We start from the raw sequence: 61,326 nt of genomic DNA on the forward strand, positions 1-61,326 counted from the left end.
TAGACAAAGAAAAAAGTACATTTTAACAGAAAAAGAACAAGACAAAAAAACTTCTTTTGGTAGCTAAGTCACAATCAAGGTGTAAATGACAGCTATAGTTTGGTAAGCACACATGTAGTTACTTTGCTCAGTTCCTCGATATCCCAATTTCTTGTTTGACAGCAACACCAACGGGACATCTACGCATATCTATTGCACATGCCATTTTTGCTCGCTCCAAAATCCTTTCGTGGTTATTCATTTAGTACCTGCTTTGCCTGTACTGGCATTGCAGGGAGGGTATACATTCTGTGTAATGTAACTTACATTCAAATCAAGCACACAAAGCAGGGAGGGAATTATCTTTGAAAACTATGCAAACAATTGCAGGCTGAAAAACCTTGCAGTCCCTTTGGTCCAAGGAAAAAACAATGTGAGGCATCACCTATAAGTAAAGGAAATTAATAAACCTTTTTAGTGTAATCTCTTTCTTGTGAGGTATGATGATAGCCTGATATGAATTTCTCTATTCTCTACATGTTTGGAACAGTATATGCTTGAAATAATCTTAACTGAAGAGATTTCCCAGTCTTTTAAATCCTGCCATTGCAGCTTACCCTTACTCTCAGTAATACAAAGCCTTTTAGTATGACTTCCTATTACAAATCTAACTGCCATATTTTGAACACTTTCAAGCAGACCAGCTAACTCAATATTATGGGGATTCTAGCAAACATGTACTTATTTGATTAGTGAATGCACATAAGCAAAATACCGCTGTTCTTTGAGGTTTTCGGGAAGCCAACAAAATGTGTATGGGTGGACACACGACAGCTACTACACCAATAAGCATCGTGGCCAACCAAAATTAAGTTTATTCCTATATGGGCGGGCGCGGCGGAGTGTGAGCAGACAATGGTCGGCTTTTTCTGGAGTCATATACAAAGGAACCCCAACATAACGAATGCACCAAAATCAGCAATTTGGTTTGTTGTACTCAGATTCGACCGTTTAGTCAAATAAGTACATTTGCAAATGGATTGTTTTCCCACGGAAAGGGCCGCAGTCAGAAAACACAAATCTGAATGAGAAAAAAATTTTGAATTTGAGAGTCAGCGACCAAAGATACGGTTTCACGGTGTGTTAACGATACCTTCACATAGGTAGCATGAAGCAAACCCAGCCTTGCTTTCGCATCCACCCTGTCCTCTTTGATACTGCCACACACAGTGGAACGACACCATCATGAAAAGTGCTGGCAGTGGAGGTGAATGCTTTGTCTGTATCAAACTTCAATGCATCTCTGAAACTACAGATTATGCAACCCCGTGTACTAAACACGGGGGAAGACTGTGCACATAATACCACGCCATATCAGCACGTCTAGTCTTTCCACAGGCAGCAGATCACCTCTAGAACAGGGTGTGCAGGCTGCAGATGTGCTCAGCTGCGCTCACAGCCATGGCGCTAGAAAAGAAGACGCACGGACTGGGCCCTTCTGAAGGCCCCCTTAAAAGCTCAGTTTGTCATTTTTTGTTTCTGTAATAGGCTAGTGATAAAAGTGAATTTGCTTCATGCCTATTAAGAAATGTTGTACACATGGTAGAAAAATTATGAAAGTAGAACATTTTATTACTTTTCACCCCTCTCAGTTGGAATATTGTACAAATGCATAAGCAGCCATTTTTGCCTTGTTTCATCTAAGATGTTTTTTTCATGCTGAAAGAAAGGCATGTGTTTAAAAAATAAGCTTGGTTGCAACATGTAAAGGAATTATGTAATGTCACAAGGGTTCCTGAAATCAAAATATATTTGTGATTTCTTTGCGACTGGAACACTCAAAAGGAAAACGACCTTTTAAACAGACTAAAACAAAGCCACAGCACATGCACCCATACTAAGCCAGGGACTGTATCAAGCTGATATGAGAAGACTTTCAAGAATCTTTCCCGGTTTGGGAAAATTCTTAAAACAATGGTTAATACCTGGCCCCACGCCTTAAATCTAGAAAGAATAAAGTTCTTAAGCTACTCTGTGTTCTTTCTTGAACCCAACAAATGTGCCTAGAAAAATGGGTCAAGTCTACATCTTGCCGCATCTGTGGCAAGGTGTGAACAAAAAACTCGCTTTAGCTGGCTGCAGTGCTCCCTGCGATGAATATTCAGGCAGAAAATTGTTACCCCAGTGTGACTGTGCACCCAAGAAAACAAAATGTGGTAGACTACATCAATGCAAACGGAAAAATCTTTAGTCCATGCTTGCTGGCAACCTGTGTCTGTATTGGCCTCTAGGAGAATTGTGGCCCCCACGTGCTGGAATATTTCCGTGGCATAGAAAACATTGTGTGATACCAGCTATCAAGCTATCAAAAGAGCTATAGGCAATTTTGCTGCAATAACAGTACTGTTTTTATAGCATTCGTTGTGGGGAGTGCAGCTTGCCCCTTTTGCCGGAGTTCTTGCTGAACGGCGATTTATTATCAGTTTGTTATATGTGGAACTTGAACAGCTTATATTTTTGTCTCCTCAATCCACACTTCTGCTGCACTTTTGTCAGCATCTCTACACAGGGTGTCTCGACTGAGGTCATACCAAGTAAGCACGCTACAAGCCTTGTGTGCATCGTTTTCATGACTCTTTCGATGACCAAATTTCATTTTCAGTGACTTTATCAACTAAGTATCTAGCGGCAGCTTGAACATGGGTACTCATGAGAACTCGCACCAGGCTTGGTCAAATACGTCCAGCACTGCAGCACTGAGTAGTGAACCATGCTGTAAGAGTTGGCAACTAAATTGCCACCTTGTGATTGAAACTTTTCATCCTTACAATCAAGGCTTCAATTGCCCAGCCAGCGAGCTGCAGCAAAGGTGTGAACTATAGTCATCTGATGTCACATTCTATGTCATAGCGATAGCAGGTGATCCCTCCAGTGGTGGCCCTCAAGGCCAACAGGCATCCCTTTCTATGCACGTGCTTGTGTAGGACTGGGGAGATGGTGCCAGTTTGTTCTTCAGCATTAACACTGTTCACGCTGTATCAGGAACACATTTTCTTACTCAGTGCAATAGCCCTTGAACCTACATAATTGCCAATGAGTCCTTTGTCGACCAACCTTTCCTTTGCCATGTCATTTCCTTCTGCCTTGATGTCACAGCAACTTCAGCTATATGAATCAATGATGGTGTTTGAGTACCCACACAGCCTTGCAGCTTTCCAACCTGAACATTGCTTCATTAAAAGCTGACATGATTTGGTCTCAGCAGACAGATCAGAGTTTAAAAGAAGCCTTAAACTTCTTTCAAAGTCATTCTAACCTTGTCAATAATCCCGTGCCTTTTGATGTGTTATTCAGCATTGTCCAAAGCAAGTCGGCTCTTAAAAATCAAAATAACAACTTTGTGAGGCCACCTACTAGGCTACCACTGTCTCTTCAGCCAGCCTGAAGTGTCTTGCAGCCATCAAAGCTGGAGTGCAAAAAAAAACGACAAAGAAAAGTGTGGCAGACAAAATGCTCATGGAAATCCATATGTTTATGGACTGTTACACTGACTGAAAAAGATGGTGGCTTCCCAATACAGTCTTGATGTACGTAGCTGTTTCAGTCACGAATAAACAGCCAGTTGCGCAGTCCTGCACAAGCACAGTGTACAGATGCCCATGGATTAAAATTTGTAGTGTGTGCATGTGGTACAGTGTACCACATTTCATGTTCCTGAGGCTGCAGTACACTGGGAAGACTGGTTGCAACTTCAATAGTAGGCCCTTAGAGTATTGCAGCCCTTTGTTCATATTTTGCTGCAGATTGTATCAAATGCGAATGCAAATTGTTTTGCAGGACACGTCAGTTCAGTTCAAGCAATTAGACAGAGTAACCCAAGAAATAGTTTAAGCCTCGAAAAGGTCTTAATACAGTCCCTAGTTTAGTACAGGTTTTCGCCTGATGTTTTGGCTTCTTCTACGGTATAATGCTGTTGCTTGCTAGGTACTGGTGGTGTGATGTGCACACTCTCTTGTGTTGCTATAATGACAACTTGTAAAAAAGATTTTCCTTCCTAACAAACATTTGGATACAGTGCCTGTGAGCTCATCTTTTAACCTGTTTTTCATTTGATCTGTGCATTTACATTGAACGTAAACTAGAAAATATCAGTACTGAGAATCACAAAAGAACACACCTGTGTAACGATTCTGCTGAGATCGTGGGAGTGGTCCAGCCACAGGATGCAACGCAGGTAGAAAGGCCTCCTGAGTTAAAGCAAAATAACAATCGTTGTAAGATGCGAATAAAAAATTTTATTCTGTGAGGCTTTCAGCATGTATACTAATTACCACATTTGTATGTAAAATAGTTTTGCATAATAGCTGAGCAAGGTTAACGTCTCGCCCTGTGACTGTCAGCCAATGCTACTCATTGCAATGGTGGCAAATATGGCACATCCTTTCAAATGGAGCTTTTGTGGGTTACATGAATTTAAAAGAACTTAGGTTTACATAATACATAACACCTGTGGTTAGAAGGATCTCTTGCATGCAGCACCAATGCCACAAGTGGCACTGCTTAACACTTCCAGGGCCAGACTTAGTACATAAACAATACAAATGTGCAACAATGTGAACAGGTGGTTAGCTGCTGCTATAACTCAAAGATTGCATGCATCATGTAGATGTGAATGCAGCTCCCATCAGGAGCGAGTTGCCCTTTAGTGCACTTCACTTCTCTTCCTCTTTTGTCTTCATTGCATGTTGGTGCCATATGGTAATAATGAACAAAAATTAAGCACTTCAGTTCCCATTCTTGTTTTACTACATGCTGTAAAGTCATCTAAGTGCGCTTAATACTCTTAAGAATGTACTTTAGCCATTTTCTCAATATTTTTCGCTTGGCTTCACTACACCTTAATGTAGTGCAAATTCTAGACAATGCTTACAAAAAAACCTACTCCACACAATAACACCTCCAATTAACAGTACACAGTCTATGGCTTCGAGATGTGTACATACATACTTTATACATGGTTACAATGAAAATATAAGTGGCTGTTCTAATACGCACACTTAGCATACTGCATAACAGTCACCTGGTTCCAAAATGGCTTTTTGTTATCACACATAGGACGGCCACAACTATAAATTTAATTCTGGCAGTAACTTAAGCCACGCCCAAAACCTTCATAGTGCAATCAATGAAAATTTTCGAATTTAGAGCAGTTAGACATAAACAGGGCAAGTAGTTTTAAAGTGTTAAATAATGAACTGTTATGGAATATCGCGGTAGAAGGCCATGCGCCTGAAACATAGGTACTGTTTATCATATAAGCACATTCTTATATTTTTGCTTAGTTTCCTAGGGATTGCATCAAACAGTTTGCTTGTGTAAATTTTGCTACGTGGCTGTATCGTATTAGCCCTTATCTTTTCGCATTTGGCTTACTGCAGCTTTATGCACATGCATAAAGCTACTAATGCTACCCCTTTCTACACTACTGCCTACTACCTACACTACTACCTTCAGCTGAAGGCCAAGCACTATGCTGTCCAACATACATGCATTTAACAACACCGAACAGTAGACAGAGAATGAGCAACTCTTTTAAAAAGTGCAGTTCTTTGGAGACACATTGATATATATCTGGAAAACAGAGATTTTTGCTAAAATTATAACTTAATATAATTGGTACTGAGCATAATGCATCTTGCAATAAACTTGCATTTGCCGCACACCATTATACACACTGCGACCTCTGCAGCTTCTCCACAATCTGGCACAATGTGCTCAAGCTGCCTGTAAACCCTGGAAGGGGTCTATGATAGTTTAAGAAGCTTAGCAAACATGAGAAAGACCTAAAATGAAGGTCAGAGAAGCAAAGCAAATTTTTAAACATTCTTCTCTATGTTGCTATGAATGTCAAGGTTCCAGCAAATGATGTGTTTGAACTGTGTTTTTAATCGTGCAATACTAGAGAGCACATTTTTGCAATAATAATGTGACAGAGAAGAATGACAGAAACTAACTTAATGAATATTTTTCTAAACTTGCATGAGGTTTTCGTCATTATGCTGATGCACACACCTGCATACCTCTACTGTGAAGTCTTGTTTCAGTTTATTTTATTGTCACATAGTAATTTACACCATACACTTGTCCTGAAATACATCACGTTGGGCTCCTTCAGTATTTTTTGCTTACTGGAAACACACATGCCTATACAGGGCAAGCACTCAATACATGCAAGACTGCCACGGGAATGGCCACTCGAGGTCGACTGTTAGTACAGCGCAAAAGACGAGGACTGAAGGAAGAACACAACACAGGCGCTGTCACACAGAAACATACTCAAGGCACTTTGCGAGATTCTCAGGCTTCTTTCATGCTCTAAAAACACATTATGTAGCACATATTGAGCCACAGATAGCTGCACTGGGAAATTTTCACGTTGCTCTACAATTTTATAATTGAGACTTTTTATCTAATTACATTTGAGAAGTTGATTAATTGATTAAGACTAATTAGGTAATTAGGCAAAATGCAGCAAATCTAAGTATTTCCAAGAGACAGGAAACAACATTACATAGATTCTGTGCAGCTAGATGGCATATTCATATTTTTAAAAGTTTGCTAGAGTTACGTGGGATAACCTGCATACCTCCTATGGAACAGGTGTCACACCAATCACTCTAAGTAATGCCGCTAAACTAGCCATTGCGCTCAAAACATACAGGGTAAAAAAGCAAACTCTAGGTAAGAGCATACCAAGGCCTCTATTGCTGAAAAGGGAAACTGATGGGAGGCGCCCGATCTCCGGCCATGAAGCTGCTTCATCCTCACAGTTGGCAATGAAACGACCGCAGCCGCAGTCCTGAAATAAAAATGAAAAATTTGACACTACAGTGATCACACAGAACACAAAAAAGCTGGTCACAAGCTTATCTTGGAGAACATCTGCTGCTACATTAGGTTTTGTATATTCGTCAGCTTATTGTTAAACTAAGCTTGCCAATATTTTATATCTTAATGGCTTTGCTCTTTACAAACCAATACCTTTGCCCAACTCATGCACATATGCACTACTTAAGCTATGAGATGTTTACTGATCCCTTACAATGAATGGCTTCTAAGACAAATTATTTCACACAAAAGGATGCATAACTTATGAGTGTTACTGACATTGAATACCAAGGTAGTACCTTTTTTTATAGACAATCGCGGACTTGAAGCACATTTTTCTCACAGATACAGGTTACAGGTTGATCGGTCTGCCCTTTTTTTTTTTCACCAGCAACAGAAATTTTGTTATTAATACTCGTGCAATATAGGATGACGCTGTGATGTGTGATATGATCCTGAGTTGAAAAGCGCAACTTCTTTGTGTTAATTTGGCACCTAGAATTCAATACTAAATATCTGTACCCAATAGGCAATGGCACAGCAGCAAAGTAATTAAACATTAAACAAGTTCAGGTATCCAGAGCACAGCGCCAGCTGTTGAATAACATTGCACAAGCATCGACTATATAGATATAACGTAGTAAGTGCACCGCAGGCGAAGTGGCGGCCTCAGCAAAGAACACAGGCATGGAGCGACGCGCCCGTATGACCTATCACCGGCAATGCTATCGCGTAAATTGATATATCTCGTCACGGCACGGGCACCGTTTTCTGCCGGCCGAGGTGCCGGCGCCACTGGTACTCACCTGTTCCGGCCGCCGAGGTTCAAGTGACGGCGTATCCACTAATCTGAACCCAAGCAGGACACCTGTTACCGCCAAGCAGTACGCTAACAATAAAGAGGTTCTTATACTCTGACCGGCAGCTCATGCGGCGTTGACCCGTAGTGCCGTAGGAAGCTCACCACACGCTTTTAATACCACAAACGCGCCGCCGACATTTCACGCCCGTAGATCAAAGTCGACGGGCGCAGGCTCTACGTGCTACGTGCCGCAGTCGCGCACTGCCTGCACAATCAGCGATGTGGGCGCGAAGAGACACAATCGATAGCACGGAGCGTACTGGCAAATCTGCACAATGCGCGTTTAGTGAGCGACCTACTGCACACAATCGCACGAGCTAGGGGATTGGCGCCACGTAGGCGCCAGCTAGCAGATACCGCGCACGAAGAAGCGCCGCCGGTTCTCGCTCAAATGATCGCTGTACAAACACTCACACACGCGCAACGCAGTAAACCCTTAACGAGCCGCCACATTTTTCAGGCCGCGGTTAGGCGGCGAAGCTTAGCTCACCTCGCACTGCACGTAACTATTATGGTAGTGGCTTGCGCTTCGGGGAACATGTCGAATGCTCACATCCACACAATTAAAGACGCGGCAAAGTCCGTCATCATGTAAAATACCCTTTTTAAAGTACACCCGCTTGACTCTAAGCACTCAAGTCGCCTCGATTACGACAAAGCTCGAAGAAACACAGTGATCGTGCAAAATGGTTCTGGACGGCCACCTGTCGCGACATGTTGTACTGACACCTTCAATAAGTCATATCAGCGCGTCTCCTCACTTTGAACACATGCACACTCATATAACGTGTAATAATCGTTCAAAGTCACTTACCGTGGAGTCTTGGGGGTTCAAAGCTGTGAGAAACAACAACCACGGTAGAAGAATGCGCCGTCGCTGACAATGGCTGCTCCTTCGCGGCTTTCAACGCACGCGCGCGCGCTCCGAAGGCTTGTGCTCCTCCGCGCGTAGTTCCGACGTTCCGACTTTCGGCGTCCTGTGCAGCGCCAAGGCGCGGCTACTCCGAACAGAAAAACAGCGCCGACACACATCGCGCGGGATATTTCGAATCTGACTGCAGAAATAAACCTACTCAAATTGTCGCTGCGGCTCACTGCCTTGTTGGTCACGGCTGAGTTATTCTTTTCTCTATTTGGCTCGTCTCAGATATGGGTGTATTTCAACACTCCCCCTTTCCCGTACGCCACCGTTATTCCTTAAAAACCCCCATTTTACAACCGCAATGGCCCTTCAAATGGGGTCGGGGGTATAACAATGGTTCTAGCTTATTTTACTTCTTCTCGTGGGAGTACTCATTTTAGGCTAGGGGGAAAAAATGGCATATCAACTGTTAAAACGCCCATATGGGCTCATTTGTGTTTACAGTGCACTCGCATCGCAGGTGGCCGTTGTCGGCGTCTACAAGAAGAAGACGAGGTGAAGCGACGCTCGAGAGAGAAAAAGAAGGCCTTCCTGATCTCCCGTTTAGAACGCGGCAGTGCTTTTTATTTACCCCCAGGGCACAAGTACGCCCACAATAAATAGTTGTATCTGGATTCCTTTAACTGTCCGTTACATTATATGTATGTGTGTATATATATATATATATATATATATATATATATATATATATATATATATATATATATATATATATATATGTATATATATATATAGTTGATACATTGACTCAAAATAAACAAGTGGTTTCCCCTAAGTGTGTGTTGGCTTCCTGCTTTTACACCTTTGACGAGCGGCTTGACGAATATGCCATGACTCTAGGTCTTTCTTTTGCGGCCGCTTGACATGAAATGAAGTGAAGAACCAGGCTGCTACAACTTCTGTTCTCTTTTACTCTAAATTTTTTCACATCTGAAGGGCTAGAAGTTCATAAGTTACATAAAATTTAGCTAGCCCAGCTTTCTCTCATTCGTTTTTCACTTCTGCCTTGTGAGGCGGGTAGGAGTCAGCACATAGGCGCTTTGTTGATGTGGTTGTTGATGTGGTTTGTTGAAGCCCATGCTGACGTAGCAACCCTTGTGCAAACCATGATGCGATGACGTTCAACACATGCTGTCGCAGAGCCAGAAGTGCCCAGTTGGACTCGAAGTGCGTGGATCGTCGGTAGTAGGGTGAGTCATTTAGGCTCCGATGAATGCGTGTTCGCACGAGAAGTCGGTGAACTAGCTTATCAGTGAAGAACCTGAATGTAGCCTGTGCATTTGAAGTGACTCTAATATAGCGGCACACCATCCTGACGCCTCGTATAGGTTATCCTATGGCCGTCCTAGGTCTCCATGTAGTGTACACACTGTGATGTCGTTAGCTGGTAGAAAAAAACATACCGATGGTAACCCTGTGTAGATGAATTCCTTAGCCGATTTGCATACGCACAAATAAACATACGGGATGGCGCAGTAGTAGAATTTCTTGAAACTACTTTTGGTAGAGGAGCCTGTCTATTTCCTTGTGATAACCTCGTATACTACGTCAATCGTACGGGAAGCTAGCGTATGCAAGTAACACATTGCGAATTCAGCCACCCTCATGGCCATTGTTCATTGCTAGGTATCGAGAACACCCCCTGTGGTCTGTGTGTCGTGTACACCATGTGACGCCGTCAGCGTGTGGCAAAAAGAACGATGATATTTTTATTTATATAACTTAGTTCGCATATGTTGACAAACAAATTTATTCACCCGTAGGCACGCTTTACAACTGTAGTATGAACGAAAAGTACAATATAAGGTACAGCACATGTAATACATCATAGTTGACGTAAACAAAACAGATTAGCTAACGAAATAATAAATGGTGTCTGCTTGACACTGGCTTTGCCACACACAACAACAACAACAACAAAACTCATTACAGCGTCCGCGCAAAAACATTATTGTCAGCCCCGAATTTATGAAAGGTACCCGGGGCACATACAGATACAGTCTGAACTCGGGCAACACAATTGAACATTATTCTAGCTGTAGAAAGATTTTGCGTTGGGAGACGGTTATATACCGCGTAGACCAGCGGCGAAGAAACTCGGCTTCACCGAGTTTGAACAACTGTTCTTCAAGATGACCCCATACTATCACCCGTAGTTTTTGCATTCTGGGGTACATTGCTCTATTTGACTGCCGAGATCGTTCTGAAATGTTGCGGAAGCACCACAAAACGCAGCTAGCTCTGTAGTAGATGAGAATCGCGAACCGATTTCGGCGCTGTTGTGGGGGCACGATGGATATTCCAAACATTCTTGCAACTAGCTTCCAGAAGGTGCGTGCTACAACGCAGTCTTTTACTACATGCGCGTTGGTCTCTGTTTGTGCGCAATATATGCATTTATCATTCGCTACCATACGCCAGCGTTCAAGCCTATCTCTTGTAGGTAGAATGCCCCACTGATATTGCCAGTGAAAATCCTTCAGTTGACAGGGCAAGTCAGGTGAAAGCACGGCTGTCTATTTTTGTGTACTAGCTTGTGTGTCGCACGTACAAGTAATACACATACGGGTAGGCGTAGTAGTAGCGTTTTTGAACCAACGTTTCAGAGAAGAGCCTCTTCTATATCTTAATGATAGTCTCGTATACTATATCAAGCCAGACGAAGGGAGGATAGTCCTGTCAATTCAACGAACGTTTCATAGAGGAGCGTGTTCGTCTGTTAGTGATAGTCGCGTATATCATCAGAGCGGCGGAGGCAACGATGCAGTGTCAATGGAGCCAATCTGCTAGCAATTGTTCACTGCTTGGTACGCTGAACACCCATCACATTGCCCCGAGGATTGTTTTCAGTTTCGACTTAATAAATTGTAACAAAGATTAAGTTTATAAAAGCAGGAGTGTAGACATTTCAAATCCCTTCCTCAGCTCTCTGTGTTCTTTAAGTCAACATTTGTATACTTGGCATACCATAGCAAGGAGTGATATTTCCGCCGCAAAATGCAAGCTGTTTCCGCGCATCACACGCTATACGCAGATGATATTACGATCTGGACGAAAACGGGCAGCGACGGAGCGATCGAGCAACGTTTACAACAGGCCATCCAGTGCGTAGAAAACTACCTCGTGGGCACGGGACTCGCCTGCTCGGCCGAAAAATCCGAACTGCTGCTATATAGACCAGTCAGAAAGGGGCGCCCACCTAAATGCTACACCCCCGTGGAAAAGCAAAAGATCCAATTAACGGCATCAAATGGCCTACCCGTCCCGATAGTAGAGAAAATCCGGGTACTACGAACGATGATAGAGCATAAGGGTGGCAATGGCGAAGTACTTCGCAAGATAACGGCAAAGGCCACCAGCACGATGCAGCTCATTCGACGCATCACCAATAAACACGCGGGCATGCGCGAAGGCAGCGTCATCCGACTCATACAAGCCTTCGTCATTTCTCAGATAAGGTACACGGCAGCGTTTCACAACTGGACGGTTGCGGAAAAAAACAAGCTCAACGCGCTCATACGCAAGGCGTACAAATGTGCGTTGGGACTTGCGCCTGGAGTTAGCGCCACCAAGCTCTTGTAACTAGGCCTACACAATACGCTCGAAGAACTCGTGGAAGCGCAACAAGTGTCCCAACTTGAACGCCTATCCAAGACCCGCCCAGGCAGACACGTACTTGAAAATCTCGGCATCACATACCACTCGCAAAACGACGTCAAAGTAGACATTCCAAGACCCATACGCGAGCAACTATACGAACCCCCATTGCCTCGCAACATGCACCCCCAACACCACACGGAGAGGCGTAAAGCGAGGGCACAACAAATGAACAAAAGTTACTCTAACGACAAGGCGGCGGTCTTCACCGACGCAGCCCGCTATCGAGACAGGAAGAGTTTCGTGGCGGCAGTTACTAGCCACAGAGCAAACCACCTCACGAGCGTCACCGTGAACGCGGCACATGCCGAAGCGGCAGAGGAAGCGGCCATAGCACTGGCCCTCACACAAACCACAGCTACTTACGCTATCTGCGACTCGTAAACGGCAATTCGCAATTTTGCAAATGCGCGCATCTCGCAAGAGGCGTATCAGATACTCCAGCGACATCCCATACACCAGGGAGCCGACGTTGATAACCGAAGGCATTTGCTATGGATCCCGGCACACACTGGAATGAGCACCCCCAACGAAGCGGCTCACGGCGTTGCTCGAGGCCTGACTCACCGAGCAGCATCGGAGGATGAGCCCCGGCGGGGTACTGCAAATGTCTGGGCATGGGAGGATCGTATGACCACTTTTCACGACATCATGGCACACTACCAATTACAAAGACGCATATACCCATTCCCTCACGCTCGGTTAGACAGGACGCAAGCAGTACACTTCAGACAATTACAAACAGACTCTTACAGAAACCCCAGACTCATGCACACCATGTATCCAGACATATACAGTACAAACAGCTGCAAATCGTGTGGCGAGGTTGCCACACCAAATCATATGTTATGGGAGTGTCGGGACCTAACAAACAAGTCGGGCAGTGCCGACCCCTCCGTCTCTTCCACCGCCAGCCTCCAGTCACGCTGGATGACCGCACTACTCAGCTCTGACTTGACAGCACAACTCTGGGCCGTCCAGCGAGCCGAGGAAGCCGCTTCGAGACAAGGTCTCGGAACGGCGTCCGCGGCGGGTGCCCAGACCCACTAAAAGGACGCCGGACTCAAATCTTGTTGATTTGAAATAAAAGTTTACGCTCTCTCTCCGCGGTATAACGAAATCGCAAGGTGCTTGCACTCCGAAAATGCCCTGGCATAACTACCAATCTGCATAAATTTTGTAGAGCAGACATTTCATCAAAATAATTGCAGCTACGCCTGAAAGACGAAGCACCGATTGCGATAGCAAGTTACTATATAGCAGGTACGAGGTAAGGATAGTGGTTTTCTCGGTCGTAGAAATTGTAAACATTCGCTTGCTAATTGACCAGTGATAAAATATGTAAGCGTGACTCGACGAGGACGTAGAAAGAAACCGACAGACAAAGGCAGCACTGTCTTTCTGTGTGCTTGTTTCTAGGTCCTTGTTCAGTCGCGGTTACACTTTCAATCAGGGGTTCAAACCAACTAGCACGTCAACGTGTTGGTCTAAATTAACCAGCACGGTGTCACGTATGTGTGCACAGGTAAACATAAGCACATCCCGCTCATGACAGCTGACAGTGTCTGAAAACGCTGGACTTAGAAATCACGACAACAGCCGTGAGCCAATTGACCTCCGTTCATATGTCGCCTCAACGTGAACGAAACGTCCAATGCACAGCCCATACGAAGCTACCGGCACTACGTGCACTCTGCAAGCAACGCAGATCGCTTTCAAGACTCAAAAGCGCCTTCAACATATCTTTATACACAGTAAAATAATTTACATCCTGGATGGTGAAAACTGCGAATCATAACACCCATGAGGGGTGTTTTCATTCAAGAAACATCCCATCATCGTGACTTGTTTCGAAGCCTTGGGCAGGTCGAGATGTCATAACACCCTTTTACCCACCAAAAGGCTGCCCTGACTAAGAATATTGGGGGTGGGTGCAAGCGTGTTTTTGTTTATTTTTATCACGTTCACAAAGATACGGTTGCACGAACAATTACAACATTCTTTAAAAGTTACAATCAAAAAGTTACGAGACATTCGGCATTGCAGTAACACATGAAATAGCTGCTTCGACACATGTAATCTCTAGCGGCGATACAGATAAACAAAATCAAAAATATCAAGTTGGTTTACTAAAACCTCTTAAACTTCGTAAAGTAGTGACACTCTCCTCCTCCGCCTTCACCCATCCTCGTTTCTCCTCTCGTTCGCGCTCCCTCCTCGACCGTGGCGCCACCTACATTGCTCGAGCGTAGCAACGGCTCCAACACGCGCTCCTAGCCACTCCGTAGACGCTTCTCGAGCAAAAATGGCGCTGAAGCTAGGCGCGAGCGCCCACGTGGTGCTATTAGGCCAATAGCGACGCGGCGGCGGCCTCGGCCAGAGCACGCGAGGAGGCGGCATTCTTCAAAGCGTGGCATTACTTTACGAAGTTTAAGGGGCTTTATGTTTTCTTACTTAGTAACTTTTACGTTGTAGATTACTTGCAAATAAACGTAAACGAGGCAGATCGAAAAAACGTAAAGGGGCCATTGCACCATAAACGCAGGCGCAGCTGAACCGCTAGCGCAGTCTGCGTGACGGGCAGAATGCTTCTTCGAAATTTTACATGACCTTACCAGCTGTGGGAAGTGGATGAACTGAATGGCTTACGGAGCATCCAACAAAGCCACGCTTCAGTTGTCAGCCATTCGACTACTAGTTCTGCGATTCGGTTATCAGCGTTCCCGTAGCACGCCAATGACCAATCTGCCACCCAACCAAGTTCACCTGCGACGTGACGCCTGCAGCAGAAAGGATGTTCTACATCCGCCCCTAAGGACGCGAGCGGACGTGCTGGCTAACACGACCATGGTTAACTGTAGTCGATATATATAAACACCGAAGAAAGTGTACGAATAAAGCGGCGCCGCGGTAGTTAGAACATTGCGCGCGTTGTCCGTAAACATGGGTACACATCCATCCTGCGGCCAGTTGTTTTTTAAGGCGAAAGTGTTTCATCCTACGGGCTTGAGTAAACTTCGTGCAATGGCTGTGAAGTCGCTTGGAGGACACTTAAGCTTCAACTTTCAGAGTGGAACGCAACAGCACTCAGAGATCCTCGACTGTTTGTCGCGCTCTCGGCAATAGGAGCATTCTTGTTTTAGTGCGATAGCAATTATTGGACACTCAAGCCGCATTTATACCGTCACCTTCGACGTCGACGTGAGGTTCCGTATTAGTAGAAGCATGTGTGTGAGTGGGCGAACGCGGCCCAATCGCGTGCGCGAGCGAGGAACGCGGCCAGTATGCGTGCCCTCTCCTGTCGAGCGAAGAGGCGAGTTCTTGTCCGGCGGCTTCTACGGTGCCTCGACGTCCACCTCACCCGCCGCTCGGTACGGAGTGCAGGCAGGAAGCGGCAACCAAGGCGTCTACGACGCTGGCCACGCGGATCGCGGACGCTGCAGTAGACGCGTTGGGTGGACACGTTGCCGCCGCTCCTGTGTTTCGAAAGCGCTCTGCGAGGCACCTAAAGTGCGCGCCCGCGCGGGCCGCATCTTCAAAGGGATGTGCGATGTTTGCAGAGAGCGCATAGTGCCGGTAGCTTTGCATGCGCTGTGCTTTCGGCATTTCGTACGCGTTGAAGCGACAGATGCACGCGCTTGGCTCGCGATGCACAATTGGCTCGCGCTCTCTGCGGTGATTCGTAACTTCAGTGTTCTTACAGAGAGTTTCCGCTGTCATCGAGCTATGTGTGTTCATGTTTACCTGTGTGCTTGACACCGTGCTGCTTATTTAGTTAAAACGTGTTGACGGGCTAATTGGTTTGAATCCATGAAATCCTGAACAAGGACGTACAAAGAACCAGACACACAAATAGAGCGCTGTCTCCTTGTGTCTGTCTCTTTACGTCCTCGTTGAGTCACGCTTACATATTCTCTCATTTTTTATTTAGTTAGTAAGCAAATGTTTGCTAGTTCATGCAGCCGATAAATCTACTGTCCTTACTTCGTACAGCTATCTACTAATTTGCGTTTGCAATCGGTGCTTCGCCTTTCCGGCAGAACTGCGATATTTTTTATACACCTTCGCCTCCGCGCCCGGCTGCCATGCATACGCGGGAGCGAGCGCCATCTGGATGGTGTTCCTGCAAGGAACCGAGCGTAGGTCGCCGCTCTACGAACGGCTAAACGCTGAAAAAGGGGTTTGGGTTTCAGTTACCGCGTACCAGAATTATGCTTTCTCGTATATTACAATTACAGATAAATGTTACCATGTCTCTAGCTTGTGCCTAATTTTTATTTTCCGATCTTTCTGATACGTTTTACTGGCAAGAATTCAAGTAGTTTAGTGACGCCACTGCGCTAGACGGAGGGCTTGCGTTTCTTGAAATGATTTTTCGCTTACAAGGCGCGCGGAGGCAACGACGCGCGGTGGGACACTGACGACGGGTTTGCTTGTTGCTTTCTGCCTTCTACCGACGCCCCTGTGTGTTCCACGTCGGGGACGTCCACCTCTCGCGCCATGACGCCTACAGCGTCATGGACTCCTTCGAAGGCCCACGTGTTCGATATTGTGGCCCTACGGGGAATGGTCCCGAGAGCGTCGTCGACGCGACGGCCTCAATGGTTGGCCTCTCTGAGGTCTACTGCGTTCAGCACATGGGAGGCCTCAACTTCGAAGTCACCGTTAAGAGCATGGCTTCCATGACTCGAATCGTCGATGCTGGCTGCCTCGTCGTCGGTGGCGAGCGTTGTCCCGTCAACTTCGAAGTCACCGTTAAGAGCATGGCTTCCATGACTCGAATCGTCGATGCTGGCTGCCTCGTCGTCGGTGGCGAGCGTTGTCCCGTCGGCCCGCAGGTAACCAACGTAACCTACCTCTTTTTGCCGTCCTTCGTCCCGAACGAAGTTCTGTCTGTCAACGCTGGTCTTATGAGCGGACGACGTGCCGTGCTCACGGGCACACGCTTCGTGCGTATGGAAATGAGTGCCACAACCCCGGTCCCAAATTATCTGCGAGTCTCTGGTCATCGTGTGACGTTTGACTACCGCGGCTTGCAACGCGTGTGTCGTCGATGCGGTTCCAGCGACCACTACCGTGCACAGTGCACCGCAGCGTTCTGTGGCCGTTGTGGCGTCCATGGCCACGAAAGCGACGGGTGTGACCGTCCTTGTCGGCGTTGCTGCGATAGTCACCCTACGGTCGCGTGCCCTGTGCGGCGTTCATACTCAGACGCTGCTGCTGGAGCCTTCCTCCCTTACCGCCGGCGTCAACTACGCTTGCGACTGCGCGTGACGCCGTAACCAAAGAAATTGCACTGACACCGCAAGGACCAGCGTCAAGAAATGAAAAATAAGAGGCATGCAGCTCGGGAAGTCACAACGCGCCATCTTCGCCGGCCTCCTCTACTGAAAAAGAACACCATGACGTGGCGGATTGCAACACGCCATGTTCTCTGGCCTTCCAAGCAGCGAAGGACACGCGTACTGTGGCCGAAAGCGCCTCCACTTCGGCTGCTACCATCACTCCTCCTGATCGCAGCAAAGTTTTAAACGCAGATAAAACACCTGACCCTGCGATCACTACAGTCGATATACCCACGAAATCTGCTGTGGCTTCATCCGCCTCAATTGCATCTCCTACAATGGCGCAACCATTACATCTGAATGAGCCCCCAGCTGCCGAAGTTGTCGGCGACGATGAAATCAATCCCGCCGCCCTACCGCTACCGACATCATCCTCATCAGAAAACAGCTTCAGCCTCGGAGTTGATAGCAGCGTTGGACTGTCGCCAAGCCTGGATGAACTCGACATAGAAATGGCGGCCCCACGAGACGTAAAGCGCGCTCGTGCGTCAGCCTCTGGCTCGGACGGCAGCCCCGATCGCCGTGCCGAGTTACAGCGGCCCAAAAAACCTCGGCCTTCTTCGAGGGGGTCGAAGAAGTGACGCGTGCACTGCTTAACCCCTAGACTTGTTCCCGGGGCGCCGACTTGAACAGCACGACCAGGACAGTTTGGTGATACATTTAATGAATTATGGCTGACACCCTGAAGATTATTTCATTAAATGCACAAGGGTTCCGAAGTCCTGTAAAACAAGCGGAAATTATCAGCGTGGCCCGCGCAAAAAATTATGACATACTGTGTTTACAAGAAACAAATTTTTTCACCATTGGACATGTCCTTACTTTCAAACGCACTCTTAACCTAGACTGTTTCTTCTCCTTCGCGACATCACGATCTAGCGGAGTTGGTATTAATATTTTCAACAGAGCTCTCTTGCGAGATCATCATGTCTTTTATGATGGGACTGGGGGAATATTGGCATTTGATTGTGTACTATCTTCATTTAGGTTACGGATTTTGTGCATATATGGACCCACGCAGGCCATTAAGTCCAATGATTTTTTCCGTGACCTGGACGTGTATTTCCTTGACGGCCGTCACGTGGTGCTAGTTGGGGATTTTAACTGCGTCTTAGACACGCGAGCAGATGTACAAGGCCCGGGCTGGGGTCGCCCTGATTGGAACGCACGGGAGTTGCGTCGCCTCGTCCAGCATTTTTCGTTGCTGGATACACATCAACTTTTTCATGGTTCTTTATTTTCCTGGACCTGGCGACGTGGTGCGTCGTCAAGCAGGTTAGACCGTGCCTATGTTCCAAGCAGTTTAGCTCAGTATGTCACCCGGTCTGATGTGATAACGTTACCTTTATCCCCTGTTTATATTTCCGACCACAAACCAGTAATACTTGAAATTCGTTTCCCTGCTTCCTCATCAGTAAAACCATGGCGTCTGGACATCCGCGTTCTACATGACGCGCGCTCGCGCTCTTGTTTGTCAAGAGTCCTGGGCGCCTCTGTTTCTAGATCTGACCGAGAATCATGGGATACGCCTCTGTTCAGTTGAAGGACGTGCACTCAGACGACGTATGTCAGAAGAGCTGGCGGATACTGCCACGAAGCTCCGCATCGCCCTTCGGGTCAATCAACTGACTCCGTTGATGCGGTCCTGCCAGCGTGAGCTAAGGAGGCGTTTCCAACGCCTCATAGCGGCGTCGTTTTTGTCAGCTGCTGCTTGGCGATGCAGACGTAATCCGTGTGCACACCCCGAAGTTCAGCGCTTTTCAATAAACTCGCTTTTTAGACAGCCGAATGCATTCGGTTCTGCGGCCCCAAGAGCACTTCCTGTTACACCACCGCCCACGCGTGATTATTCGCTCTTCGTAACGCATTTTGAAAACATGGGGCGTACGAACATGCAAATAGATTCTGGCTCTCGAGGATTTCATACATTGCTTAGTGGGCTGCCTCAGGTTCCACCTGAGATAGCTGACCGTCTTTGTGCACGACCATCAGCCGAGGAAGTGAAGGCAGCATTATCTTCCATGAAGCGTGGCTCGGCCCCAGGGCCGGACGGGTTACCCGTTGAGTTTTATCTAACGTTCTGGGAAGATATTGGTGCCACTTTCGTATCTGTTATCAGCCAATGCTTTGACAACTTTGATTTCCCGTTTAGTTTTCGGGACGGTCGTATTGTGCTAATACCTAAGCACGATCCGTCATCAGTTCGTCCAGAGGAATGGAGGCCAATCACGCTTCTCAACGTTGACTACAAAACCTTCACAGCTGTTATCACCCGGCGCTTGAGAAGCCTGATGCCTTCCCTAATAGGACACCATCAGGCATGCTCAGTCCCTGCCAGAGAGATACACAGTCTTTCGTTCGTTACGCGTTAAATAATGACATACGCGCTGACCAGGTCGGCACGTGGTCTCTTAGTTTCACTAGATCAAGAAAAGGCATTCGATCGCCTTGAACATAACTTCATTTTTAATGTACTGACCTCGTTCGGCTTCTCGTCAAATTTTGTTATTATTATTAGGAATATTAGGAATTATTATTATTGCTATTATTATTATTATTATTATTATTATTAGGAATACCTATTCAAGTATCCGAAGTACATTGTTCCTTGATGGTCGAGAAAGTGCACCGTTTCCCGTTACTCGTGGCGTTCGTCAAGGGTGCCCTCTATCCCCAGTAGTCTTTGTGCTCAGCCTTGAACCATTTCTGCGCTCAATAGTGAGAGACCCTTACGTATGCGGTCTCCCATTGCCTGGTAGCGGTGTTGTGAAGGTGACAGCCTTCGCCGATGACATCACATTATATCTCAGGAATGAAGATAGCTTAACCCGTAGCCTTCGAATTTTCACTGAGTATGGAAATATTTCAGGTGCCTCGCTAAATTTTTCAAAATGTCGTTATTTGTTCATTGGTTCACCACAGACACGCCTAAGTTCCCTTTTGCGTCTTCAAAAGAGCAATTCTCTTCGCATTTTAGGCCTTGACTACACCTCTAATGGCATATCAGACTCTGTGTGGCTCTCAATTCTTGAAGATGTAAGGCGAAATATTGATGATGTTCAAGGGTATGATTTACCCCTATCAGAAAGAAGGTACTTAGCGCAGTCTGTATTTTGCGGCCGAGTGTGGTACGTTTGTCCCGTCGTGCAGCAACCATTACGGGTTACTAGTTCCTTGCAGTCCCTTCTTGGTGCCTTCTTCTGGTCGGACCGTACAGAACTAGCCTGTCGCGCGGCACTTGGGCAACCACGCTCTCGCGGTGGGTTCGCCTTCCCATCCGTGTCTGTCCTCTGCCGGCTGCTTGCTCTGCGATTTTTGCTCCGTCTGTTACAGCATGATCAGTGTCCAGCGCGTGAACGCGCTTGCGATTTCCTTGGCACGAAAATTCGCTACATGTTACCGGGCGTACACTTAAATCACGGACCACAAGTGTTAAACGCACCTACATTTTACTGTACGTACATGGCATTTTATCGCCACATACAACAGGTATGTCCCGATGTAGACGTTCTCCGAAACCGTGTAGTAGATACTATGTCAGCCTTACTGCTTCCTCTAGTTCCCCCAGCGCGCCTCGCACGTTCCAATAATGTGTCGTGGGATGCGATAACGGCGTAATTTTTGCCTGGCCACCTACGCGACTTCATGTGGCGTCTAGGGTGGCAAGTGCTTCCAACTCGGGACAGGCTTGAGCGGTGGGGCGTTGTCCCATCTTCGCAGTGTACCAATTGCCCCCTTCAAGAATCCAACAAACATGTACTGCTGCAATGCGTCATTGCCAGGATATTTTGGAGGGCCGTACATACTAGATTTCGTGGCCTTGGAGTTAACCGCTTTATTACATCTGGTCGCTGTTCACGTGGCCGCTTCGCGCGACTTTTAATTGCTGCGGGGGCCTTCTGTCTATGGCGTAACCGGTGCGAGGCAGTTGCCGTGGGACGTCGTCACCGCGCACTGTTTCCGCTTATGGGGAGGCTCTACTCTGAGCTACTGTCGTTTCTGTCGGAGGAGTTGTTCTTCCTTGGAGAAGAAGAGTTCCTTCGACAGTGGTCATGTCGTTTACTGTCGGTGACTGATGGACGCGTATGGCTGAATTTTCGTCCAGTCTGGTTCTTGTAGCCAGACCATCAGAAGTATTCATTTAATGCACATAGGATGCAGGTGCCCGTGATTTGTGTGTGTGTGTCCTCTCGTATACATGATTATTTTTGTATATACACATCTCGTGCACATCACTTGAAAATTGTGTAAAGTGTTCTATCACATCACCATTGTACATAACCATTGTGTACACTGTTTCTATTGAAAATCATTTTGTACATGTGGCATTTAGTTTATGTGTAACTGTGCCTTTCCGTGGGTATACGGGTTTATATGTTGGTGCGTTAGGACTCGGACATTACTTACGTTGAAAACGTGCTGTGTTTCGTTTCTTACATGTTATCGTCCCGGTGGAACTGTGCCGTGATTATGACTCGGTGTTCGTATCATCTCTTGTGGAAATAAACATTTACTAAACACGACGCGGGACCCTTAACACTGCCGCGTAGTATGATACATCTTGACAGGTACGGCAGTGCCACGTAGGAGCGCTGACGCGAAACACTGCATCATGGCGCTAACGAGCACCGACAGGGAACGCTTCGGTAGTCTCATTAAAGCTTCAAGCTAGGGCAGAGAATAATTTCATTATGGCAGAATTTCAGAATGGCTTCAGAATAGGTAGGCGTTTAGACGATAACTTATTTGTTCTTACTCATTGTATTGAATAATCAAAAGAAGAAAGCAGACCGTTATATGTGGCCTTTTTAAACAATACAGGAGCTTATGACAAAGTAGACCGCAAGATTTTGTGGGATATTCTGAAAGGGGAAGGCTTAGGTGACGATTGTCTACAGCCTTTGAGAGAGATTTACCTAGAAAATACCGTTTGCGTTGAATGGGAAGCGATGAGAAGCGAGGAGAAAGTTCATATCAAAAAGACACTGAGGCGGGGGTGCCCTTTATCCCCGCTCCGGTTTATGATGTGCATGATGGGATGGAGAGGGTGCTAGAAGGAAGCAATATCGGGTTTAATCGCTCATACAAACAGGCGGGTACACTAGCACAGCAGCAACTCCCAGGTTTATTTTATTTGGATGACATTGTGTTGCTAGCTAAAAAGCAAAGTGATTTGCAACGTCTGCCTAATATCCGTGGACAGGAAGGCAACAATTTAGGTTTTAAATTTAGTGTTAGAAAATCAGGTGTTACGGTATTCAATGAAAACAGTGAACAGACAGTGGAGATACAGGGCCAGGAAATACCTTGGTATATGGATAAACGAGGGCAATAGATATATGGAAACACAGGAAAAAATTACAGTGAAGGGGAAGAGAAATGCCGCCATAATGAAACACAGAGCCCTATGGGGATACAATAGGTACGAGGTCCTCCGAGGTATGTGGAAAGGTGTAATGGTTCCAGGACTTACTTTTGGAAATGCGGTTGTTTGCTTTAAATCAGGGGCGCAATCGGGACTCGATGGGAACCGAAGGTCAGAGGGTCGCATCGCATTGGGTGCTTACGGGAAGACTACAAATGAAGCTGTGCAGGGTGATATGGGCTGCACTAGTTTTGAAGTGAGGGATGCTCGTAGCAAAATTGAGTATGAAGAACGGCTGTGGAATATGGAACAAGGTAAATGGGCAGGGAGAGCGTTCAGGTATCTGTACAGAAAAAACATTGATTCACAGTGGAGGAAAAGAACTAGGAAGCTTACCAGCAAGTATGTGGCCTGTATGGTGGGCAACACAGCAACAAAGAAGGTCAGGCGGAAAGTCAGAGAGGCTAAAATAATCTATGGGTGGTGGCAATGAAAAATAAACCTTTTAAGAAACCATTTACGGTAACTCAAAGGGAAGCTCATTACTTTTCAAAGCGAGATCGGGATGCCTTAGAACACGCACCTACAAAGCGAGATATAAGAAGGAACAAGAAGCATGTGCTTGCTGCGGTAAAGCTCGGGAAACTATGGAGCATCTTTTATTAGAATGTGAAGGCGTCTACCCAGCGGTCGATTTAGGCACCACTGGCCTCTTTGAAGCCCTTGGGTTCAGCGGGAGCAGTGGAAAAGTAAACATGTCCACAATAGGCATTAGTAAGAGGCCATTGGAGGATTGGTGGACGAAAAGTAGGGAAACTGCAAAAAACGGAAACATACAAAAGCACAGTTAGCAATGGGGAATCAGAAAATTTGGGTGTGGGAGTTCATAGTGCTCATTTTTTATTTTTTATTGTTAAACCTAATTAGGACATTAGGCAGTAAAATAGCAAGAGCTTGGTGGCGCAACCCACCCCCCGTTTCAAAGGGGACGCCCATAACATCCATCCATCCATCCGCATTGGAGCCTCCAGCAGGGGCACGGCACTGCATCGAGTGTGCAGCGTACTCAGCTACTGCTATTGCAGGTGACCGTCACTTGGGCCGTTTGCTCAGCACTTCCCGGCACGTGCAGACTTTGCACCGATGACGCAACACCACCTCGGCTTGCCTTGGTAATCGCAGCTCCGAATCCAGACAAGACCTTCGCGCACATCTGGCAACGGCGATTGGGGACTACGACGGACGCCACCGGAAGAGGACTTAAAAGCCAGCCAGCAAGCATCCACTTCGGGCACGGCACCGCATCGAGCATGCAGCGTACTCAGCTACTTCTATTGCAGGTTAGTTACGTACGGTGTGCTTCATGCATTAGGAGTAACAACTGCTGTTTGATCGCGGTGTCGTGCCCAGTTGAGTGGATTGATGTTTTAAAGCGTTCTAATTTACTTCTGTGTTCGCTCTACTCTGCAATGTTTGAGTTGCTCCTCTTGCTTTCTGGCGACGTTGAGTCGAACCCAGGTCCAATGTCAAAAGCTGAGGCAGATGCGTTTGCCTCCGCTCTTGAGGCGATACAGAAACTAGAGGCCGCACAAGAGGCGCTCTTGGCGGAATTAAAAAGCGCAAAGGACAAACAAGCTGCCACTGATAATGAACTCGTCATTCTAACAGCCAGGTTTGCGGCGCTTGAGCTAGCCACTTCCTCAGAAAGCGTTGCAGACCCAGGCGTGAAGGAAAAAGGGAGTAAGACTTTACGTGATGTCTCAGATCAGCTGCAAAGAATAACTTCAGGATGTGAGGACGCAGAAAACAGGCTCAGACGAAGTAATTAGCTGTTTTTCGGGATAGAAGATGACCCTAAAGAGGACAGGGCTACCCCTGAAAAGAAATTCATAAAACTGTGCTCTGAAAAACTGCAAATTGCAACAATCAGTTCGCAATTTGAACGCGTACATAGGCTTGGGAAATACCAAGAAGGAAAGAGCAGACCTATAATAGCTAAACTAACTTTTTTTAATGACAAGCAACGCATCTTGTCATCTGCACACAAATTAAAAGGCTTAGAATATTCAATCGCTGAAGATTTCTCGCCAGCTACGCGACAAGCTACAAGGAAGCTGCTTCACTTCGCGAAATGTCAAAATGTGTCTTTTAAGCTGTCAATAGATCGGCTGCTTATAAATAACCAGACTTACACGTACGACAAAGTCACTGATACCGTTTGCATGTCGCAAAGATAGCTAGACATAAGCACTTGCCCACGGGCTCTTCAACAGTCAAAGCTGCCTATCACTGGGTCTTTTTGACACTATCTTACGCAAACATACGAAGCATCATGCCCAAGCGCGAATTAGTTTGCTCCCTGCTTGACGATAACGAATCTAATATTCTAGTTCTTACCGAAACTTGGCTAAATCCTGACATTACAGACGACGAAATTCTTCCTGATAACCATTCTTATAATATTTACCGCAAAGATCGAACTAGCAAGAGAGGCGGTGGCGTTCTTCTCGGTGTTAAAAAATCATTATCTTCCCTTATTATCGACTCGAACTCATATCTTGAAATTGTGTGGGTTGAAGTAATCATAAATACGACCAAACTACTGGTAGGTGCCTGTTTCCGTCCACCTGACTACAGCACTTCTTTCGTTACAGAACTACGCAATAGCATAAACACGGCCCTCAAGCTCTGTCCAGCGCATTCTGTTTACTTCTTCGGTGATTTTAACTTTCCGCTCATAAATTGGAGTAATCTATCATCATCCTGTCGAACATCAGTGGATTTTCTTAACTTAACTTTAGATCTTAAGCTATTCCAGGTCGTTAACAAACCTACCCGTGGTACTAACATTCTAGACCTTATACTCACCAACACTCCTGAAACGATTGAATCCGTAATTCATCTAAACGGCTTTAGTGATCATGATCTACTTCAGGTAACAATCAATGTTCCACTACCCTTTTCAGGGATCTCAACGAAAATAATACGTGATTATAACAAAGCAAACTACTCTAAAAGAAACGATGAACTTGAAGTACTTTTCAACCGCACGCTACTTCCTTCTTTCTATAATCGCTCGGTGGAAGATAACTGGGTATGTTTCAAGAATAAAATGTCTGCTCTAATTAACAAATATATCCCGTTGATCTCTATAACAAATGACAAAACAAATCCTTGGTTTACTAAGGCCCTACGTAAGCTTAGGAATAAAAAGAAACATCTGTACAATACCGCTAAACGCGTCAATAATGCTCCTTCGTGGGAAAGGTACAGGATTTGCTTAAAAACGTACTGTTCCGCCTTAGCTGCAGCTAAAGATAAATATTTCTCCACAGATTTACCTTCTTTCTTACGTTCGAATCCGAAAAAGTTTTGGCGAGTTATATCACCTGACCGTGACTCAAACCGGATAGCCTTACATAGCGATAGAAATACTCCTCTCTCTGACAATGAATGCCCCTCTGCGTTTAATACGTTTTTTTCATCGATTTTCAGCCGCGAGGATCATACCAATGTAGCTGATGTTGCTGATTATGACTGGAAATTCATGGAAAGTATTGAAATCTCGGTGGAGGGGGTTGTATGTCTTATTAATAATTTGAAGTTATCTACTTCATCTGGTATTGATAATATTAGTTCCAAGATATTAAAAAATACCATTTCTATATCCAGTCACATTCTGTACCATATATTCAAGCAGTCTTTGTCATCGGGACAACTGCCCAATGACTAGAAAATGGCCAAAATTATACCCATATTTAAAACTGGGAATAAAAACTCCCCGGAAAATTACCGTCCAATTTCATTGACCTGCATTTGCTGCAAGATGCTCGAGCATATAATTGCTTCTCATATTTATAATCACCTAGAGTCCAATAATTTCTTTTTTCGCCATCAACATGGTTTCAGGAAAGGATTATCATGTGAGACACTGTTACTCGAATTCACGACTGACGTGCACCTTAACATGAACAATAACCAGCAGACCAATTGCATTTTTCTTGACTTTTCCAAAGCATTTGATCGTATAGCTCATTGTCGCCTTATTGCACAATTAACTGCACTTCGAATTGACTCCTTCACTCTAACATGGCTTCGTAATTTTCTTTCGAATCGTCAACAGTTCACAGTAGTTAACAATATCGCTTCGTCTCCTACTTACGTTACTTCTGGTGTGCCTCAGGGCAGCGTTTTGGGCCCTTTACTCTTCCTAATGTACATAAATGATTTGCCACTTAATGTTTCTTCTCACTTACGTATTTTCGCTGACGACTGCATTATTTACAGATCAATTAACAGTACTGACGACCACCTGGCCCTTCAAAATGACCTTAGCCTAATTCACAATTGGTGTAACACCTGGTTAATGGCTTTAAATGTATCAAAATGTCAGGTAATTTCTTTTAGTCGTAAGCGTGACAACTCACATTTTTTATACAACGTCAATAATAAACAATTGTTACATACAATATCGTATACATATTTGGGTGTTCACCTAACCGAAAAGCTCTCCTGGACAGACCACATTGCAGCCGTTTGCGCAAAAGCTTCAAGGACATTAGGTTACCTACGTCGTACTCTGGGTAATTCACCTTCCAACATTCGCAAATTGGCTTATCAGACATTTGTTCGTCCACAGCTCGAGTATGCATCATCCATTTGGTCCCCGCATCCTACATACTTAATCGACATGCTTGAATCAGTCCAAAACCGAGCTGCCCGTTTCATTACACGTAATTATAGCCATCGCTCCAGCGTAACGCAAATGAAACTCGATCATTCCATACAGCCTTTAGTTCTTCGCCGTAATATCGCTGTTTCACGAATATGTTTACAATGCCACACAATCCACACTACATATCCAGATCGCCTCGAAGACGTCTCGCCGATTAAATAACCACTTTAGTTTTGCGCGCATGTACGGTACGACACATGCTTTTAATTTTCCGCGCTCCCTACGGCCATTCGCTTGCGGAACAATCTGCCTGATCACATTGCTTCAGAGTCAGATCAAGAAAAATTTCGTCATCTCCTACACGAGCATTTTTCATAATAGCACTTACAAATCACTTTATCTTGTTTCTTACCCTTGGCAATGTGCTTCAAACTTCTTGTGATTTTTTTTATTGACGCATTGCTATCTCGCTCCTATGAATTGCTATTTTATGCTGCGCCACGTGTTCACTTGTATGCCCTGTATATATTATAGCTTTTTTGCGTCTGTTTCCCTAAATATCCCTTCACGAATTGTACTCCCTGATATGTTCATTTTTCGTGTATTTTACTTTATAGTAAAATAGTCGAAATGTATTTTACCTTACGTTGAGTTTTACTCGTGTTATTTTCTTAAGGGTACCTATGTGGCCTTTCATTAATTCAGTTGTTTCTTTTACATGTTTGTGGTAGTAATGAGCCCTGCATTGAGGCGTATCTTTTGTGTTACACTTTAGAAGGCTGTTTACTCTTTCTTTTCCCCCTTGATTTTGTACCCCCCTTACACAATGCCCCCATAGAGCCTGTAAGGTATTTAAAATAAATAACTAAATAGAGCATGCGATATAGGCCTTCTGCTTAGGTGACGATGCAGTTTCCGCACACGGTTACTTTTCGCGTCTGATTGCCTGTGACGCCTCGTCGCCTACCAAGTTTAGCGTCGACATGCATCAGCTGCGCTTACACGCCACCAAGCGCTTCGCTCCCGATGGCATCAACTAATGGGTGCGAGAAGTGGCGCGGAAGGGCAACGACGTCGACGGGCGAATCTCCCTACACTCTTAAAATTTTCACACCCTTATGGGTGTAATGCGGGTGTATTAATCTTTTCACCCTTGTAAACACCCTTGAAACACTCTTTTTTAACGGAAAAGGGTGTTCAACAAGAAAACACCCTTGGAACACCCCAGTCTTTCTAATTTACACCCTAATTATAAGGGAGTAAGTGAACAAGCTTACAGTACATGATAAACGAACATTGCCAGTTAAGGCGTTGATATTGGCTATACTTGAAACGCGCGCTACCTGCGCTTGAATCAGGCAGCTGGAATGATTAGATCGGGGCACCTAGGCAGCAGCGCACTGACTCCGAACAGTGGTCAAAAATGAAGTTTCCCACGAATGTTGATATCGAACGGATGACACTAACGCGCAGACTTTGCATAGCCAGACATCTGCAAAAGGCTTCATATGATCAATAGCAAAATATTTACAATGCTATCACTGAATACTTAAAGGTGTGCAACCAGTTAGACTGGGAATGGTTAGGAGTGAGGGCTAACGGCAAATAGCTCACCAACTTACGGTTTGTAGATGACATTGGTATACTCAGCAACGCTGCAGACTATTTGCAACAAACGTTTGAGGAACTTGTCGAAGAAAGTGTGAGGATGATTGAGAGTTAGTATGCAGAAGAGAAAAGTAATGTTCCGCAGTCTGGTGAGAGAACGAATGTCATGGTCGGCAGTCAGCCTCTAGAACCTGCGCAGAAATACGTTTATTGAGGTTAATTACTCGCAGGGGCCTCTGATCAAGGAAATTAACAAAAATAAAACATTAGCTGGAGAGCTTACGGCAGGCATTACTAAATCATGACCAGGGAGCTTACTGCTAACCATGGCTTTTTACCGTTACTAACGTATGGGGCCGAAACTTGGAAGTTACCAAAGAAGCTTGGGAAGACGTTGAGGACCGCGCAACGAGCGATGGAATGAAAATTATTAGGCATGATGATAATAGACTGGAAGACAGCGATGTGGATTAGAGAGCGAACGGGGATAGCTGATATTCTGGTTGACATTCAGAGGAAGAAGTCGTGCTGGGCAGACATTGCAATGCGTAAGGGAGAGAACTGCTGGTCTATTGGAGTCGCAGAATGGGTGCTAAGAGAAGGGAAGCGCAGTCGAGGACGGCAGAGAATAATGTGGACTTGATGAATTTAGGAAACTTGAGGACACGTGGAACCAGTTGGCACAAGACAGGGGTATTGGAGATCGCTGGAGAAGCTTGCCTCCTGCGATGGACATCAAAATAAGCTGATGATGATGATGATGTGACGACATCCATGCCAGCTTCGCGGCATGTCATTCATGTTATGTCATGCATGCGTGTGATGCACGTTCTGATAGCTCGATTCATGTCGATCGCGGGGGGGGGGGGGGGGCTAGTAGCGGCGTAGCCAAGTGGGGCACGCCGGGCACTTGTAACACTCACTAACAGTGAAATTTTTGCTGCTATGGCACTGGCCCCGCTCCTTCCCCCTCCACGGTCAATTGGGACCCCCCCCCCCTCACACGAAAAAAATTTCTGGTTACGCCACTGTGGGGAGGGGGGGTGTAAGATTGCTCTAGACCCCTCCCTCTAACTTGTCAACGGAAACGGGGGACGGGAGGGCAGCTGCCGCCGGGCCGCAAACCTTAAGCAGCCCAATTACCGGCTGCATTTCCCTTTGGCCGTGAATACTGCTCTAATGCCATTACACTGTAGGATTCGTGGCGGTTCGAGGGCATGCGACAATAAAAAAACACACATACAGCCATCAGCAAGTCTTAGCTTGAGCAGATCTTTGGGAGCTGGGCAAGACTCTCACAAAAAAAAAAAAAGCTTGGCACCCCTCTTACAGGCATTGTCCACTCTGGGTCCCACCGCTGACTGTACATTTCCAGTAAAAAAAATCACACAGGAACTCCTCTCGGATTTGTCTGAGTGTGCGTAAGCATTGTGACTCTTCCTCATCTACACGCAGTTTATGTCGTTATCAATGTTATGAGACTTGATCCGACAAGTATAAGCGACAGCGCTGCGGCGACACGAGCTGCTCTGGTCGGCGGCGCAAGCGAAGTACTGCAGCTGGCGGGGCCAGGCGCGCTGGTGACGTTCCGTTCGTTTTGAGCCGTTATCGCTTTTTAGCCCTCCTCATCCGCGACGAACCATTATCAACCGTTCTCCGGCGGCGGCTGCTTGTGGCACGGCCGCGCGAACCGTATCTTGAAAGCGAACTGCATTGTGGACAGAGTGTGCCCACTGCTGAAAACTTTACGCGCTGTGTTCTCACCGTTTACTTCGCTTTGAAAACAGACGCGCGTACACCTATCTTGAAAGTGATCTGCGAAAAGCGCATAGTGCGGCATAAGCTGAAAGCTTCGTGAGCGCAGGGTTCTTGCCGCTTCGGTCGCGTTGAAGCGAGAGCTAGCACGAAGGTGAATTCACTCGCTGCTGCGGGTTCTATTTGGAAAGATATCGTGCGGTACGGACTGACGGACGGATGGTTTTTCTTGTTGGGGAGGTATAGAAATGCTTACGTTATAAAAAAAATCGCAGGGTTCGCGAATTTCGCGATAAGAACCAACACCAACCTACTCCCCCGCCCCCCGCTAAGCGATGCCGTCTTGATCGCCCCCTCCCAACTCCGGCAAAGGGACACTACCTTTCTATCTCAGTTGAAGAAAGGATGATGAAACGTTAACAACAACAATAACGGCATTTACTAACGAGTTGTCTTATGGCCTCTGAGATTTGCGCGCGAAGCTGGCGCGCGCGAACCTGAGAGGCCATAATTGGCCGCTTAATAGCATAAAAAGACAAAGATAATGCCAAACGACACAACCAAAAATTGAAACAAAGAACTGATCTTAGCTATACTGTTTGAGGAAAAGAAATAAAAAATTAGACAGCCGCAACACACGCCACTAAAGCCACCACCGCCGGCATAACGCGGAACCAACAGTTGGCAACATTCATTCGTGCGTCATTGTTTCGTCCGCTCCGTCTCCGCAACGAGAGCCGCCATCTTCTCGCGCCTAACGTTTTGTATGGCTTTGTTCTCTGCAATCCGCGCACACAGCTCATCGGTGGCTGCATGTCTGCTCGGCGTCGCAATGGGGCCTGCGTCATTTTCTGGTGCTCGCGCAATCGGTGTGAAACATGTCGCATGTGAAATGTTTGATAGAAGTGCCTCACGTCCAAGTCAAGCCGCCGTACGGGTGTATGGCTGTGCGCCCCGTTCTCGGAAGCGTCGACGGGTTCCCGGCATGCGGATTTCAGGTACGTGCAAATGCGTTTCGCCCTCCTATTGAGCTCCGGAGCAACCGTGCAATATTGCATGTGAAAGATGCAGTGCCCGTCATCATGGTGTGAATTTCGAGCGGCAAACGAGAACTTTGGCACTTAGAGCACACCGCGGCTGCCAAGTCAGCGTGGAAATTGTTTTACGTTACCGTAATATGTTGCTGTCAGTCTAATCTGCGGCTTTTGGACAGCTAGCCCATTGACGTTTGCTTGTGGCAGCGATAGGTATATAAATGGAAGCGGTAATAATTTTCGAGAGCAGAGAATTGTTTCGCTCGATGTTTGGTCGTATTCATGGCGTTATGAAAGCTAGAAAACTAACTGGCTTGATCGTGCTTAGTTCCAACTCCAAGGGGCGTAACGTTGGCGCTGTATATGTTTGTTTTCGGTGTCACGAGTACCACTTTCATGCTTTTGTTGCTTGAGAGTGGTAGCTGCTGCATGCCGTCTGGGCAGAACACAATAAAAGCAATTTGCTCACTCATACGTATGCAATGTGACGTAACAAAATTTCCAGCGTTTTATTCGGAGCGTAAATATCCAGTATAGTTTAGTAAGAAACTCAAATTCTGTCTTAGCTTAGTAGGCGTGAAACAAGTGAAACTCTCATTCCTTTTTGAATTGTTCGCCCAAACCGCACCGCCCGCAGATGCGTCATCGGGTAATTGACAGTAGCTTCGCTACGTGAGTTGTTTTATGCGCCAATATTGCCCGGTTAAGTATCCTGTTAATTTATGCCGACGCTCGTTCATCTTGATTTTAAGCGGTTACTATCCCCGAGTACCGGACGATGCCAAACTTGTGAGGTGTAGCAAACGCGGGAAATTCAAAGTGGCGTGGCTGCAAGGTCCTGTTTTTACGTTTCCTGCATTCAAAGCCAACAGACACAGTATCACTGATTTATTTTCCATTTCTGCTGTACTTGATCAATCTAATGTGACAACTGCATTTGCTCTTTAATGTTCTCCATTTACTGTGTATTCAGCTTGGCTGCCGCCCTCTCTTCAGAGGATGCCGCTGTGATAGCTCTTTCGTATAGCACATGCCTCTAGGCCCTTGTGTTTCAAGGGCTCTGGCGAGGCAGCAGTGCTCCAAGTAATTTTACCATCCTACATATTTTGTATTTTGCATCATTCTTCCACGATGGATTTTAATCTTGATGGTATTCGTCATTAGTCATCGCCATAATTTTATAGCACGTAGATTTTACGCACTTTACAGCGACAATTTTTAGGCCAGTTTACAGCCAAGTCACATCTTCCATAATACATCGTCAACATTACCACTTGTCATGGCGCTCTTTGGCCAAACCTGGCCCTTGCGCCATAAAACACCACACATCATCATCATCAGCTTGGCTGCCAGAAAATGCTTGAATTTCTTTTAGTATCCAAGTTACGAAATATTTCACTGACGGCCGTGTGTGAAACACGCAAAAAAAAGATAACAAAACTGATAGCAAAATGATGAGATATTTCTTTTATAGCGTTTGGACTCGACTTTTGGTGAGGATGTCGATCGACCTTGGGCCTGGTGACAGCACACCCGACATCGCCAAAGTGCAGCCTATCAGTTGAGTGCCCCCGAATGGACCATCAACATCGGAAAATGAAGCAGAGCCAGGTAGGGGCAATTTTTACTTTGGAACAGAATACTGACAGCTGCCTCTTTTTTTAAGAACTAAATAACATATTTACAAACCAATCCTTTCTCTTTGTGCAGCCTACATAGAATTGTTTTTTGCTTATTATACAGACCTTCAGAAAGCAGTTCTTCTGAACCCTTTTTGCATGCACAAATAAATAAAGAGAAGCGCACTTTCTGAAAAAATTGATGCACTGAAATGTGCGTTCGACACACAGTGAGATGCAAAATAACCAACAACTTTAAAGCGGTAAAAAAAAGTTTGAAACCTGTTCTAACATCATAACCCGCCTTGGCATACGGATCCAAATATAACAGCAACAGAGGTGCATGCAGAGAAGTGTTTGTAAATGTTTGCAAGATATGTACATTGTCTAAGAAATTGTTTTTATTTACTTGGAGCTTCTTGGTGCCATGGCAGTGCAGTAAAAGCTCAAAATGATGCCCCTGCTCCTAATAAAGCACCTTTAGATTTTAAAATTAAATTATGTGCTTTTACATTCCAAAGTCACAACCTGAAGTTTTGGGAACCTGGCCTTCTTTAATGTACACCTGAATCTAAGTGCATAAGCGTTATTGCATTTTACCCTCATTGGAGGGCAGCTGCCATGGCCTAGATTGAAGCTGGGACCAGCATGACTGAGCAGCATGGCATCATAGTAAGTGGGCTATAACACCAGGTCAAAATGAGAAATACTGCTTAGAACTACCAACTTCTTTGCTCACAAGCACTTTGCACTAAGTTAAAGGAGTATGGAGTACTGACAGCGACCGTTTATGTACCAATTTCTTTTTAGGCTGACTGCATTATTAGGGTGCGAAGCTTCAATTAGTCAAAACCAGCCTAAATTACATAACCAGCTCAAAACACGCACAATGTATAGCTGGATTTGGACATGAAAATGGAGTCAATTCATGTCGCCGAAAATGGAGGTGGCACTCACACTATTTCATGCATTTTGCCTAAAACATAGTCAATAATAATTAATTGATTTCTAAAATATTCTTTTCAAAAAGTTTTTTTCAAGCATGAAAGGAGGAGCCAAACAGTGCTCAGGTGCACGAGCGGTTAGTTGCACGGCACTTCTTGCATGTGTTCACTGGCTTCTTTCAAGCCTGAAAAAAAAATTTGTTGCACCTATTAAGCAGTAGAAAGCTGGATTGGGAATTTTTCAGGATGCTCTACAATTTTCGCACTGACACTTTTGCTTTGAATAAAATATTTGAGCAGTTAAATAATTGTTAATAACTAATTACCTAATTAGGAAAAATGCAAGAATTGGTTTCACTTCCTCAAAACGATGGCAAACGACATTACCTTGGTGCTGTCCAGCTACGTGGCACTTGCTTGCACATGTCATACAGACCACCACCTGGTAATTCCAAGGCATATATAGAAGTGGCTAAGTTGTGTGAGCCAGCCATGTGTAGCGAATCATGAGAAACAGCCATGTTTCTTTGACTTAGGGGCATGATAAGATTTACATGCTCGACACCTTGTATCAGTGTGCTCTAGGCCTGTTCGTAGTTTAGCTGCTACATAAACAATATTTCTCCACGTGTAAGCTCATATGCATCTTTCAAGTATATTGCCTCGTGTGTCCAAAATAAACCATCTTCGCGCTTCCTTCATTTTGTCTTCATCTGTTGCTATGCTAAATTTTTAACATGCAACTGCACAAATTTTCATCTAGTTTTCATAGTTCCTCGTTGTTTGGTGGCTTTATTTCTGAACAAGTTGTTTTCGTTAAACCCTGTTGCACACAGCAGTACACAGCATTTCTGCCTTGAGTGGGAATTTTTTTTTTCAGATTGACATTAATACACCTTGCCTGGGCAATGTAAGGCATTCTACATAACACGGCCCTGCAATAATGTTTTATATTGCTTTCCAGCATCATGCAAAACTGTTTACTTACCAGATTAGAATATGTATAAGTGTTGGAAGTAGCAGAACTGGAAGAAGCCAGCAGATAATGAGGCCAAGGAAAGCATACAGGAACATGTTTTAAGTTTTTTATATGAAGTGTAGAAATGATAAATTCTAGGTAAGTGAAAGTGGATTAAAAGATATCCACCTGTGGGTGGGGAACGGACCCATAACCTTCACATTACGCATGTGATATACTAACCACTGTGGTACTACGGCCGTGTTCGAGCGTCGACAATCTGAGGGGCCATTGTGTATGGTTGAATGCTGCCTCGGTGGCGCAGTGGTTAGTGCATCGCATGCCTAATGCAAAGGCTGTAGGTTCGTTCTCCCCCCATGCCTGGTTGTGTTTTTTTTGACGATTTTCATTTCCCTTTATCATTTCTACATTTAAATAGAAAATTACAAATAAGTTTCCATGTGCCTTCCCTGGCATCTTCCAGCTGTGCTTCAGAAAAATTTTGACCATCAGTATCCTTTCTTCTCGTTTGGAGGAACAGGAGCTTCATTTTAAAAATAATGAATTCACCTTGTTCAGCATCTCAATGTGGTCTCAAATCTTATCACAGCATGTGTAATACTAAGTGAAGTTTTTGTTAAGATGATGATATAGCATGGGACCTAATTAGTAGCCTTTGTGTACAGATATATGACTAGTCTAATAAATAGGAGGATTTTAAGAGGCACTTCTAACATGGTCTGAGCATGTGTTTAAAAAAACTAATCTAGCATGATTTCAGGCATAACTGTTGCCCCTGAAAAATATTTGGATCATCTGCATTGGCATTGTTTTTAGAGAGCACCAATACTGCTTTGACAGAAGTAGCCTCGTGGAACATGAAGCATCGCTTCTTGCTGAGTCAAGGAAATATTATCTGCATATCTGAGGTGCGTGTGTCAAATGCTCGAAGGCTGCTAATAAGAAAATTACTTGACTTGCCTTCCAGAGATTGCTTCAGTAGTCTATGCTACTCGATCATAAACAATTTACCATAGTGAACATTGTTTATGATAGTGAACATTCATCACATATGGCTTTGCAATGTTTATGCAAAATACCACAATTGCCTTCTAGACATGTGACTGCACTAAAACTTGGAATTCATGACCAGTAAGATTTATGGGACAGCAAAACTTAGTTTATTACTCATGTTTCTGCCATAGTTTCTTACAGTAATTACTAGAGGGAACTCTGGTGCTGGAGTCGTACCACCATGGGAATGATGGGAAGCACATGGATTTGTCTGATATTCGTGCTTGTGAATTCAGACGTTCTTGTGGCTTCGTATATTATACGCTATATAAATCTTATTGTTGTAAATTTCAGCGCAGTCTATACTCTTCGAAGTGCAGAAGACGGCGCCAACACGCGCAATTGCTATTAATTGCAACGATTGAGCTTGTCCAGGTGGCCAAATCGAAAGGCGCCAAGCGTCTCAAGGCACTGGTATGCCCGCGATAAATTCATCAGGGCGTTGCACTCGCTTGTCGTTACATGCCTCCGTGGCTTAATGGTTTCAATATCAAACTTCTGTTCTAGAGTTCCTGTGTTTGAATTTTGTCGTCGGACGATTTTAATGTTTATTTATTTATTACACAGTATATTGTTGAAAATGACTAGTTTACAAAGTCACAAAGCCGTTTGAAGCCAAACAGACGAAGTTTAGGCAAATCCATGTACTTCCCATAATTTCCATGCTGGTACAGCCGTTCTTGTTTGATCTCCTGTGGACACTAACGTCAGAGTTCCCTCTAATAATTATTGTATGAAACTCTTATTTCTGCACCTTGCTCGTGCAGAAGCGGCACCACACCTGCTGCGTAAATATGCACTACCTTTCGGCCAAGTGCAGGGAATGCTGTGAACTCGCCCTGTACAAAGCCTGCACTAAGTAAAACAAATCACAACATGCAGTTGCTGCCACGTTGAACTGGTGGAATGAGTAGTGAAATGCAGCACCTCCTGAACTAGTTCAGAAAGTGCAGGTTATTCAAGTGGAGATTATATAGTAACAGAAGTTGGGTGATTCTGCATTACATTCACGAAATATACTTCATGATACTTTTCCATTTATTTCCTCAGTTATTAAGAATTCCTTTTGAATTGTTGGACAAAACTACACAATGCCAACATATTTTCTAGCATTCGCTGGTAGCAAACATGTCGAAACTTGTTCTAGTTTCTGGATTGCCTCTTTAGCCGTTAACCCCCAAGTTAATTCCGGAGAAATGTACCAAATTTTTTACGTACTCAATTTTTCGGTGTCATTCTCATTCTAAAAATATATTACTTCATTGGTCTCTGGTTAGAAATAACACAAAAATAGGAGCTGCTCTTGCGGGCAGCTTTCCCTCAATGCCGACTGTAACTCATCTTTGACATTAAGAGCAGCGTAACATCGGGCAGAAAGAGTGCGACTCGTCATTGGCGATATTGGTACTGCCTTCAGTCACTAGTACAGCTTGGGATCAATGGTTAAAGGTTGCGACTTTGTTGCTGCCCAATTTTAATTCTGCAGCTGTTACACTTGGCTGTAGCGTGTGTATGTACGTGTGCATGCATTAAAATAACTGCACGCTAGAGCAAAGCAACTGTAGTGCAGAGAGGCATTAGTCATCTTTATATATTTGCTTTGTAAAGATGCACTAAGTTTATCTTTTGCAGTATAGACTTGGCGCTCATTGGCCAAAGATGCGCTTTTGCTACTAAAACCTATCAATTAATTCGCTTTCGGTCTGAGAGTTTTAATTTGTTTTTCTTGAACTGTGCAATTCCCACTGACAGGACTGCATGTCATCTGAGGTGTTCCTTTTTCAATCAAGAATGTTGAGGTTGTGTTTGTGAAACTCGATTTCTTGCCTCAAACGAGCTTGTGCAAACTGACCAAGCTGATAATTCTACCTGCTTATATATTAAGTATGTTGCGGTTATGAACCCTCATAATGAATGACACATAGTATAAAAATTTTATCTAATAAAACAATTTAATGAAATTTTTCATGTTTTTCGTCTTTGTGTTCACTTCTCTACCTAGTGTCCTGTCTGCATGCCTCACATTTTTTTGCATATTAAATATCGTATAAACTTAACCATGCTTTTTTACCACAATGCAGGGGGAAAAGGTTCCGGTAACACCATGCATTCAGTATGGTGGCCCAGATGTGTATGCAAGCAACCTCCTTCATGTGGACCAAGAACTACTCTGCAGTGTCTCGCAGACTTCCATGCGAAGCCCTCAACATTCTCGTCTCAGTGGAATGGCTGCTCATCTATGTGCGTGTCCATCGCCAAGACGGCCAGTTGTAAAGCTCCTGTACCCGTTTAAGAAAGCTTAATGATTTTTTTATTTAGTTTTCACGCTTGGCCGTAGACATTTTTGATGTTTCTAACATTTTTACCTGGCACAAAGTGGTGCAATAACTTTAAACCAGTGTAATGTATTTAAGTGATGCTCACTCTAATGCCTATCTGGTTTTGTTTGTGTTTAAGAAATTTGAATGTCTGATGAGGTAACGGCATTGTAATTTGTCATCGTGGCTCGTTTCAATGAGCTGCTAGGAAATAAGACGCACAACTTATTACACGCCAGTTGTAGCATTTTTGTTTTCATGACTAAAGTATGCACGTTTCAAAAGATGGAAAGTGGGGAAAAAAGCCTCCAGGACATAATCATCGTAGGATTGTCATTTCCTTACAACTCTGCAATGACTAATGCCTCATACATCTTGGGAGCACACTGGTCGCAATGCCTACAGGTATACTTGATAAGAGAATAGCTTGCACTCAGATTTGAGATTTGCCACGCAGTTGATGGCTGATGGCTTTTGTTTGTCGTCTTCATGTGACTACTATGTATTCAATATTCATTTAGATGTGCTGCGGTTTTTTGCAGTCACCTATATATATATATATATATATATATATATATATATATATATATATATATATATATATATATATATATATATATATAATGTGTGTGTTCTTCGTTTCAATAAAAATTTAGTTGAGAGTTAGCGCTCATCCTGTCTGCTTCTAGTCTGTGTCACTTCGCGCTACAATCCAAGATCATGTTACTGTACCAACTCGCCCAACTTTCTTTCAATGATTTTGTTGAATTAGGTAACCTTAGACTAGCTGATTGTTATTCTGGTAGCTCAACTTACAATGCCTGTGGAATATTCAATGCAAGCACATGGTGAAAAATAAACTAAATTATTGGGTATAAGCAGGTCACTGGCAGTAAATGGAGCATACATATATTTCAGGAAATAGTGCATGCTTATATATTGAACAGCATGCACAGCTGCACATGCTGTTTTGTTCGTAAATGCTGAAGCATTATTCGGCGTGGAAGCACTTAGTTCTTTGGCTTTCAGTGCTGCCTTTAAGGCATGTGTGAAAGTACTAGTAGAAGCATCCCGTGGAGATAAATGACAACTTTAATGTATAGAGGTATAAAATGTGTGCTTAAAACGGCAAAAAACTGCTTGACAGGCAAACGTATGCTTCTGTAGTACTGCACTTGTTACCGTCGCCAATCCATGCATTGCTTGCGCTCAATTGCATTCAATATGAGCTACAACAATGAGCTGTGGTGTCTTTCCCTCCTGTTCGAGCTGGTGTTGCGAAAATTTTGGACCAAGAAAAGTGGAGGTTTTTAACTATTTCTGAAATGCATATAACCGTGCCTTTGGCTGTGTGCTGTTTCGACGGGGTTATAAGTACTGGTGCACCAAGGTGCGGGACATCCTGTGTCCTTAGTGCAGCGCGTATTGTTATTGCGCTCTGCATCCTGCTGGCAGTGTACTATCACTGCAGAGGAAGATTACGAAAAGCATGGCCTGTGTGCTTTGCTGCAATGGCGAAACCTTAAATTGTTTGCCTGAAAGGGTCGCACGTTATGCTACCACATGACGGACCAGAAGCGCAATATGAGGACCCCTCACAGATTCTGGCTCATACTGAACAAGGTAGTACCATAGCTAAGGCTAGGCAGCATTCACAACAGCTAGTCTGCCCATTAACTACGTGGCTGTAGTGAACGCTAAAATACTTGCAGGGATAACACCCTTTTGGAAGGGTATTGTCCATGCTACACCCATATTGAAAGGGTGGTGTCTATGTTACACCCCATATAGAAAGGGTGTTGTTTGTTTTACACCCATAGGCGAGGCGACGTCATATTAACACCCCTTCTTTTGTGGGGTGTTAATTTGCATCCCGTTGCTTGGGGTGTAGCAATACACCCAAAAAGGGTGTCACCCATGGGACAAGTCATTTACACCCTTAAGGGTGTTAAAATTTTTAGAGTGTATGGTCCAACGAGAGGCACGCCAACGTGATGCAGAACTGCGCGTGTTTCTAGCGCAAGCTGTGGGCTCTGGCACTCGTATCCTTGAATGAATCTCAGCGCGTCGCAACTCAAGTGGCTGCCACAGACACTCGTACCACAATGCTCATGCCTTCGCCAAGCGTCGCGGCAGCAGGACGCCGTGCGCCAAGCAATCCTGCAGCTTAGACGCCGTCCCGCAAATCCTGCGCCTTTCGCTGCAGTGCACCGTATGCTCACGAAGCAAACAAGCAAACTCAATTTCGTGTTCTACTGATTGCAGTGAAAGAATTATAAACCGTATCTTTTTTTCATGCGATTTCGTATATATATATATATATATATATATATATATATATATATATGTATAATTGATACATTGACGCAAAACAAACAAGTGGTTACCCCTAAGTGTGTGTTGGCTTTCTGCTTTCACACCTTTGACGAGCGGTTAGACGACTGCGCCATGATTCTACGTCTTTCTTCTGCGGCCGCTTGACATGAAATAAAGTGATGAACCAGGCTCCTACAGGAGGACGCCAGGTGGCGCCGAGGAAAACAGACGTGTTCGCTTCGGCTCCGTCAATAATCTTGCCTAGTAGCGGTCAAAATAATGTGACCACCACGGAATACGCAGGATTTGTGTAGGAAGACACCAGGAACACCCTGATACCGCCATTTTTTGAAAAGTGGACCCGGCTTCTTCCAAGAAGATAAGTCCATCGCCCGAGCATGCCGGCCCGCCACGCTAAGCCTAACGGCGTAGCGGAGCGCGGACCCCCGACATTCAGCTCCCAGCCCAAGCTTAGCGCCGCCACAGCCCAACTTCCAACGTACAACGACCCCGCAGTAGCCCACCACACCATGGACATGGATGACCAAGCCATCGAACACCAAACGGGATCTGCGGCCGACGCTGAAGAGGCCTTCCTTTCACCTGACTAGGTGATACAGGGGGAATCAACCAGCGACGCCGACGAGAACGAGGAGAAAGACTCAGCAAGGGAAGACGACGAAGCCAAGAACGGTCAGTGGCAACTTGCACTATCTTTGTGAGCACGAAAAGGTTTAAGAAAACAAGTGCGAGCAGCCTCTGATGACAGCGGAGCTCGAGGCGGCGGTGAGGGCAACAGCAGCTGCAACGCCAAGGCGCCTGCGGGAGAGCGAGGTAAACCCGGCGTAGCGTCTGTAAGAGCCCGACGTCGAATGTGCACAGCGTCTCTGCCCAGAAATGACATGAAAATTATCATGCATCCCAAGCCAGGGCTAGTTGTAAAAGAACTTAAAATCTACGAAGTTGCGCGAGCGATAGAACGTGCAAGCGGCGACCCGGAGACCTGCAGGAGCGATAAATTTCTGCTTCGCCTCCGCAACGGGTCAAAAATAGTCATTGTAAGTACCCCATACGAACAAGTGGCGGAAAAGATCGTGAAGATCAAAACGCTGGAGCTCAATGGCACTAAACATCCGATGAACACCTACATAACCACCTCTGAAGGGTACCTTAAAGGAGTGGTACACGGAACGGAACGCGAAACCCCGGAAGATGAACTTTTAAGTCATCTCTGAGTGCGCACTCAAGGAGTGACAATCGTCCAAGCCCGGATGATCGGCAAGTCTGAAAACGCAGTGATAACGTTCGATGGACCGATAGTGCCACGCTTCGTCTACTATTACGGTGGCGAAACACCATGTGTGCCGTATTAACCCACGAGACAAAACTGCAAACTGTGCAAAAGCAAGGGACATAGAACGGACATTTTTCTAACGCCCATGGCAAAGGCGTGCAGCGATTGTTGGCTAAGGGACCCTCCTGAGACCCACACCTGTGATGCAGAGTGTGCCCTGTGCGGGGGCGCTCATCCCACGGCGGCATCGGAGTGCACCAAGAAACTCAAACGGGTCCCCCAAAGGGGCAGGCCACCATTGTCGCAACGTCTACGCCGACCACAAGCCAACGGAATCCTCCAGAGACGCTGGTTCGGCACAGACCGTGAGGGCTCTGCATCACCAGACGGGGCCCGTTCCAGGTCCCGATCCAGTTCCCGATCCAGGTCCAGCTCCCGAGACCGCTCCAACTCCAGGGACAGTGGCAAAGAGAGGGACCAAACAAGAAAACAATAGCACAAGAGCAAGAATACGCTGAACAAGGGAGGCAGAAACAAGGTGCGCAAGGCTGCAATCGCCTCCCAACCCGCACACCAAACAACACAACTCACACGCCTAGAACGCGAACTAGAGCTAATGCGAGTGCGAATAGGAGACCTAGAAATAGAAAATAGGCAATTGAAAAAGGAACAAATGCAACAACCACAACACGAACCTAAACCAGTCCAGACAGGACAGAAAGGACAAAAACTACCGAATTTAGAAGGTGACACCATAATTACCTTGTCGAGATTGAAAGAAACCATAAAAGAAGTTATGCCCACCGTCATAGAGCAGGTGATGATTCAGGTAGATCGAAAACTAGAAGCTCTGGACAAGAAAATCCAGGCACAACAAATAGAATTTGCGAAAGCATCGAGAAAACATGCCACAGGCAGCAGCATAAGAGAAAAAGCAGAGAAAGTATACAACAGGCCAGGCCTGTCGGCCATGACCCAGGCGACACACAATGCCTAAACATTAAAAGCACGCTTCCGAAGAGTGCGAAATATGGCAGTGGAACTGCCGCGGGTTCCGGCGTAAAATGGGGGAACTGTCGCAGCTGGTGATGGCACAAAAAAGATCACCAGCTATCATAGCATTGCAAGAAGCCGGAACAAATCCAAAATTACAGCGATACGAAACCTTCAATACCGACCGTGAAAACTGGAAGGTCGCAATATAGGTGGACAAGAAAGTCACAGCAATATGTCACAAAACCATAGAAGGAATGGATATTCCGCATATAATAACAGAAATCACATATAAAGTCCCCAGAGGAAAGAGTGCCTTCATGATTAATGTCTACAGCCCGCCGAGTCAGAAAAGAGCAACGTTCGAAAACTATTTCAAGAGACAGCAAAAATGGCGAAGGGGAGACCTCTAGTGATAGTTGGGGATTCTAATGCCAGACACTCAAGCAGGGGGTATCCAACCCAGAACAATAAAGGCAAAAATATTATGGAACAGATAGAAGCACTCGGAATGACACTTCTAAGAGACCCTGCAATGTCAACAAGAACAGGGAATAGTATCTCCGCAGACACAAGTCCGGACCTAAAGATAACCAAAATTGTCCAAATGCGGAGTGGTGCAGCACCCTCGAAAATCTAGGAAGTGACCACTGCATTATGAGCACCACAATCCGCACAGCTCAAATCCGTAAACAAATAGGTACAGCTAAAATAACAGACTGGCGGGTGTACAGAGAATCGCTTAAATAACAAACCACGGACATAAATGATTTAGATAATTGGTGCGAACGCATACGAAATATAAAGCAGAAACATACCAAAACCATCACCAGCACGGACAAAAGACCTGAAGTGGACCCTCACCTATTGCATCTGTGGGATGCAAGACGAAGCCTGACCAAAAGTTGGAAGCGACAGAAATGCAACCACAAACTCAAAATGAAAATCAAGGAAATAACCCAGAAGACCGAGGAATACGCTAATCAACTTACAACAGCCAACTGGGAGTGCTTCTGCGAATCACTTAATGGAACCCTTGGGACGGCAATAACGTGGAACATCCTCAGAGGAATGATTGACCCGCTCAAAACCAGACGCGAAGGACGAAAAAACTTGGAGAGATTGCTACACTCGTACCCAGGCACAAAAGAAGAACTCCTTCAGGCAGTCCATAGAAAACGCTTCGGTAACAAAGCCCCGATACCCCCATACCAAGCTGATTACACCGGACTCCCAAACCCAGAAATGGATGAACTCTTCACAGTGGCAGAAGTTAGAGCAGCAATCGCCAGTACAAAACGGAACACAGCGGCAGGGACGGACCAAATATCAAATGCCATGATTAGAAACATGAATCATGAAGCCATAACAGCCCTTACGAACTTTATATATGACCATTGGGTCAAAAGAACGATACCGCAGCAATGCAAACACGCTGTGATAATCATGATTCCAAAACCAGGGAAGAAATTTGCTTTAGACAACCTTAGGCCCATCTCTCACATCATGTCTAGGAAAGGTGTTCGAAAGATTAGTAAATACTATACTCCAACGTCATCTTGAAGAAAACAACTTAATGCCTGACACTATGTTTGGCTTCAGACCACATCTGTCAATACAGGACATACTCCTGCTTTGAAAAGAGGAAGTATTGACGAACGTCCCCAAGGCAGGAGAACACATTGTCATGGCTGTCGACATAAAAGGGGCCTTCGACAACGTAAGTCACAAAGGGATACTGGATGGACTTGCAGAGACCAGGTGCGGTCAAAGGACGTACCGGTACATCCGAAGCTTCCTCAACCAGAGAACAGCAGTTATCAGAGTAGGAAACAGTGATTCTGAAGTCATCCATCCTCCTAACAAAGGAACGCCACAGAGTGCGGTGATTTCGCCTACACTTTTCAACATAGCCATGATTGGAATAGGTAAAGAACTCCAAGAAATCCCCGACGTCCGTCATTCCCTATGCGCGGATGATATAACGATATGGATAACCAAGGGCAACTTGGGAGAGAAGGAGGAAAAGCTCCAACGGGCAGCCAATATAATAGAAAACTATATGCAACAAAGAGGACTGCAGTGCTCTGCGGAGAAGTCAGAACTCATTCGCCTCACAAAAACCAAAAAACAAAGCTGACCCGAGACTCAAACTCGAGATCAGGCTAGAAGGGAAAATTATTCCTGAGAGGTCAATAGTAAGAGTGTTGGGGATGTGGCTGCAATCTAATGTCAGATATTTACACACTTTAAACACGACCAGAAAAACAACGCAACAAATTAACTGGATGATAGCCCGTGTGGCTCACAATCGGACAGGAATGGGGGAACAAGACACCCTCAGACTGGTGAAAAGCCTGGTCATTAGCAGACTAATGTACTCCCTACCTTACCATACCATGAACAGGGAGGAAGAAGAAAAGGCTGATAAAATAATAAGGATAGCGTATAAGACAGCCCTGAGGTTGCCACGCAAAACTTCAAATGAGAAGGTTCTAGCCCTCGGCCTCCACAATACATTTCATGAGCTGGCTGAAGGCCATCTCATAGCGCAGAGTACACGATTGGCGCAAACGACAGTCGGCAGAGCTCTTCTTCAAAGAATCGGCCTTAGAGAATGCATACAAATGTACCAAAACGCCAAAAGTCTACCCTGCCAGATTAGAGCTTTGTATGGGGTATCACCAATACCACAAAACCTGGATCCGACATTACACGCAGGAAGGAGTAAAGCTAGAGCAGAATACATAGACAAAACAACAAAATACTTGGACACTGAACGATTCACGGATGCTCCAATATATCGGGCCAACGCAAAGAACATGGTGGCAGTTGTCTAAAACCGTAAAGGGAAAATCACGGCCTGTGCTTCGGTTTCCCGTGCAACCATTTTAGAAGCCGAAGAGATAGCCATCGCCTTAGCTATAAGATAAGGCATAGAGCGCAATGATCCACTAACAATAATCACAGATTCTCAGGCCGCATGTAGGAACTATCAGAGGGGACAAATCGGCACGAGGGTACGCCGGATACTTACCGAAATCAACAGAGACCTTGATATCAGATACACCCAAACGATAACATGGGCTCAGGGACACGAGGGTGTTACTGGGAACCTCCATGCAGATGAGGCGGCTCGAGGTTTCACTAATTGCCGAGCTGCTCTTGGCAACATGGTGGAGGACCCGACACCCATCTATCCAAGTTATAAAGCAATCTTGCAACACTACAGGGAATTCAGAAGGCTCTACCCAGCCCCGCATAGGAACCTTTCAGCCGCGGACTCAGCGACGTTAAGCAGGCTCCAAACGGACACATACATTAACCTACATAAATTGCACATATACTACCCAACAGCATACAAGGACATATGCCCGTGGTGTGGGAGCACACCAACGCTCTACCACATCACATGGGGGTGCACAGCTCACTCAGAAGAACAAGAAGATAATAACACGAGAGCGAGGTGGGAGGCATTGCTATCCAGCGCCACCCTCAGGGATCAGCTCAGGCTCGTCCGGAGGGCAGAAAGGATGGCGAGGGCCAGCGGTGACTTGGAATAGGGGCCCGACCACACGGCGTTACCCCGTTTTAGGGGCAACGAAGTTCTTTCTACCAATAAAGTTTTGTTCTTCTTCAGGCTCCTACAACTTCTCTTCTCTTCTACTCTGAATTTTTTTTCCATGCGAAGGGCTAGAAATTCATAAGTTACATAAAATTCAGCTAGCCCAGCTTTCTCCCATTCGTTCTTCACTTCTGCCTTGTGAGGCGGGTAGGAGTCAGCGCATAGGCGCTTTGTTGAGGTGGTTGTTCATGTGGTTTGTTGAACCATGATGCGATGACCTTCAACACATGCTGTCGCAGAGCCAGAAGTGCGCAGTTGGACTGACTCGAAGTGCGTGGATCGTCGGTAGTAGGGTGAGACATTTAGGCTCCGATGAATGCGTGTTTGCACGAGAAGTCGGTGAACTAGCTTATCAGGGAAGAACCTGAATGTAGCCTGTGCACTTGAAGTGACTCTACTATACCGGCACACCATCCTGAGGCCTCGTATAGGTCATCGTATGGTCATCCTAGGTCTCCATGTGGTGTACACACTGTGATCTCGTTAGCTGGTAGAAAAAACATACCAAGGGTAACCGTTTGTAGATGCGTTCCTTCGCCGATTTGCAAACGCACGAACAATTAACATACGGGACGGCGCAGTAGTACAATTTCTTGCTACTACTTCTTATACCTCTTATACTTCTTATACTACAACAATAGTACTGGAAGCTAACGTATGCAAGTAACACAGTGCGAAGTCAGCCACCCTCATGGCAATTGTTCATTTCTAGGTATCCAGAACACCCACTGTGGTCGGTGTGTCGTGTGCACCCTGTGACATCGTTAGCGTTAGGCAAAAAGAGCGTTGATATCTTTATTTATATCACTTAGTTCGCATATGTTCCGCACGTACAAGTAATACACATACGGGTAGGCGTCGTAGCAGCTTTTTTTTTAACCAACTTTTCATACAAGAGCCTCTCCATCTCTTCGTGATCGTCTCGTATACTATATCAAGCCAGACGAAGGGAGGATGGACCTGTCAATTGACCGAACTTTTCGTAGAGGAGCCTCCTCGTCTCGTAGTGATAGTCGCGTATACCTTGACACGCGGGAGAACAATTCCACCGTCAATGGAGCCAATCAGCTAGCATTTGTTCACTGCCTGGTATGCTGAACGCCCATCATATTGGCCCGAGGATTGTTCGCAGTTTCGACTTAATAAATTGTAACAAAGATTAAGTCTATAAAAGCAGGAGTATAGACATGTCAAATCACTTCCTCAGCTGTCTGTGTTCTGTAATTCATCATTTGTATATTGGCCATATCATAGCAAGGAGTGATATTTCCGCCGCAAAATGTAAGCTGTTTCCGCGGTCAAACAAAGTCCCAAGGTGCTTGCACTTCGGAAATGCGCTGGCATAACTACCAATCTGCATAAACATTGTAGAGGAGAATTATTTCATCAAAATAATTGCAGTTACGCCTGAAGGGCAAAGCACCGATTGCGATAGCAAGTTACTATATAGCAGGGACGAGGTAAGGATAGTCGTTTCCTTGGTTGTAGAAATTGTAAACATTCGCTTGCTAATTAACCAGTGATAAAATATGTAAGCGTGACTCGACGAGGACGTAGACAGAAACCGACAGACAAAGGCAGCACTGTCTTTCTGTGTGCTTTTTTCTACGTCCTTGTTCAGTCGCGGTTACACTTTCTATCAGGGGTTCAAACCAACTAGCACGTCAACGTGTTTGTCTGAATTAACCAGCACGGTGTCACGTATTTGTGCACAGGTAAACATAAGCACATCCTGCTCGATGACAGCTGAAAGTGTCTGAAAACGCTGGACTTACAAATCACGACAACAGCCGTGAGCCAATTGACCTCCGTTCATATGTCGCCTCAACGTGAACGAAACGTCCAATGCACAGCCCATACGAAGCTACCGGCACTACGCGCACTCTGCAAGCAACGCAGATCGCTTTCAAGACTCAAAAGCGCCTTCAACATATCTTTATACACAGTAAAATAATTTACATCCTGGATGGTGAAAATTGCGAATCATAACACCCTTGAGGGGTGTTTTCATTCAAGAAACATCCCATCACCGTGACTTGTTGCGAAGCCTTCGGCAGTTCTAGATATCATAACGCCCTTTTACCCACCAAAAGGGTTCACTGAATAAGTATATTGGGGGTGGGTACAAGGGCGTTTGGCTTATTTTTTTTGCATTCACAAAGATACGGTTGCACGAAGAGATAGCGCGTCCCACGGCACTGCAAACCGGTGGCGGATCTAGAAGCGAGCCCTCCCCTATACCAACCCCTTCCCCGCGAGATATGTCGGGCTTCAAATGTTGACAAAACTCCCGAAGAGAGTCCCCCTTCGTCTCACTGTCTGTTTTGATTAGCCATTTTAAATATATCCTGCGAAAAGGCTGTTCCTGAAGCACTACTATCTATTATGTCATAGTGTTCTAGGTGGCACACAGTTCTTTGTTGTCGTCACGCACGAATTCCGCGAATCCAAAAGCGCGCACCTTCTTTTTGTAGTACTGAAAATTTACCCAAAGGAAAAGTGTTCAAAACGTTTCCAGCAAGGCGGAACTAGTGCAGCTCTTGCTTTTGAGACGCCAGGAATCCAGCAAAGTAAATATGCCGCGTGACAGCATGCAGCTGGACGCGCCACAATTGCTCCAAAGCAATGCAGTCGCCTAGGTTTCTTTCAAGCACGACAAAACAGGCAGAAAAGGGCGCGACGAACCATACGCGCACAAAAGATGCGCCGATTCGAAAAGCTTTGACCCCACCTGACATTCTTTTGCCGGCGTAGGCAAATTTATTTTACCTTTGCTTCTGCAGATTACATGTCCATAGGCAACAACAAATTATTCTGTCTCCTAGTATTGCTTTCTTTTAAACGGCAGGAAGTAATTATCATTATGACACTCTTGCATTCCTGCTAATTATTCTATTACCAGTTTGCATATTAGGCTTCTTTATCGCAATATTATATGAAAAAAATGAATAAAGCAAATAGAATTGGTATAATTTTAAAACTTTCTTGTAACAAACTTTCTTCAAGCAAAAGTCGTAACACAGCCTACCAACTTTTTTAACACTTTCTTTAACAAACTTTCTTCAAAGAAAAGTAAAAACAGATCCTACCTTCTTTTTAAAACTTTCTTTTAACAAACTTTCTTCAAACGAACGTAAGAACCGAGCCGATGAACTTTCTTGTAACAAGCATTAATAGAAAGTAAAAGTACATAGGATGGTAATAAAGTTGATAGAAAGTTGGAAAGAAGTCTAAAGAAAGTAAGTATGCATTTTTGTATGGGTTAGGTGCTGGTGCTGAGTAGTGCTGATGGATGGATGGATGCATGGATGGAGTAACTTTATAGAAAGGTCCTGCGAGCTACGGGGCGCCAGGTCCCATAGAGCGGGCTACTCCCACGTTGGGACCGGGAGTTGTAACTCCCTGGCCGCATCGTGGGCTCGCTGGACGGCCCAGAGCTGCTCCGCCAGGTCCGTGCTGCGTAATGCGTGTTGTAGCCTGGCGGAGTCTTGATCCTTGTTTGCGTGGGTCCGACCACACGGCCAGAGCAAGTGATGTACGTCTAGTGTGCTATGGCAATTTTCGCAATATGACGTTTTCTATAGGTCAGGCATGCAGTGGTGTAGTCTGTTCTGCGTGGAGTACGTGTTTGCTTGAAGCATTCTGAACGTCAGTGCTGATCTCCGAGCCAAATAAACCCCCCTTAAATATGGTGGAGGTGCTGGGTACAACCGGTATTCTGGAACTTCGTAATCCGACACTGCAGCCCGTCTTCAATATGCCGGAAGAAGGACCACCACAAGCACAACCCGCTGCCCCGCTGACTAGCGTGGTCTGCCCCAGCCCTTTGCGTCAACGCGACCCACCCATTTTCAGGGTAATTGAAGACCCCAACGTAGAAGGCTGGCTCGATGACTACGACAGGGTGAGCAGGCGCAACCACTAGGGCGACATAAAAAAAACTGAATTTCGTGCCGTTTTATTTGAGCGGTGTCGGCAGCGTGTGGCTCCGCAACCACGAGCGTGATCTTCAAGACTAACGTGACAGCCCAGCCATTCGCAAGCTTCGCGCCGAGCAACGTTTGCGTGGCCGTGCGCAGCAGTGCGGGGAGGCATTTACCAGTTATATAGAAGATGTCGACCTCTGTAACAGCGTTGATGTCACAATGGCTGGTGCAAGGAAGATCCTTCATATCTTAAAATGCATTGAAGACGACGCCTTCCAGATGTTGTTGGCGAAATATCCGTTGACAGTCCCTGAACTCGTCAGTCTCTGTCAAAGCTTCGACGAACTACGCAAACAACGCATAGCCACTCGCCATTGTACACTTCAGGCCACTTCAATGTCGAGCTTGGCTGTTACCCCGAATAACACTTCGCTGCTGCTACAGATCAAGGATTTCGTCCGTGAAGAGGTGCCCCGTCAGCTTTATTTGATTCCACTTACGCCATTCGAGTACTCCGTTGGCGCCCGTTCTCCAATCAGTCATCAATAAGGAGGCAGTCGTCCACGTTTCGCCTTATCACCAGCAGGTTCCGACTGCTGCTCCCCAGATGTACGCCGAAGTCGCGACGAGGCCTGCACCACAGACCTACGGTCCGCTTCGCCCACCTTTGCGCCCACCCGTACCCCCTCCATTCCGGCCACTGGTGCACTATGCAGGACCTCAAGACCATTGGCGCACGGAAGACAATCGTCCGATTTGTTTTTATTTCGGCCGTGCTGGACACGTGGCACGTCACTCTCGCCTGCTTACACCAACAATGTTCCCAACACCAACACCAACAAGTTACACCAACAAGTTCCCAACAATGTGCGTCCCTATTCGCCACGTTTCCAACAACGCGGCAACTATTCAGGCACCTTTGAACCTCCTCCAGCCGTCGAGACCGCATTCCCCGCCGCTCGCCATTCACGTTCTCCTCGCCGCCGCGCCCTTTCCGCCATACACTTGTGGCGGAGCCCTCTGCGCCAGGAAAACCAAAAATTGCAGTTCAGGGGTGCTATGCAGGATGCGCCGAGTTTGGCGAAACTCGGGATCTTCACGAGCTCTGGCGACACCCCAAGATGAAAGCACAAATGGCACCGAGACACAGTTTATCTTTCGACAAGCCTACAGTTCCATTGGTTTATCTAGATTCACTCTGGCTGGCTATCATTCCTTGGGCGTTGCCTTCTGGGCGGTCGACAAACTGGGGCTCACGTGATCATACCGTCGGTGCATGGTTGAGCCTTCTTTCACTTGTTTGTCGTTCCACCGAGTGCATTACATGCACAAGCGAGTTATAAAACAAACGCATTTAGTACAATATTATTAGTTAGTTTAACGTGGTTTAGAAGCATTTTAAAACTTACAACATGTACACTGAATGTGCATTAGACTAATTTGTAATTTAGTACGCTTCGCATTATACCGCGAGGGAACGCTGTGGTGGCGTCATCACATCCATTCACCGGGCGAGCATGGCGGCTAAACATCGAAGAGGTCCAGTGTAAACAAACTCGTACGAGCTTGCAGTGCGCGACTTATTGATCAGGCTTGACGATGACCACTATTTCTTGGATAGTTCTGTTCCTCCGTCAGCAATCTTTCCGTGCACCCCGTAAGACTCCCAATAGCTTCGGAGATTTTACAGATCGCAACGCGCACCTACTGTTCACGACGCAGTGCTGAACAAACAACTTGTCCGGTGTTGCTTCTGCGAGTGCGCCCAGTTCCTCCAATCTGCGTGACTGCGAGCGTCACGAACATTACATAGTGTGGGCAAAAGGCAGACAGCCTATATAGCTACGATGCGACAAGGAGGTGGTAGCGACGATAGATCTCGCTACCAACACAGTGAAGGAGACATCGACAAACTGCAGATAAGTATATTTCTACTGTTTCATATTTAGCATAATAAGAGTGCACGGATTAAGTCACTTTCGTAGTAACGAACTAAAGCAGTTTAAGGAAGGCAGTGAGAACCAATGAGTGTTCGTGCTTTTACATGCAAGTGGGCCCGCGAAAATATGGAAAAGATGAAGGTAACCTTCACTAACTTGGTGAGAAAACAGAAATTCATGAGTGACATTAAGCCCGCAAAATTTATGGAAGAGTATCTTTATCCAGGTGAAATATCAATAGCAGGTACTGATATAAAGCAGGAAACTTATACAAAAGTTTCATGGGTTGAACAGCACATGGAAGGCATTACCGAATCGTGATCGCCACGTTACCGATATCCTTCAAAAAAGTTTAGAATCATTGCATTCTACCGGTTATGCAATATGGGACACAAACCCGGAGGTTAACAAAGAAACTTGTGATGTCAAGGACTGTGCAGAAAGCGAAGTAACAAAAATTGTTGGAGATAGCATTAAGGCAGGAAGACAGTGGCGTAGTAAACCGTGGCAACTGATATGCTAGTTGAGATAAGGAAAAAAAAAAGGAATCGGCAGGCAGGCCATGCACGTATTCGATCACTTGTTGCCAATTCATAACAGGTGATTACATAAGCATGACAGAATGGATGTCAAGGAGAGAGAACTACAGCCGAGGATGGCAGAAAATTGCGTAATGGGACAAAAATATGTTTGTAGGCATAGGATGCAATCAGCTCGTATAAGACGGCATTGTAGGGTGAGGCATTTGTTCTGCAGCAAACAAAAATAGGTTTGTGGTGCCGACAGCAGAGACTCGTGAAGGTGCGGGGCCACCTCAGCTGCTGGCACACTAATCAACATGACAATTGGCTCTGAAAAAGAAAACCAAAGTGATGAAAAATAAAGCAACGTTGTCCCGACACGTTTTATTATGCATACTACATAAAGGTTTCCACAGTTAAGGGCACTTAGTACTAATAGTGCAACGAGCACTTTTCTTTGTAAATAATGGTTTGTATGCGGCCGATTCATTCCAATACACTTTTTTTGCAGCAAAACATTCTGGTGCTGGAGGCACTCAACTGCCTGGTGGCAGTAGGCGAGCGCCAGGCACGTGCTCTTGAGAGTGTGGCAGAGGTCCAAAGGGCTGCTCTGCAACAGTAGTATCGGTGCCCTCACTGCTCTCCTGTTGAAACCACAAAAGGCACCTTATAAAGAAGCTTTCAGTTTAATATTTTGTTTATTATTCAAGAACGAAAATAAAATTATTGCAGTAAACATTGTGCTGTGCATATTAGGAGACTTGTAACATCCACTTGGTGTCCCTTCAAAATAGGCAAAAACATAAGACAACCTGTGCCACTCTTGGACCATGTAAATAAAAAATACACTAATGCAGCATACACATTGTGCTGTTTGTTCTTTCTATGTGCAAGAATACAGTGTGTGTTGATTAGCCACAAGATGAACGGTGTGTGTAATTCACAATGAAGACAGGAAACAGCAGGAGCTTAATAATGCTATCACCTATAGACTGTGCATATGACTGCAACACTCCCCGATTCAAATGTGCCATTACATGCATGTTCGATACCACATATTCTTTAACATTGTCTTATAATTGCATGTGCTATATTTCACACATCTTAAGCCCTTCAATAGCACACTTCTGATGTATCCATTTTATAGGCCAAATAATTGTACACTTTGTCCTTTTGTGTTGTATGAAAAGCAGCATCCTTTACAGTCGGATAAAACTTCAGAAGACAAGAGAGGCCCCGCCCAGATGACCAAAGCGCAGCAGCTGATTGCCTCCACGTCTAAAGAAATAGTCCCTCTCCAACGAGCAGGTATTAGTCTGTCTGGCGGCACGATGTCAGTCTAGAGTGCGTGCCCATTGGTGCAAGCTTGTGTTCACCTGCCTTAAAGTGCAGATTCCGCAGCCTCCTAAAGTTGTATCCGACTATAGAAACATGTAATGCCTAGCACCAGTTGCATAGACTTCTGCAACTTGATAGCACACAATGATCAGGAGCAGAAATCTATAAAGGCATCCCAGCAAAGCTGGCTGGCCACACTTCCATTATGAGGGGCTGTAAAAAGGTCTCGCCAAATATTCCCATGACTTTCTTGAAAAAGAGGTGGTGTTTGGCACTTCTTTAGAATCAAAAACAGATTACAGTGAATGTTGTGTAGCACGTCAAAACAAACTGAGCTTGGTTATCTGCACAGCATGTAATGGGAGGTTGTGCTTCACATAGGATACAAACTCCTCTGTCCAGTACAATTTTGAGGCCGGTATGGCACCTATTATGTCAACAGTGTCAATATACAAATTACACTTTTCACAGGCCATTGATTTCACCATTATTTTTGTATGATGGTTCTTTCAATCAGTGCTTGTATTACATGAGCAGGTGGATTTCAAAGCAAAGCTTTGTTTGCAAACCTTCCGACTTCCATAATTGTGTGGCAAGGCACTGGCGTGTTGTCGAATAGCTCACGCTTCCTCGGTCCTGCACCAAAGAAGCCGAATGCTATATTTCAAGTTGGATCGCACAACAATTCAACGGCACACAAAGAAGAGTAACACACACAGCAGAGCATTCTGCTGTGTATTTTTCTTCTTTGTGTCCCATCGAATTGTTGTGTAATTAAACTTCAAGCTTCCATACCAATACACCCAGTCTTCAACCTCACCAATGCTCTAGTTATTAGGCCACAATGGTGCACATCTTTGAAATTTCCTAACACAAATTAGCTCTCCAAAAAAATCACAAGTGTTAAATTTTGCAGCACAGGTGTATGTACGCACGTGCCATATTCTTTACCACTAAACTCACAGGAATCAAAGGGGCAAGCATTAACCAGCCTTGCTGCTGCCGTTACCATTATCATCATGACACCAATGGAAAGACAGTGCCACGTTTCAGTAAAGGGAGTGCTGGAGGGAAAGGTGTGACAGCGAGGGCTTACAATAAAAATAACGGTTACGAGACATGTTCAATGCCAATATATGCTGCATGACACTCATCCTACTTTGGCACTGCGGTGAGCATTTACTCGTTTGAGCATATCACGTTTTGTGTAATCATTGCTCTAAAGCTGTACAAATGGTCTATTTGCTCTGCAATTTTTATTTTTATCATGGTGGGTTAAACACCCACTTTTCATTGGCATCTGCACCACACTTCTCCCGATATGTAATTTTGCCTTGGTGGTTCATGACATGTTCATGTACTGAGAGTTCTGCAGAGCATTGGGTGTGCGTTGCTCTACTGCTTAAGAATTAGAGCCCCATTATGAGACGAAAATATACAATTTATCCATCCAGAATAACGCCGCCCCCCCAATAAATGAAGATACGCTGAACCTCTGGCACATGCATCGACAATGAACAGAGCAAACAATCTGAAGTATTCTCTTCATGCAAGCCAACACACTAAGATTCTCAATGCATTTTCATTTCGCCACACATGCATAGGCACAACAGGCTTGGTGCAACATCCACATCTCGCGCTGCAACAAATTGTGCAATGCCTCGCTGTTTCATAGTGCGGCCGATAGATTACGCATAACCAAAATTCAGCATTGTGCATACTAAGTAACTTCACCAATGAAGAACCCCCAAGTTCTTTATGAGATTAGGATTCATAGGTTACTTCACACAATTTGTGATATCCATTTATCTATTTGTACTTAACCTCTTTCCCAAGAAAATGAGCCATTTGGAAGGCACCCTGACAGACAAGTAGTACAATCGGCAAAAAGTCATCAACCAGCGAAAAAGTTAGTATCATAAGCAGCCGCATGTGAGATGTCGCTAACACAAAATTTAAGTCGGCAACACAGAAGTGACAAATTTGGCAATATGGCGTGTCTAAACATTGCTTCAATGTTAATCACAGTAACGCTGACACTGAAAGCGCCTTAATTCCTACGTACGTTCCGTCGACACACCCGACTACGTTTGTAATGTTCCCACGAAGTAGGAAGCATTCTTTTATATATGCCCGCTCATCCGCAGTATTCTGGAAAGCTAGCCACCGCTTACGCACTGCCGCATCGATAAGCGCGTCAGACACATCTCTGACACAGTGGCTAACAGTAGTTTGATGGCGTCCAATGCAACGCTCGGCGCCGACGCTTCCCTGAAAACTCCCAGTCCCGTAGAAACGGAGGGCACAGATGACTTGCTCTACGACGGTGAGCGAATGAAGTCCGCCACGCTGTCTCCGCAGACGAGAGTCTTCGCCTTGCTCGTCACACAGCCAGCGCACTGATGTCTTCGACAGGCGAAAATGACGCTGAAACTCCCCGTCGGTCATGTAGGTGAACGGGTCCGGACGGTCATACTGCCGCTTGCTGCCGCTGGATGCAATGAAACAGGTTGCTGCTGCCGCCGCCATGTTCCCGAGTTGAACTCGGAGGGGGTTTCGCGATGTACGAGTTTAGCACGAGTTCACCTGTCAATCAAAACCAGAGGTCACGCCCCGCGCGAGGCGTGTAACTCTTGTGCGCGCACCCACTACAGTTGGGCCACGCCCAACTTATCTTCCGGCAACAGCGACGCGGTGTCGAGCTGAGAGGCATCAACAATCTTGACCGCCGACATAAAACACGCACAACGCACTGTCATCGGTGATGTACTGAGCACCACTATCAAAAACAAAGCGTTGACTGTCGCTGGCTTATGCATACATCTTCTCGGGCTGAGATGGCCCCACAATACGGTTTCATTGCCTGCATTGTGGCGCGTAGCACACACTAAATAATTATCGGCACGTCACTGTAGCTGCTTGCAAGGCGTCGATGCGCCGAGGGGGACGACGATGCTGAGGAGTGCGCATTGCAGCAGTCGTTTGAGATGGCTGCTCTGTCATCGGTGATGAAACGGAGCCACAGCGTCGTAAAAACGATCAGCGTCCGAGAATCACTCGCTCTCCTAGACCCAGTGCAATGGCATTTCTTCACAAGCACTGCACACTCAACAGTTCCAACACCTTTCTCCGTTCGAAGTCTGATTTCATAACTGCACACAAGAGCCCTCACCTGCCAAAATGCGAGTACTGCGGTGTCGTTACGATATCCATCTGCGATCGCTGCTGGCTCCAGCAGAGGTAATCCGCAAGCACGTTCGACTGCACAACACACTCATATACTGCGTACATGCGCTCAGAGGCACCTTCACTGGGCAAGCGATGACAAGCGATGAATTTTGTCGCTGGGAAGCACGCACTTTTCGCAAAGTATCGCAGAGGCTTCGCGCACAAAGATAAACTGGTACATTTTCACTGAACTGCGTCACTCCGCACTCTAACATAACATGCCGCCATTTTGCAGCGACAGCCGTTGTGTCGTTTTTAGTTGGTAAAGCGGGGGCCTTAATAGCCTAGTGAAGCGCCTGCGATGAACAGCCGTACCGCGGCGCTGCGTGTCTATTCCCCTAATAGAGAAAGAGTGGCCACGACCCTTCATGGATCATGACCGACTTTATTGAGAATAGCACTGCAGCGCCCCTAGGCGACTTATCCCCGTATGAACGCCCTCGTGCGTGCGACCCGCTTCAATGTACCGCTTCTAAGCTTTCGCCTCACTGTCGCCACTCGCGGCAAGAAGTGCAAAATTTAATAATTTGCTCGATCTCCGTTTATCATCACAAATTTCTAGCGTTGAAAACGAAAAACAGATACCTAAAGAAATAAAAATGTTCGTTATTTTATTTGTTGTATTTTAACGTATTCGTTTGAGTGGAAGTGTAGGTGCGAAAATGCACCGCATGTACCCTGTTCGCATTCGACGGAGGAAAGAAAGATAGCATCAGAAAGAGGAGGCACGCCCTTGACGCGCCCGGGAAAGGCGTGGCAAGCGGCTCACGGCAAGTGTGCAGACAGACAGCGGGAGAGTCACGGAATCGCTAAGTTGCGATAATCCGTTGATAACAATACGCGGCGCTGGCGCGTTTCGTTGTGCAGCCTTCTGCGCTTGAAACGTGGAAGCAGTGTGCCGCGCAGGGTGCGCTCATGTTGTCATACGCGGCTTTTTGTCTACATATTTTTTTGCCTACAGCTTCGGCGCGTTTCACGCTATCTCCGTTCACTGACTGCCGTCGAGCAAACTCGGGTAAAACTCGGGTGAACGAGAAACTCGGCGCATCCTGCATAGCACCCCAGGAGGCGAGAACTACGGTGTCGGCGAAATGTATAACGCCTCACACTTCCCCGAAAGACGTTATTGAAGTCGCAATAGAAGGCACGTTGACGATAGCACTTGTCGACACTGGCGCTGCACTTTCCCCGATAAATGCGCGTATTTGCCGCAAGATAGGAAAAGTGAGGAAGCCGCTTTCTAGACTGTGCCTTCTTACTACCAACGCGCTTCACGTCGAGCCATTCGGCGCCTGCACCCCTGGTGTCCTCATTCAGGACGTCCTTTATATCATAGAATTCATCGCGTTGCCATCATGTTCACACAAAGATTACATAATAGTTGAGTGTAAATACCCATTTTGTTTAACGGCAGAGCTGTTTATTTGCACTCCATATCCGGTTGCTGGAAGCATTCTGTCGCAGAATGTTCTCAAGGATACATGCTGCAAACATACCACAAAATGTATTCCTGTTCCAGTTGACATGATTATGTAGAGAATGTTGCTGCAGAGCGTGCACAAACTATGAATGACACAGCAACGCACCTAATTACACATGCTGACATTCCAATTTCTGGAAAGTCATACCAGGCACAGTTTACGGCAAATTGGAACGCTTTCAGTACTGGCTGCCTTCAATATGCTGTAAAATGTCCCCTGAAGAAATTGAAAAATCTCATTAGTAAAATGATGATGTGTGGTGTTTTGTGGCGCAAGGGCCAGGTTTGGCCAAAGAGCGCCATGACAAGTGGTAGTGTTAACGATGTGTTATGGAGGATGTGACTTGGCTGTAAAGTGGCCTAAAAATAGTCGCTGTAAAGTGCGTAAAATCGACGTGCTATAAAATTATGGCGATGACTAATGACGAATGCTATGAACGTTAAAATCCATCCTAGAAGAATGATGCAAAATCAAAAATATGTAGAATGTTAAAATTACCTGGAGCACTGCTGCCTCGCCAGAGCCCTTGAAAGACAAGGGCCTAGAGGCATGCGCTATACTAAAGAGATATCGCAGCGGCATCCTCTGAAGAGAGGACCCGCTACGAACATGTGGGGCTAAAAACATGCAAGACAACATCTTTCAGAAAACTTAGGACGGCGTTGGTGTCAAATAAAGGTTCTGGGCCGAGTAGCATTGCGGGATAAAGGGGGATGTGATGCCGGTATGCTAAGGGAAAATGTTTCTTTCTTTCATATTCGGCTTCCCGACACTCCAGGAGGACGTGGAGGACGGTCAGCCTCTCCCCGCATCTACCACAGGTTGTAGGCTCACTTCCGGTGAGTAGAAAATTATGGGTTCCAAACGTGTGTTCTATTCTGAGACGACAGAATAGGACATCTGTTCGGCGTGATTTTGCAGTACAGGGCCAGAATCCTAACTGTGGTTTTATCAGGTGGAGCTTATTATCCGTTTCCGCGTCCCACATGCGTTGCCAGTGGTCTCGCAATCTCCTTCGCAAGAAAGGTCTCAGATCTGTGACAGGCACCGCAGCAGTAGGGTTAACAGCTTGCGATCCGATTGACGTGGCCATCTCGTCCGCCAGAACGCTACCCTCGATACTCCTATGGCCAGGCACCCAGCATATTATGATATGCTGGTTAGATCTGTACGCTTTACACAAGACGGAATATAGTTCATTAAGTACTGGATTTTTGTGTGTATAAAGTGACATCAGGCCCTTCACGACACTTAGGGAGTCTGTGTATATCGCTGACTTTTGGAGTTTTGATTTTCTTATATGCTTCACGGCAGACAGTACTGCGTAGGCCTCGGCCGTAAATATACTTGTTTCCGGGTGTAGTATATCGGATTCTGAGAAGGATGGGCCGACGGCAGCATACGACACCCCGGCATTAGACTTCGAAGCGTCTGTGTAGAACTCTGCGCAGGAGTGTTTGTGCTGGAGTTCTAGGAAATGAGTTCGTATTTCGATCTCTGGTGCGTGTTTTGTTATCTCTAAAAAGGATATGTCACATTCTATGACCTGCCACTCCCAAGGCGGTAACAACTTGGTTGGATGCATTAGGCGAAGCTCGAGGAGTGGGACATGTATCTCATCACTAAGCTCCTTCACTCGAAGCGAGAAAGGCTTTCTTACA

At 45.6% G+C, this 61,326-nt stretch overlaps 2 long non-coding RNA genes across 2 annotated transcripts; one reads left to right on the top strand and one right to left on the bottom strand.

The window, feature by feature from the left end:
* Positions 1-4,160: 4,160 nt before the first annotated feature.
* Positions 4,161-8,629, bottom strand: LOC142586835 (uncharacterized). Its single transcript, XR_012829256.1, has 3 exons — positions 8,544-8,629; positions 6,733-6,838; positions 4,161-4,226 (listed from the first exon to the last, which is right to left on the bottom strand). It is a non-coding gene; the product is annotated as an uncharacterized LOC142586835 (long non-coding RNA).
* A 23,171-nt stretch (positions 8,630-31,800) lies between these two features.
* Positions 31,801-38,917, top strand: LOC142586836 (uncharacterized). The gene is made up of 3 exons (XR_012829257.1): positions 31,801-32,054; positions 33,565-33,701; positions 38,767-38,917. It is a non-coding gene; the product is annotated as an uncharacterized LOC142586836 (long non-coding RNA).
* Positions 38,918-61,326: the final 22,409 nt, after the last annotated feature.

Source organism: Dermacentor variabilis, chromosome 7, assembly GCF_050947875.1.
Source record: "Dermacentor variabilis isolate Ectoservices chromosome 7, ASM5094787v1, whole genome shotgun sequence".
In the NCBI taxonomy this organism is placed as follows: domain Eukaryota; kingdom Metazoa; phylum Arthropoda; class Arachnida; order Ixodida; family Ixodidae; genus Dermacentor; species Dermacentor variabilis.